This window comes from Triticum aestivum, chromosome 5B (assembly GCF_018294505.1).
Source record: "Triticum aestivum cultivar Chinese Spring chromosome 5B, IWGSC CS RefSeq v2.1, whole genome shotgun sequence".
NCBI classification, from domain to species: Eukaryota; Viridiplantae; Streptophyta; class Magnoliopsida; order Poales; family Poaceae; genus Triticum; species Triticum aestivum.
Window position 1 is genome coordinate 546017132 of NC_057807.1, and position 71547 is coordinate 546088678.

General features: G+C 45.9%; 4 protein-coding genes and 1 long non-coding RNA gene across 7 annotated transcripts; 3 read left to right on the forward strand and 2 right to left on the reverse strand.

Moving 5' to 3' along the window:
• Positions 1 to 22164: 22164 nt before the first annotated feature.
• Positions 22165 to 27388, forward strand: LOC123113090 (ARF guanine-nucleotide exchange factor GNOM). The gene is made up of 2 exons (XM_044534218.1): positions 22165 to 22994; positions 23376 to 27388. The coding sequence occupies exons 1-2, from the start codon at positions 22302 to 22304 to the stop codon at positions 26925 to 26927; spliced, it is 4245 nt and encodes a 1414-aa protein (XP_044390153.1). The 5' UTR covers positions 22165 to 22301; the 3' UTR covers positions 26928 to 27388.
• A 2747-nt stretch (positions 27389 to 30135) lies between these two features.
• On the forward strand, positions 30136 to 33395 carry LOC123116862 (probable E3 ubiquitin-protein ligase ARI5). Its single transcript, XM_044537748.1, has one exon. The coding sequence runs from the start codon at positions 30283 to 30285 to the stop codon at positions 32068 to 32070; it is 1788 nt and encodes a 595-aa protein (XP_044393683.1). The 5' UTR covers positions 30136 to 30282; the 3' UTR covers positions 32071 to 33395.
• A 7219-nt stretch (positions 33396 to 40614) lies between these two features.
• LOC123113091 (mediator of RNA polymerase II transcription subunit 8) lies at positions 40615 to 45385 on the forward strand. 3 transcript variants are annotated; one of them, XM_044534220.1, is made up of 12 exons: positions 40615 to 40969; positions 41143 to 41267; positions 41687 to 41811; positions 41906 to 42089; positions 42192 to 42299; positions 42460 to 42527; positions 42831 to 43076; positions 43285 to 43338; positions 43439 to 43648; positions 43857 to 43919; positions 44103 to 44157; positions 44649 to 45385. In XM_044534220.1, the coding sequence occupies exons 1-12, from the start codon at positions 40755 to 40757 to the stop codon at positions 44888 to 44890; spliced, it is 1695 nt and encodes a 564-aa protein (XP_044390155.1). In that variant the 5' UTR covers positions 40615 to 40754; the 3' UTR covers positions 44891 to 45385. The 3 variants fall into 3 exon arrangements, with proteins under 3 accessions (XP_044390155.1, XP_044390154.1, XP_044390156.1); XM_044534219.1 differs by having other exon boundaries at positions 40617 to 40969; positions 44100 to 44157; XM_044534221.1 differs by having other exon boundaries at positions 40619 to 40969; positions 43285 to 43332; positions 44100 to 44157.
• A 135-nt stretch (positions 45386 to 45520) lies between these two features.
• On the reverse strand, positions 45521 to 51453 carry LOC123113094 (uncharacterized). The gene is made up of 6 exons (XR_006455893.1): positions 51276 to 51453; positions 50338 to 50415; positions 49804 to 49851; positions 49592 to 49712; positions 49230 to 49416; positions 45521 to 46335 (listed from the first exon to the last, which is right to left on the reverse strand). It is a non-coding gene; the product is annotated as an uncharacterized lncRNA (long non-coding RNA).
• LOC123113093 (noroxomaritidine synthase 3) lies at positions 47120 to 49109 on the reverse strand. The gene has a single exon (XM_044534222.1). It carries the CDS (start codon positions 49020 to 49022, stop codon positions 47379 to 47381), a length of 1644 nt encoding a protein of 547 aa, XP_044390157.1. The 5' UTR covers positions 49023 to 49109; the 3' UTR covers positions 47120 to 47378.
• Positions 51454 to 71547: the final 20094 nt, after the last annotated feature.

Below are 71547 nucleotides of genomic sequence, written 5' to 3' on the forward strand. Positions count from 1 at the left end.
ATTTCAATTCTCCCGTCATAGAAATTTGATATTGTTCACTCATAATATAGGCAAATTCATCACTATAGCATTGGTTAGTACAGCCAAAGATAATATCATCAACATATATTTGGCACACGAATAATTCATCATCGTATGTTTTGGTGAAAAGAGTTGGGTCAAGTGAACCGGGTTTGAAGCCTTTCTTCATGAGGAATTCCTTCAGTGTGTCATACCACGCCCTAGGTGCTTGCTTGAGGCCATAGAGGGCCTTGTTGAGTCTGTAGACGTGATCTGGAAATTTTGGATCCTCAAAACCTGGTGGTTGAGCAACATATACTTCTTCCTCAAACTTACCATTGAGGAGTGCACTTTTCACATCCATTTGATGTAAGATGATATTATGATGGTTAGCATAAGCAAGCAATATGCAAGTAGCCTCAAGTCTAGCAACAGGTGCAAAAGTTTCATCGAAATCAATTCCTTCACCCTGTGTGTAGCCTTGAGCTACAAGACGAGCCTTATTGCTCACCACAAGGCCATTTTCATCTTGTTTGTTGCGGTAGATCCATTTGGTACCGATGATGTTGTGCTTGCGTGGGTCTGGTCGCTTGACAAGCTCCCACACATTGTTGAGCTTGAATTGATGCAATTCATCTTTCATGGCTTGAATCCACTCAGATTGCATGAATGCTTCATCAACTTTAGTGGGCTCTGTGATAGAGGCAAATGCAAAATGCCCACAAAGGTTAGATAAATGTGAAGCTTTTGAGCGCGTGAGAGGACCTGGTGCTCGGATGTCATCAATGATCTTCTCAATTTGCACTTTGTTCGCTATGCGAGGATGTGCGGATTGATAACTTTGCTTAGGCCCAGCAATTTCTTCAGGACGAGTTTCTTCAGCAGCACCAATGTGATTTTCTTCATGATCCGGAATGACTTCTTCAGCAGATTCTTCGGTAGGGATGATATCCTCAGTAGCTTTGAACTTGATGGATCCCTCAGGTGACATTTCATCTAGCACAGGAGGTAGGTGCTCTCTTTGCAAGCCATTAGTTTTATCGAACCACACATCTACAGTTTTAATAGTCTTGTGATGATTGATGTTGAAGACTCTGTAGGTGTGCAAGTCCTTTCCGTAACCAAGCATAAAATGCTTTTGGTGCAAATTTAGAGTGATGGTGAGGATCTCTAATCCAGCATTTAGCACCGAAGACTTTGAAATAACTTGCATTAGGTTTCTTGTCAGTCAGGAGTTCATATGAGGTCTTTTTAAAGAATTTGTGAAGATATACCCTGTTGATGATGTGGCACGCAGTATCAATTGCTTCAGGCAAGAAGCATGATAACCCACAAGTATAGGGGATTGCAACAGTTTTTGAGGGTAGAGTATTCAACCCAAATTTATTGATTCGACACAAGGGGAGCCAAAGAATATTCTCAAGTATTAGCAGCTGAGTTGTCAATTCAACCACACCTGGAAACTTAGTATCTGCGGCAAAGTGTTTAGTAGCAAAGTAATATGATAGTGGTGGTAACGGTAACAAAAGTAAAGACAGCAAAAGTAATGTTTTTGGTATTTTGTAGTGATTGTAACAGTAGCAACAGAAAAGTAAATAAGCGAGAACCAGTATATGGAAAACTCGTAGGCACCGGATCAGTGATGGATAATTATGCCGGATGTGGTTCGTCATGTAACAGTTATAACATAGGGTGACACAGAACTAGCTCCAGTTCATCAATCTAATGTAGGCATGTATTCCGAATATAGCCATACGTGCTTATGGAAAAGAACTTGCATGACATCTTTTGTCCTACCCTCCCGTGGCAGCGGAGTCCTATTGGAAACTAAGGGATATTAAGGCCTCCTTTTAATAGAGAACCGGAATAAAGCATTAGCACATAGTGAATACATGAACTCCTCAAACTATGGTCATCACCGGGAATGGTTCCGATTATTGTCACTTCGGGGTTGCCGGATCATAACACATAGTAGGTGACTATAGACTTGCAAGATAGGATCAAGAACTCACATATATTCATGAAAACAAAATAGGTTCAGATCTGAAATCATGGCACTTGGGCCCTAGTGACAAGCATTAAGCATAGCAAAGTCATAGCAACATCAATCTCAGAACATAGTGGATACTAGGGATCAAACCCTAACAAAACTAACTCGATTACATGATAAATCTCATCCAACCCATCACCGTCCAGCAAGCCTATGATGGAATTACTCACGCACGGCGGTGAGCATCATGAAATTGGTGATGGAGGATGGTTGATAATGACGACGGCGATGAATCCCCCTCTCCGGAGCCCCGAACGGACTCCAGATCAGCCCTCCCGAGAAAGATTAGGGCTTGGTGGTGGCTCCGTATCCTAAAACGCGATGATTTCTTCTCTCTGATTTTTTTTCTCCCCGAAAGCCAATATATGGAGTTGGAGTTGGCGTCGGAGGGCCACCAGGGGGCGCGCCCAGGGGGGGCGCCCCCACCCTCGTGGACAGGGTGTGGGTCCCCTGGTCTTCATCTTTGGCGAGGATTTTTTATTATTTATTCTAAGATATTCCATGGAGTTTCAGGTTGTTCCAAGAACTTTTATTTTCTACACATAAAACAACATCATGGCAATTCTGCTGAAAACAGCGTCAGTCTGAGTTAGTTCCATTCAAATCATACAAGTTAGAGTCTAAAACAAGGGCAAAAGTGTTTGGAAAAGTAGATACGACGGAGACGTATCAACTCCCCCAAGCTTAAACCCTTGCTTGTCCTCAAGCAATTCAGTTGACAAACTGAAAGAGAAAAAGAAAAACTTTTACAAACTCTGTTTGCTCTTGTTGTTGTAACATGAAAAGCCAGCATTCAAGTTTCAGCAAATATTATGAACTAACCATACTAACAATAACACAAAGGTCTCACAATTACTCATATCAATAGCATAATTAGCTAGCGAGCTATAATAACAAAACTCGGATGACAACACTTTCTCAAAATAATCATAACATGATATAACAAAATGGTATCTCGCTAGCCCTTTCTGAGACCGCAAAACATAAATGCAGAGCACCTTTAAAGATCAAGGACTGACTAAACATTGTAATTCATGGTAAAAGAGATCCAGTCAAGTCATACCCAATGTAAACCAATTATAATGAATGCAAACGACAGTGTGCTCTCCAGCGGGTGCTTTTTAATAAGACGGATGATGACTCAACATAAAAGTAAATAGATAGGCCCTTCGTAGAGGGAAGCAGGGATTTGTAGAGGTGCCAGAGCTCGGTTTTAAAATAGAGATTGAATAACATTTTGAGCGGCATACTTTTGCTGTCAACGCAACAACTATGAGATGACGATATCTTCCATGCTAAACAAATTATAGGCGGTTCCCACACAGAATGGTAAAGTCTATACTCCCCCTCCTCCACAGGCATCAATCCATGGCTTGCTCGAAACAACGAGTGCCTCCAACATTCAACGGGTCCCAGGGGGAGTTTTGTTTGCAATTATTTTGATTTAGTTTGCATAAAGCGTGGGACTGGGCATCCCGGTGACTAGCCATTTTCTCGTGAATGAGGAGCGGAGTCCACTCCTCTTGAGAATAACCGCCTAACATGGAAGATAAGGGAGCCCTAGTTGAGACATGAGCTGCTCGAGCATACAAAACAAAATTTCATTTGAAGGTTTGGAGTTTGGCACATACAAATTTACTTGGAACGGTAGGTAAATACCGCATATAGGTAGGTATAGTGGACTCATAAGGAAAAACTTTGGGGTTTAAGGAGTTTGGATGCACAAGCAGTATTCCCACTTAGTACAGGTGAAGGCTAGCAAAAGACTCGGAAGCGACCAACTAAGAGAGCGACAACAGTCGTAAACATGCATTAAAATTAATTTACACCGAATACAAGCATGAGTAGGATATAATCCACCATGAACATAAATATCATGAAGGCTATGTTGATTTGATTCAACTACATGCGTGAACATGTGCCAAGTCGAGTCACTCAATTCATTTAAAGGAGGATACCATCCCATCATACCACATCATAATCATTCTAATAGCATGTTGGCACGCAAGGTAAACCATTATAACTCATAGCTAATCAAACATGGCACAAACAACTATAATCTCTAAATGTCATTGCAAATATGCTTACTTCATAATAGCTAACTCACGAACGATGAATCATCATATTTACAAAAACAAGATAGGTCGAGTTCATACCAGCTTTTCTCATCCCAATAAGTCCATCATATATCATCATTATTGCCTTTCACTTGCACGACCGAACGATGTGAATAATAATAAGAGTGCACGTGCATTGGACTGAGTTGGAATCTGCGAGCATTCAATAAACAGGAGAAGACAAGTAAAATGGGCTCTAAGTTAAATAAACAATCATGCATATAAAAGCCACTTCAACAATTTAATCATGGTCTTCTCCTACTGACCCCCAAAGAAAAGAAAAGAAAAGAAATAAAAAACTATTTACATGGGAAAGCTCCCAACAAGCAAAAGAAGAACGGGAAATATTTTTTGGTTTTCCTTTTTAATTACTACAGCAAAGAAATAAACTACTACTAATTTTTTTCTTAAGGTTTATTAAACACACAAGAAGAAAGCAGGAAAAAGAAAATAAACTAGCATGGATATTATAGTGAAAGAGTATGAGCACCGACATCTAGCAATGAGTGTGTGTGAACATGAATGTAATGTCGGTGGGAAATACATACTCCCCCAAGCTTAGGCTTTTGGCCTAAGTTGGTCTATTGCCAGGGATGGCCTGACGGATACTTGTAGGTGAAGCTGGGGTCGTACTGCAATGAAGAAGACTCTGACTGCCACTGGCTGGCAACTTCCTCTGGATCCCAAGAATAAACAGATAGTCGTGGAGGCTCATCTTGTGGCTCCGGTTCTGGGGTTGATGCAGGATTCCGATAGGCTTGAACAGCCGACCACAGAACGATGTGAGGACCTGCAGATAAGTTAAACAAAGAAGGAGCGGGCAAAGTAATAGTCTCAGGGTAATGTTTACAAAAGTATAATTTGTATTTGAGCTCCCCTTCGCGAATTTTAACAAGAAAGTCAAGCGCTATCATACTCTTATAATCTAAATAAGCACGGGGCAGCGCTGTTTCTTCTTTCTCCTCATGCCCAATAGGTATTTCAAAATGTTCAGCTAGGCGTGAAGCATAAATGCCTCCAAAGATGGGGCCCTTAGTACGGTTCAGACTTAACCGTCTAGCAACAATTCCACCCATACTAACAGAGTTATTGCGGTATAAACCATGGAACAAAATGATAACATCAGGAACACTAAGGTTTCCACAGTTTCCGCGACCTATCAAGTAACGACTAGCAAATAAGGCAAAGTAGCGTAAAACAGGAAAATGTATGCTAGTGATCCTTGCATTAGAAACCTTCCTGGTTTCTCCCACAGTGATGGTGTTAATAAAAGCTTCTACTTCGTTACAGTGGGGTTCATCTAAGGTGCCCTCAAAGGGTATTCTGCAAACCTCGCAGAATTCAGCTAATGGCATCTCTTTAACAACGTCATATAAATGAAACTCTACTGTTGGAGGTGATTTCTTAGGGAAAAAGTAGAAGTTTTGCATAAAAGTATTTGTGAGTAAGAGATACTGATGATGTTGGTCGTGGAGGAAGTCGGTGAGGCCGGCGTTCTCAATCAATAAATAGAAATCTTCATAAATCCCGGCTCTCCTCAAGAAGTCATCGGAAGGCCATTCACACGGCCGGACCTCCGCGGTGCGAGGCAAATTAAATTTGGGCTTCTCCTCTTCTTCCTTTTGTTCTTCCTTCGAGCTTCGGCTTGACGAGCCCCTCAAAAGTCTCTTCATTATTTTCTGAAACAATCTGAAATTTTTAGTAACTTCAAATAAAAGTGAACCAACTTCAATAAAATTGATAGTAACAACTCCCACAAGTGCCTAGAGCCTATATAAAGCATTGGAACTACTTGGAACCATATAAATTTGACATGCAAGCTCAAGAACATGGTCACCTATGCAGCACAAATTTGCAATGAATAAAGCACTAGAACAAGAACTAATTGGACCAATGGAGGAGTCACATACCAAGGAACAATCTCCCCAAGCAGTTTTGCGAGAGGTGCTTTGAGCAAGGAGATCGAAAATCACAGCAACAGGGGCTGGAACTCGTGCTTGAGTTGGTTTTTCGTGTTTGTGTGAGGCAGAGGAAGAAGATGGGTGTAGGGATAAGTGGAGGAGGGCCACCGTGGGCCCATGAGGCAGGGGCGTGCGCCCAGGGGGGTAGGGCGCGCCCTCCACCCTCGTGACCAGGTGGCAGCTCCCCCCGCGGTGATTTTTGCACAGTAAATTCTTAAATATTCCCAAAAAAATCATATTAAATTGGCATGGCATTCTGAGGACTTATATTTTCGGGATATTTTTATATTGCACAGATAAGTCAAGAAATAGACAGAAAAATACTATTTTACTTTATTTCTACTAAATAACAGAAAATATAAAGAGGGTACAGAAGGTTCTGCTTCTAGTTTCATCCATCTCATGCTCATAAAAAAGAATCCACTAACAAGGTTGATCAAGTCTTGTTAACAAACTCATTCCGATTAACATGGAACCGGAGAAATTTCGAATAACCCTAAGTTACCTCAACGGGGATATGAAAATCCCCAACAATAAGAATATCATACTTTTTCTTGACAGTAGGGAGAGGAAATTCAAAACCTCCAAATATAATCGATGGAATTTTCCCAATAGAGTTGATACTGTAAACCTGAGGTTGTTTCCTCGGAAAGTGTACCGTGTGCTCATTGCCATTAACATGAAAAGTGACATTGCCTTTGTTGCAATCAATAACAGCCCCTATAGTATTAAGAAAAGGTCTTCCAAGAATAATAGACATACTATCATCCTCAGGAATATCGAGAATAACAAAGTCCGTTAAAATAGTAACCTTTGCAACCACAACAGGCACATCCTCGCAAATACCGACAGGTATAGCAGTTGATTTATCAGCCATTTGCAAAGATATTTCAGTAGATGTCAACTTACTCAAGTCAAGTCTACGATATAAAGAGAGAGGTATAACACTAACACCGGCTCCAAGATCACATAAAGCAGTTTTAACATAATTTCTCTTAATGGAGCATGGTATAGTAGGTACTCCGAGATCTCCAAGTTTCTTTAGTATTCCACCCTTAAAAGTATAATTAGCAAGCATGGTGGAAATTTCAGCTTCAGGTATCTTTCTTTTATTAGTAATAATATCCTTCATATACTTAGCATAAGGATTTGTTTTGAGCACATCAGTTAATCGCATACGCAAAAAGATGGGTCTAATCATTTCAGCAAAGCGCTCAAAATCCTCATCATCCTTTTTCTTGGATGGTTTTGGAGGAAAAGGCCTGGTTTTCTGAACCCATGGTTCCCTTTCTTTACCATGTTTCCTAGCAACGAAGTCTCTTTTATCATAACGTTGATTCCTTGATTGTGGGTTATCAAGATCAACAACATGTTCAACTTCTACATCATTATCATTACTAGGTTGAGCATTATCATGAACATCATCATTAACATTTTCACTAGGTTCATGTTCATTACTAGATTGTGTTTCAACATCAGACATAGAGATATCATTTGGATTCTCAGGTGGCTCAGCAATAGGTTCACTAGAAGTTTGCAAAGTCCTATCATTTTTCTTTTTCTTCTTTCTAGAAGAACTAGGTACATCAATATCATTTCTCTGAGAATCTTGCTCGATTCTCTTAGGGTGGCCTTTAGGATACAAAGGTTCCTGAGTCATTCTACCAGTTCTAGAAGCCACCCTAACAGCATAATCATTTTTCTTATTATTCATTTCATCAAGCACTTCTTTTTGAGCTTTAAGTACTTGTTCTACTTGAGTGGTAACCATAGAAGCATGTTTGCTAACAAGTTTAAGTTCTCCTCTAATATCAGCCATATAATTACCCAAGCGTTTAATCATATAAGCATCTTGTTTCAATTGTCTACCAAAATAAGCATTAAAGTCATATTGCTTAAACATAAAGTTATCAAACTCATCCAAGCACTGACTAGCAATTTAGTTAGGAGGGACTTCAGCTTTATCATATCTATAGAGAGAATTTACCTTTACTACTTGTGTTGGGATATCGGGGTCAGGAGGTTCTTCAGTGAATAAGGAATTGAGATCATATACTTCTTCAACAGGCGGTAAATTAAGACCGTGTATTTCTCAATAGGAGGTAAATTCTTAACATCTTCGGCTTTAATACCTTTTTCTTTCATAGATTTCTTTGCCTCTTGCATATCTTCGGGGCTGAGAAATAGAACACCTCTCTTCTTTGGAGTTGGTTTAGGAATAGGCTCAATAATTGGCTCCGAAATTGGCTCAGGAGCTGGCTCGGGAGGTGCCCAATTATTTTCATTTGTCAACATATTATTCAATAGAATTTCCGCTTCATCTGGTGTTCTTTCCCTGAAAAGAGAACCAACACAACTATTCAGGTAATCTCTGGAAGCATCGGTTAGTCCATTATAAAAGATATCAAGTATTTCAGGTTTCTTAAGAGGATGATCAGGCAAAGCATTAAGTAACTTGTGAAGCCTCCCCCAAGCTTGTGGGAGACTCTCTTCTTCAATTTGCACAAAGTTATATATTTCCCTCAAGGCAGCTTGTTTCTTATGAGCAGGGAAATATTTAGCAAAAAAGTAATAGATCATATCCTGGGGACTTTGCACACAACTAGGATCAAGAGAATTAAACCATATCTTAGCATCACCCTTTAATGAGAACGGAAATATTTTGAGTAAATAAAGGTAGCGCGATCTCTCATTATTAGTAAACAGGGCGGCTATATCATTTAACTTAGTAAGATGTGCCACAACGGTTTCAGATTCATAGCCATAGAAAGGATCAGATTCAACCAAAGTGATTATATCTGGATCAACAGAAAAATCATAATAATCCTTATCGGGAACACAAATAGGTGAAGTAGCAAAAGCAGGGTCGGGTCTCATTCTATCTCTAAAAGATTCTTTACTCAATTTAACTAGCAACCTCTTAAGTTCGTATCTATCCTGACAGGCAAAAATAGTTGCAAAAGATTCTGCATCAAAAAGATAACCTTCAGGAATAGCAGGCATATTTTCATCATCACTTTCATCATTGTATTCAGATTCAATAATTTCTCTTTCTCTAGACCTAGAAATCTGCTCATCTAGAAATTCACCAAGGGGCACACTAGTATCAAGCATAGAAGTAGTTTCATCATAAGTATCATGCATAGCAGAAGTGGCATCATCAATAACATGCGACATATCAGAACGAATAGCAGAAGCAGGTTTAGGTGTCGCTAGCTTACTCATAACAGAAGGTGAATCAAGTGCAGAGCTAGATGGCAGTTCCTTACCTCCCCTCGTAGTTGAGGGCAAAATAGTAGTTCGATCGTCTTTCAAGTTCTTCATAGTGTCCAGCAGATATAAATCCCAAGTGACTCAAAGAATAGAGCTATGCTCCCCGACAACGGCGCCAGAAAAAGGTCTTGATAACCCACAAGTATAGGGGATCATAACAGTTTTTGAGGGTAGAGTATTCAACCCAAATTTATTGATTCGACACAAGGGGAGCCAAAGAATATTCTCAAGTATTAGCAGCTGAGTTGTCAATTCAACCACACCTGGAAACTTAGTATCTGCAGCAAAGTGTTTAGTAGCAAAGTAATATGATAGTGGTGGTAACGGTAACAAAAGTAAAGACAACAAAAGTAATGTTTTTGGTATTTTGTAGTGATTGTAACAGTAGCAATGGAAAAGTAAATAAGCGAGAACCAGTATATGGAAAACTCGTAGGCACCGGATCAGTGATGGATAATTATGCCGGATGTGGTTCGTCATGTAACAGTTATAACATAGGGTGACACAGAACTAGCTTCAGTTCATCAATGTAATGTAGGCATGTATTCTGAATATAGTCATACGTGCTTATGGAAAAGAACTTGCATGACATCTTTTGTCCTACCCTCCCGTGGCAGCGGGGTCCTATTGGAAACTAAGGGATATTAAGGCCTCCTTTTAATAGAGAACCGAAACAAAGCATTAGCACATAATGAATACATGAACTCCTCAAACTATGGTCATCACCGGGAGTGGTTCCGATTATTGTCACTTTGGGGTTGCCGGATCATAACACATAGTAGGTGACTATAGACTTGCAAGATAGGATCAAGAACTCACATATATTCATGAAAACATAATAGGTTCAGATCTGAAATCTTGGCACTCGGGCCCTAGTGACAAGCATTAAGCATAGCAAAGTCATAGCAACATCAATCTCAGAACATAGTGGATACTAGGGATCAAACCCTAACAAAACTAACTCGATTACATGATAAATCTCATCCAACCCATCACCGTCCAGCAAGCCTATGATGGAATTACTCACGCACAGCGATGAGCATCATGAAATTGGTGATGGAGGATGGTTGATGATGACGACGACGACGAATCCCCCTCTCCGGAGCCCCGAACGGACTCCAGATCAGCCCTCCCGAGAGAGATTAGGGCTTGGCGGCGGCTCCGTATCGCAAAACGCGATGATTTCTTCTCTCTGATTTTTTTTCTCCCCGGAAGCCAATATATGGAGTTGGAGTTGGCGTTGGAGGGCCACCAGGGGGCCCACGAGGTAGGGGGGCGTGCCCAGGGGGGCGCCCCCCACCCTCGTGGACAGTGTGTGGGCCCCCCTAGTCTTCATCTTTGGCGAGGATTTTTTATTATTTATTCTAAGATATTCCATGGAGTTTCAGGTCGTTCCGAGAACTTTTATTTTCTACACATAAAACAACATCATGGCAATTCTGCTGAAAACATCGTCAGTCCGAGTTAGTTCCATTCAAATCATACAAGTTAGAGTCCAAAACAAAGGCAAAAGTGTTTGGAAAAGTAGATACGACGGAGACGTATCAAAGCACTGAGGCGTCTTGTATTCATCAAGCATAGTGCGAGCCATCTCAACAAGATTTTTGTTCTTACGCTCCACGACGCCATTCCGCTGAGGAGTATAAGGAGTAGATAACTCATGAGTAATACCAAGTATATCAAGATATTCATCGAGGCCAGTGTTCTTGAACTCGGTTCCATTATCACTCCTCATATGCTTGATCTTCACACCGAAGTTAGTAGAAGCCCTTGAGGAAAATCGTGTGAAGACTTCCTGCACTTCATTTTTGTAAGTGATGATATGCACCCATGTGTATCAAGAATAGTCACCAACTATGACAAAGCCATATGATGATGCAGAACTAGAGAACGTGGCATAATGAGTAGGGACAAAGAGATCCATATGAAGTAATTCAAAGGGACGAGAAGTGGTCTTGATAGTCTTCGAGGGATGCTTGGCCCTGGTTATCTTTCCAGCCTTGCAAGCCCCACAAAGATGCTCTTTGAGGGATTTGACACCCTCAATGCCAATGACATGCTTCTTCTTTGTGAGTGTATGCAAGTTCCTCATCCCAGCATGACCAAGTCGTCGATGCAATAGCCAGCATTCTAAAGCTTTTGCAAGTAGACATGTGGCAGGCTGTGGTCTTGCAGAGGAATCAACAATATACAAGTCTCCTTTCCTAAAGCCTTCGAAGACTTTGGAGTTGTTAGATTTCATTAGCACAATGCAACGATATTTGCCAAAGACAACAACCATATCAAGATCACAAAGCATTGAGACAGACATGAGGTTGAATCCTAAGGACTCGACAAGCATGACTTTGTCCATGTGTCTATCATTTGAGATTGCAACCTTACCTAGACCCAATACCTTGCTTTTGCCTTTGTCAGCGTAGGTGATATGCTTCAGATGAGATGGTGACAAATCAGTGTCCATCAACAAGTTCCTGTCACCGGTCATGTGATTTGTACATCCACTGTCGAGGACCCACTCAGTAGCTTTGGGTTGTTCATCCTGTAGATGAATTAGTGCAACTTACGAACCCATATACTTCATCAGTGAAGAATATGATATCAATTTCATCAACGGTAACATATATAGCAGTATGAAGATGTGAGAAATGAATGATTCATTTCTTCATGATTAGCTTGCGTCCTTTCAAGCACATTCAGGTCTCCAGCAAATCCTTCAGACGATTAAGTTTGTCTCATCGTCTGGAGACCTGACCCTGCATAAGATATTAGTTTTTTTTCTTCACCACCCACATCTGGAGGGGTGGCAAAGAGTTCATCATTCTACGAGCTCCATAAGAAAAGGATGGCATAGAAGCCAGTGCACTTCGTTTCACAGAAGAGTGGTTAGGATAAGCATATGAATAAGTAGAGAAATTCTCCGAGGACTTATGAACATAATGGTTTGAATAATAATGCACATATTCATGGCCCTTAGACTTTCCCTGTGAAACAGAAGTGTTAGCATGATGATGTACATATGAGGATTTTGATCCATGTGAGGAATTTGATCCATATGAAGAATTTGGTCCATATGAGGACTTGGATCCATATGAAGATTTTGATCCATATGAAGAATTTGATCTGGGGTTCCTATTCTTCATGGGTGGTGTCATGATGACATTCACCTGAAGATTTTCAAGGCACTTCTTAAGAACCCAGATTTTCTTCATAGGGGGACCGTTCCTGCAGTTAGTTCCAACATATCGAGCAAATACTTCACCATTCTAATTCTTAAACAGTTTATAGTTGGAGTCAAATGACTCATAAGAGGAATATGAAGAATCACAAGTAAATCCATATAAAGTGCGTGGATCTACAGGAGGTCCTTTCACAGCAACCCATGAGGTTTTGGGGTACTGCTCAGGTTTCCAATAGGTCCCATCAGCATTGAGTTTCCTCTCAAAGGCAATACCCTCTTTCCTAGGGTTCCTATTAAAGATCTGCTTTTTGAGCACATCACATAGAGTCTGATGCCCTTTGAGGCTTTTGTAAATGCCTGTCACATACAATTCCTTAAGCCCTGCATTATCGTTAGTGATACTTGTGGTATCCTCAGATGAGGAATTTGTGACCACAGAGACAGTTGAAGAATTTGCAGCAATAGAAGCATTTGAACATTCAGGTGATGAATTAGCAGATTCACGCTCAATGCATTTCAGACATGGTGGAATAAATTCTTCCTGAGCGGAACTGATCTGTTGAGCAAGCAATGAATCATTCTCCTTCTGAAGATCTTCATAACTCACTTTTAACTTCTCAAGATCTTGCTTTCTCTGAAGAAATTCATAAGAAAGCTTCTCATGATCAGTTAAGAGAGTGTTATGATGATTTTGAAGGTTGTCAAACTTAGTTTGAAGTCTCTGAAGATTATCAGTCAGAGACTTGGTTCGATTCAATTCCTCACCCAACAACTCATCGCTTCTGTCTAGTTGATTTTGAATCTTTTCTAAAGCCTTCTGTTGTTTAACAACAATTTTAGTAAGTTTCAAGTAGCTAGGCTTGAGATTGTCATCAGATTCATCCTCACTGGAGTCAGAGGGGGAATGTTTGAGTACCTTGGCACCGTTTGCCATGAAGCAGTAGCTGGGAGCATAGTCATCGAGGTTTTTGTCAGCAGAGTTGGGGAGGTCATTTTTTCAGTGTTGAAGATGGATTTGCTGACGTAAGTGGCAGCGAGGGCTAAGCTTGCCACACCAGAGTCTGATTCCTCATATTCCTCCTCCTCCACATTTTCCTCAGATTCAGCTTCAGAGTCCATTTCCTTGCCAATGAATGCCCGGTCCTTCTTGGAACTGCTCTTCTTGTGAGATGAAGACTTTGAAGATTTTGATGATGAAGACTTTGAAGATTTCTTCTTCTTCTCGGAGTCATTAGAATCGTCATCTTTGTACTTCTTCTTCTTTGATTCTTTTTCCCATAGAGGACAATCAGACATGTAGTGACCAGGTTTCTTGCATCTGTGGCAAGTTCTCTTTTGTAGTCACGAGACGAGGAATCATCATTTCTTGAAAACTTTCCAAAGCGACCGCGGCGAGAGAACTTCTGGAATTTCCTCACGAGCATTGCTAGCTCCTGGCTCAGTTCTTCAGGATCACCAAGGATGCTACCAGAGTCTTCAGCTTCGGACTCAGAGACTGCCTTGGCCTTCAGTGCACGTGATCTTCCATAGCTTGCTCCATAGAGATCTCTCTTCTCAGCAAGCTGGAACTCATGAGTATTTAGCTTCTCGAGGATGTCAGCGGGATCTAGTGACTTGTAATCAGCTTGCTCTTGAATCATCAGTGCAAGAGCGTCGAATGAAGAATCAAGTGATTTCAGCAATTTCTTCACCACCTCATGGTCGGTGATGTCAGTGGCACCAAGTGCTTGAAGCTCATTTGAGATGACAGTGAGGCGATCAAAGGTTTGCTGAACATTTTCGTTGTTGAGTCTATTGAAGTGGTTGAAGAGATCACAAAGAACATCAACTCGGGAGTCACGTTGAGTTGAGACTCCTTCGTTGACCTTAGACAGCCTGTCCCAAATCAGCTTAGCAGTTTCCAGAGCACTCACTCTGCCGTACTGTCCTTTGCTCAGATGACCACATATGATATTATTCACTTGAGAATCAAGTTGCTTGAAACTCTTCACATCAGCAGCATTCACAGATGGAGTGACAGAGGGAATGCCATTTTCCATAACATACCAGAGATAGTTATAAATTGCCTCAAGATGCATGCATCTTGTTCTTCCAGTAGGGGTAATCTGTCCCATCAAAGGTAGGACACCCAGCCGAGACCTTGATCATACCTGCAGTCGACATAACTAAAACTCCAGGTGATTAAAAAAATCACATAGAATAAGTGAGTACCTTGCTCTGATACCAATTGAAAGTGCGTTACGTCAACTAGAGGGGGGGTGAATTGGCGATTTTTATGAATTCTTCTTTGAGGAATTTCAGGGTGAGGAAATTCCTAAGCGAAGAACTACTTGCAGCGGAATAAGTACTCAGGTATAAGCATAACAGAGCAACAGCATAATCATCATGATGAAATGAAAGACAAACACAGAGTATAGAAAGCGTAAACACATGATAAGCAGGATGAAGACAAACTGATTGAAGAAATAGGATTGAGGAATTAGAGAAATTCTTTAGTCAAAGTCTTCAAACAGTAATGATCAGGTTCATCAACACATAACTGAGGAAATGAAAGGGTTGAGGAAATAGAACCAGTAGGCTTGGTGAAGACAATGATTTGGTAGACCAGTTCCAACTGTTGTGACAGTTGTATGTCTGGTTGGAGCGACTGAGTATTTAAACTCGAGGACACACAGTCCTCACCGTATTCTCCTTGAGCTAAGATCACATAGACCTCGCCCAACAGTAGTGGTAAGTCTTCACAGGTGACTTCCAAACCTTCACAGACTCGGCCACTCGGCAATCCACAATTCTTGGATGCTCAGACCATGACGCCTAACCGTCTGGAGGATACACAGTCCTCAAAGGTAACAAGCGTCGGTTCCACACAGGAACAATCTCTTTAGTGATGCTCAATCACTTTGGGTTTGTAGGTTTGGGTTTGGGATTTGGGTTTTCCTCACTTGATGATTTTCGCTCAAAGTCCTCGGAGGATGGGATGCTCTCAAATGACAAGTGTCAGTTTCTCTCGGAGCAGCCAACCAGCTAGTGGTTGTAGGGGGCGGCTATTTATAGCCTAGGGAGCAGCCCGACATGATAGGACATAAATGCCCTTCAATGATATGACCGTTAGGTGGTAGGATATTTTGGACAGCTGGTGCGTGGCACAACAACGGTCGGATTTAAGGTTCGAATTCCTCAGGGCTATCATGTTCCTCACTATGTAGGCAATCCGCACTGGCGAATTCCTAACTCCTCAGTCAGAACAATTCCTCAAAGACCAGAAGATCTTCGTCTCTCTCACTGAAGAAATTGACTGAACTGATATGAGATTTCCAATGGCTTCACTCGAAGGATTGGGTAGGTGTAGGATTTTGAGATGAGCATCACTTGGAAATCAGTTTCCTTAGTATTACCTCGACCCCCTTTAATAGTACGGTGTTTCCTATGACTCGAGAAGAAGAAAATGAAACTACAAAAACAAAAGTCTTCACACTTCATAGTACTCGCATGAATATCCAAGTCTTCACGGTCACACCAATTTCTTCACTTTCAAAGTTTTCAGGAGAACCAAAGTCTTTAGCCGAAGACATTCATTTTTAGGGGTCGACTTTCACTGTAAATATCAAACTCCTCATCGACTTATAGAACCTATGTACACTTAAAAACATATTAGTCCCTTAACCTATAAGTCTTCAATACACCAAAATCACTAAGGGGCACTAGATGCACTTACACAAAAACTTAGGCTCAACCGATACTAACCGATAATTGTTGAAGAAGAAAGGTGGGATGCCTACCGGGGCATCCCCAAGCTTAGATGCTTAAGACTTATTGAAATATTAATTTGGGATGCCTTGGGCATACCCAAGCTTGAGCTTTTGTGTCTCCTTAATTCCTCTCATATCAGGGTTTCCCTAAATCTCAAAAACTTCATCCACACAAAACTCAACAAGAACTCGTGAGATAAGTTAGTATAAACCAATGCAAAAACCTTATCATTCTCTACTGTACCAAACCACAAAAATTATTATTCAACATTGCATATACTAAATTCCTCTGCATATTTAATACTCCTATCCTCAAATAGAATCATTAAACAAGCAAACATATGCAAACAATGCAAACATAACAGCAATCTGCCAAAACAGTACAGTCTGTAAAGAATGCAAGATTCATCATACTTCCCTAACTCCAAAAATTATGAGAAAAATACTACACTGTAGAAAATTTATCAGAGCTTATTTTTGCAAAAAGTTTCAACAATTTATCATATTCTGACTTTTCTAGGGGATTTTTGCAACATCGATAAACTTTCTGTTTTCAAACAGCAACAAGTATACTTGCAAAATAAGCATGGCAAAGGCTATCATTGCCACTTTTATTGAAATAAAAGATGAAAAACATTATTCTAAATAACAGCAAGCAAATCCTAGCAAAATAAGTCGACGCCCCAAGCAAAACACATATCATGTGATAAATGAAAACATAGCTCCAAGTGAGGTTACCGATAATGTTGGCGACGAAAGAGGGGATGCCATCCGGGGCATCCCCAAGCTTAGTTGCTTGGATATTCCTTGAATATTACCTTGAGGGTGCCTTGGGCATACCCAAGCTTAGGGTCTTGTCACTCCTTATTCTCCTCATATCGACATCGCACCAAAAACTTGAAAACTTCAATCACACAAAACTTAGCGGAACCTTGTGAGATAGGTTAGTATGATAAAGAGCAAACCATTTCACTTTTGGTACTGTCAAAGACAAGATTCATAATTGTTTACACACAATGCCTACTGTAGCATATCATTTTCACAATTTACATTGAGCAATATAAGTCATAGAAACAAGGAAACAAGCAAACTATGCATTGAAAACAGAATCTGTCAAAAACAGAACAGTCTGTAGTAATCTGTACTCAAACCATAATTCTTCTACTCCAAAAATTATTAAACAAATATGACCACGTGATCACTTTGTATATTAATCATCTGCAAAAATAATCAACTCAAAAGAACCCTTCTGTTAAAAATGAGAGCTATTTTTGTGAGCGCTAGAGTTTCTGTTTTTCAGCAAGATCAAATCAACTATCACCCAACATGATCCCAAAGGCTTTACTTGGCACTTTATTGAAACAATGACAATAAAACATGATTACTACATTATCCTAATCATGTGAACATACAAAAACAGTAGGGGTAAATGTTGGGTTGCCTCCCAACAAGCGCTTTTCTTTAATGCCTTTTAGCTAGGCATGATGATTTGAATGATGCTCGCATAAAAGATAAGAATTGAAACATAAAGAGAGCATCATGAAGCATATGACTAGCACATTTAATTTTAACCCACTTCCTATGGATAGGGATTTTGTGAGCAAACAACTTATGGGAACAAGAATCAACTAGCATAGGAAGGCAAAACAAGCATAACCTCAAAACTTTCAATACATAAAGAGGAAGCTTGATATTATTGCAATTCCTACAAGCATAAGTTCCTCCCTCATAATAATTTTCAGTAGCATCATGAATGAATTCAACAAGATAGCAATCACATAAAGCATTCTTTTCGTGATCCACAAGCATAGAAATTTTATTACTCTCCACATAAGCAAATTTATTCTCATGGATAGTAGTGGGAGCAAACTCAACAAAATAACTATCATGGGTTTGAAAATTAAAATCATGATGACAAGTTTCATGGTTATCATTATTCAATATAGCATACATGTCATCACCATAATCATCAAAGATAGGAGGCATGCTTTCATCATAATAAACTTGCTCATAAAACATGGGGGAATAAAAATATCATCTTCATCAAACATAGCATCCCCAAGCTTATGGCTTTGCATATCACTAGCATCATGGATATTCAAAGAATTAATACTAGCAACATTGCAATCATGCTCATCATTTATGCCAAACATTTTATTGAATTCTTCCTCTATCAATTGAGCACAATTTTCCGAACCATCAGTTTCAAGAAAGATATTATAAAGATGATCAATAATATGATGCAACCTTAATTCCATTTTTTGTAGTTTTCTTATAAACAAAACTAGTGATAAAATAAGAAACTAAAAGATTCAATTGCAAGATCTAAAGATATACCTTCAAGCACTCACCTCCCCGGCAATGGCGCCAGAAAAGAGCTTCGTTGTCATGGCGTGAGTGTCGGTTTCCTAACTTCCCCAGCAACGCCATCAGAAAAGAGCTTGATGTCTACTACACAACTTTATTCTTGTAGACACGTGTTAGGCCTCCAAGCGCAGAGTTTTGTAGGATAGTAGAAATTTTCCCTCAAGTGGATGACCTAAGGTTTATCAATCCGTGAGAGGTGTAGGATGAAGATGGTCTCTCTCAAACGACTCTGCAACCAAATACGAGAAATCTCTTGTGTCCCCAACACACCCAATAATATAGAAAATTGTATAGGTGCACTAGTTCGGCGAAGATATGGTGATAAAAGTGTAATATAGATGGTAGAAATATATTTTTATAATCTGAATAGATAAAAACAGCAAGGTACAAATAGTAAACGGACACAAAAACGGTGTTGCAATGCTTAAAAATGAGGCCTAGGGTCTGTACTTTCGCTAGTGCAACCTCTCAACAATGCTAACATAGTTGGATCATATGATTATCCCTCAAAGTGCAATAAAGAATTACTCCCAAGTTCCTATTAGCGGAGAACAAAAGATAGGAATTGTTTGTAGGTCACGAAACCACCTCAAAGCTATTCTTTCCGTTCGATCTATTCAATAGTTCGTACTAAAATAATACAAAGCTATTTTTCTGTTTGATCTATCCTAGAGTTCGTACTAGAATAACACCAAAGCAAATTCATATTCATAATACTCAATCCACACAAAGAACTATAAAGAGACCCCAAAGTTTTCGTCGGAGAAAAACGTGCATCAACCCCTATGCATAGATTACCCCAATATCACCGCGGGAATCCGCGAGTTGAATGCCATAACACATATCAAGTGAATCAATAAGATACCTCATTGTCACCTCAAGTATTCATATTGCAAGACATATATCATGTGTTCTCATCTCTGAATATTCAATCCGACAAGACAAAACTTTGAAGGGTGAAGATTCAATTCATCATAACAAGAGTATAGAGGGGAGGAACATCATATGATCCGACTATATTAACAAAGCCCATGATAGAGATCACGAGAGAGAGAGAGAGAGAGAGAGAGAGGGAGAGATCAAACACATAGCTACTGGTTCAAACCCTTAGCCCCGAGATGATGAAGATGGCCACCGGAGATGATTCCCCCCTCCGGCAGGGTGCCGGAACGGGGTCTAGATTGGTTTTCACGGATACAGAGACCTTGCGGCGGCGGAAATTCTGATCTAGGGCTACCCCGAAGGGTTTCAGAATATTTGGGAATTTATAGTGCAAAGAAGGGGTACGGGAGGCCACCGAGGTGGGCACAACCCACCTGGGCGCGCCAGGGGGCCCTGGCGCGCCCTGGTGGGTTGTGCCCCCGTCGGGGCACCCCCCCAGGTGCAGCTCAGGCCCATTGGGTTCCTTCTGGTCCAGAAAAAATCTCCAAAAAGTCACGCGGTGTTTGGACTCCGTTTGATATTGATTTCCTGCAATGTAAAAAACAAGCAAAAAACAACAACTGGCACTGGGCACTGGGTCAATAGGGTAGTCCCAAAAAATGATATAAAGTTGCTAGAAAATGATTGTAAAACACCCAAGAATGATAAAATAACAGCATGAATACTTCATAAATTATAGATACGTTGGAGACGTATCATCCATCTTGAGCATGCCTTGGGGCATGACAGTCTTGGCCCATATGTTGATGATCCAAGGGTCCACAGCCCAGCCCACTATGATGGGTTCGACGCGGTTAGCACCCCCTATTCCAGGACACCATCACCCTGCTGACCTGCGTGACAGTGAGCCATATTGGTTATTATGCTTGCTTGATAAACTGCTAGATTAGCAGAACCTTGCTTCTTTGTTGACCAGGTGGAGGATTTGGTATACAAGAAATGAGATCACACATCATACACCTCCGGTCACTATTGAGGCCCCGCGCTGGTTCCTATTAAGTTTATATCAATTCCCTACTTGCAAATAAAACAACATCCCTTAACAAAGGGCGACCAGGTGATTCAATAAAATTCAATGAACAATCTGATTATAAAGTGGTAATTCATCATATCCCAACAAACACACAACCGATTACATCATATGGATCCCGATCATGTGAGTAGCTCAAGGAAACTTTTGTATTCGATCACAAGGGAGATAAAATGTCATCTAACTACTGCTATGAACACTAAGGTCCTAAAGGAACTACTCACACATGGTCATGGAGGCAACAAGGTTGACGAAGAATCCTCCCGTGATGGATTCCCCCTTCGACAGGGTGTCGGAACAGGTCTCCAGATTGGATCTCCTTGAAACAGGAATTTGCGGCAGCGGAAAAATTGGAGGAAGATGATACAGAGGGTTTCTCGATTTATGGAATTTATAGGCAATTTTTTTTTGACGAAAGACGGTGCACAGGGGTTCCACATGACCTAGTGGTGTGGGTCAGCCTCTGGTCGTGTTGCCTGGTTGCGTGGGGCCCTTGGCTGGCCCCTCGGCATGTCCCAACACTTTCTGGAATCTTCATGACGTGAAATAATTGTATTAAATCATCAGATTTTTTTGACCTTCGTAGATATGGATTTTCTGAAGAAAAAAATTGCATAAACAACAATTAGCTGCGGGCACTAAATTAATAGGTTAGTCCCAAAGATGCTATAAAAATTATTCAAAATTGATATTATAATAGCATGAAGCAATCAAAAATTATACATACATTCGAGACGTATGAAGGGGTCATATATATCTATACCTCTATACCATTGTATACTTTTGATTGTTTCATGCTATTATAATATCATGAAATCTATAAAAAGTATTGTTTTTCAAGTAACATTGAAAATTTGTTTATCCATGAAATCTCGTTCCATTTTTGCAGCTCATTCTACATAAGTACAAGAAACCTGAAATTTGGTATTTGACCACCCAACTTACATGAACTAAAAATGGACGTCCATGATGTCAAGAGACAATTATCGGTATCCAAATAAGCCGCAACCTAGGCTATCGCTATGTGGTGGAAAAACACCTTCGCCGCAATGATTTTTGATAACTGTATAACCAAACAACGATATATTGAAGGAGAGCTCGTTGTATTCTTCTATGGTTAAGCTAAATATCGAGTCAAACAGTGATTCAAATCCTATCCCACAACAAACTACAAATTTTAACACATTCAGTCACATATATAACTCGATCTACAGTGGAATGGTAAAGGCTCTGGGGGAATCAATGACAATCTCGACACATATGATGTTCGCGCTAAACCTTCTTCTCGTAGTCGTAGTAGACGTACGCCGCTGAGCTACTAGAATCAATTCCGAAGGCCTCTTTGATTCAACGTAATTTCATGAAAAAGGAATGGCCTACCCCCCGAACATGAAGCAGAGAATATTTTATAAAGTTCAAAATTTCAAACCAAACAAAGGCAAAAACCCACCAAACTCATTGGGTGGTAGTACTAGGAGTTGAGCTTTGGTCTCTCTCAGATCCAGCCCCCCGCCCCGAAGACCAAACCCGCCAGCAGCCAGATCTCACCCCGCCCAGATCAGATCCCAACCCGGCCCCCGGATGCGCTCGTAGCCGCCCGCGCGCTCGTACCGGACCGCCGCCCGCCCGCCTCCATGGGCGGCCTCAGGGCAGCGTCGTCGGCGTCGCCGTCGTCGGGCGTGGCGATGGCGTGCGTGGTGGCGTCGGAGGTGGCCACGGTGCTGGCCGTCATGCGCCGCAACGTGCGCTGGGCGGGCGTGCGCTACGGCGGGGACGACGGCGGCGGCGCCGAGGAGGAGCACCTCGACCACCCCCTCATCGCGGGGCTCAAGTCGCTCCGCCGCCGCGCCGCCGCGTGGGGGACCCGCTGGCCCGAGGCCGACCCGCTCCTCTGCCTCCGCCCCTTCCTCGACGTCGTGCGCTCCGACGAGACCGGCGCGCCCATCACCGGCTCCGCGCTCTCCTCCCTGCACAAGCTCCTGTCCCTCGACCTCGTGGCGCCCGGCGGGGGCGCCGCCGAGGCCATGGGCGCCGTCGTGGAGGCCGTCACGGGCTGCCGCTTCGAGGTCACCGACCCGGCCTCCGAGGAGGCCGTCCTCGCCCGGGTCCTCCAGGTGCTGCTCGCCTGCGTGCGCGGCCGCGCCGCCCCCGCGCTCTCCAACCGCCACGTCTGCGCCATCGTCACCACCTGCTTCCGCGTCGTGCAGCAGGCCGGCACCAAGGGGGAGCTCCTGCAGCGCGTCTCCAGGCAGACCATGCAGGAGGTCATCCGCTGTGTCTTCGGCCGCCTTGCCGACATTGAACCCACCGCCATCGTGAACGAGCAGGTGGAATTGCCTCTCAGGGTCTTCAGCCCACCAATTACATTTTTATATTGCTTGCACACATGATCATGGAGACAATGCTGCTCTGTTCCTTTTTTACTCAGTACTGTGATAGTTTAACTTGCAGTGCTCTTTTAGGTTTGTGTACTGAAGTAACTATACTTATTCATGTGTGTGTGTATTTGTATGGAGGGTTAATTGGAGTCTTAGTTTTCTAAATGCTGTCATTCTAGCAATTTGACTGTGTGCACATGGAAACCGACTCCTTTTTTACTTGCCTCGATTACCTACCTGTACACTGTATCATGCTAGTTTGGAACAAAATGCATTCTGGTGGTAATACCAAGTTTGGTGTATTAATGTGGCGGTTCGTTTGTTCCACAGATTAGCAAAAACCAAGATTTGGGTGCTGAGGAGCTAGGGAATGGGAAGAGTGATTATGTTTGTTTGAATAGCTCCGGGGATGAGGTCGGAGGTGGATTTGGTGCCGTTCAAGACAAGGACATGATGGAGTCGCTTGGGGTTCCTTGCATGGTGGAGATATTACAGTTCTTGTGCTCCCTCTTGAACATAGCCGAAGACATGGATGTGAGCCAAAGGATGAATGTTATTGATTATGATGAGGACGTGCCCCTCTTTGCTCTGGGGTTGATAAATTCTGCCATTGAGTTGTCAGCTTCGTCCATCCACAGGCACCCAAAGTTGCTGGCTTTTGTACAGGATGAACTGTTCCACAATCTAATGCAGTTTGGCTTGTCAATGAGCCCCTTGATTCTGTCGACAGTGTGCAGCACTGTTTTTACTCTCTTCTACCATTTACGTCAGGAACTTAAGCTGCAAATTGAGGCTTTCTTCTCGTGTGTGATCCTAAGATTAGCCCAGGGTAGATATGGAGCTAGTTATCAGCAGCAGGAAGTCGCCCTGGAGGCTCTAGTGGATTTCTGTCGGCAGAAAGAGTTTATGGCTGAGATGTATGCAAACATGGACTGTGATCTACAGTGTTCGAATGTTTTTGAAGACCTAGCTAATCTTCTGTCTAGAAGTGCATTCCCTGTAAACAGTCCATTGTCTGCATTGAATGTCCTTGCATTGGATGGTTTGGTTGCTGTCATTCAGGCGATAGCAGAGAGGACTGATCATGCACATCAGCATCATGGGCAGACAGTGCCAGAAATTAGTGAATATTTTCCTTTTTGGCAGTTGAAGTGCGAGGGCAGTAATGATCCTGATCAATGGGTTAGATTCGTTCACCAGCAAAAAAGCATCAAGAGAAAGCTAATGGTTGGTGTTGAGCATTTCAATAGGGACAAAAAGAAGGGCTTTGAGTACCTGCAAGGTGTCCACCTATTGCCTGAAAAACTTGATCCACGAAGTGTTGCTCTGTTCTTTCGGTACACACCTGGATTGGACAAGAACCTTCTTGGGGAATACCTTGGGAATCATGATGAGTTCTCTATTCTGGTACTTCACGAATTTGCTAAAACTTTTGACTTTGAGGATATGAACTTGGACGCTGCCCTAAGGCTCTTCTTGGAAACTTTCCGGCTGCCTGGTGAGTCACAAAAGATACAGCGGATTCTGGAGGCCTTCTCTGAGAGGTATTATGAACAGTCACCACACATGTTTGTTAATAGGGATGCTGCTCTGGTGCTGTCGTATTCAGTAATTATGCTCAACACAGATCAACACAATGTAAGGGTTAAGAAGAAGATGACTGAAGAAGACTTTATCAGGAACAATCGTCGTATCAATGGTGGGAATGATCTTCCGAGGGAGTTCTTGTCGGAGCTGTTTTATTCTATATGTCGGAATGAGATCAAAACCATTCCCGAGCAAGGAGCTGGATGCTCTGAGATGTCTTATAGCCGCTGGGTCGATCTGGTGTGGAAGTCAAAGAGGACATCAGTGTATATTGCTTGTGACTCCTACCCTTTTCTTGATAATGACATGTTCCCTATCATGGCCGGACCATCAGTTGCTGCTATCTCCGTGGTTTTTGATAATGTTGAGCATGAGGAGATTCTTACAGGATGCATTGATGGTTTTCTATCTGTAGCAAAGCTGGCTGCATTCTATCATCTCGATGATGTATTGAATGATCTTGTTGTGGCACTGTGTAAGTTCACCACTTTGTTGAACAGTTCTTATGCTGATGACCCTGTAATAGCTTTTGGGGTGGATACCAAGGCTAGAATGGCAACAGAGGCGGTCTTCACAATTGCAACTACTTATGGTGATCATATACGGAGCGGATGGAGGAATATAGTAGATTGCATTCTAAGACTGCACAAAATAGGCCTTCTTCCGGGTCGCCTCACTGGCGACACGGGTGACGATCAGGAGTCGTCTTCAGATTCATTGCCTAGCAAGCTTGGTTCATATGCACTTGCAGTTGCACCTCAAGCCTTACCAATCAACACCCCTAAAAAAACATTTGGGCTGATGGGGAGGTTTAGCCAACTACTGTACTTGGATACTGAAGAACCAAGGTCCCAGCCAACTGAAGAGCAACTGGCAGCTCAGAGGAATGCTTTGGAGACCGTAAAGAAATGCCAAATAGGTACCATCTTCACCGAGAGTAAATTCTTACAAGCTGACTCACTCTCAAATCTGGCAAGAGCCCTCATTCAGGCAGCAGGCCGACCTCAGAGGATAACCAGCTCGCTTGATGATGAAGGCACAGCAGTGTTCTGCTTAGAGCTCCTAATTACTGTCACATTAAACAACAGAGACAGGATTGTGCTTTTGTGGCAGGGTGTTTATGAGCACATAACCCATATTGTCCAGTCCACAGTGATGCCTTGCAATCTGGTGGAGAAGGCTGTGTTCGGGCTCCTGCACATCTGCCAGAGGTTGCTTCCTTACAAAGAGAATCTGGTAGATGACTTACTGAGGTCACTGCAGCTGATTTTGAAACTTGATGCTCGTGTAGCTGATGCTTACTGTGAGAACATCACGTTGGAGGTCACACGACTTGTGAAGGCCAATGCAACCCATATCAAATCTCAGATGGGCTGGCGGACTATAATTTCCTTACTCTGCGTCACTGCTCGTCATCCTGATGCTTCTGATGCTGGCTTTGAAGCTCTGGTTTTCATCATGTCTGATGGAGCACACCTCTCACCTGCCAACTTTATCATTTCTGTGGAGGCCTCAAGGCAGTTTGCAGAATCTCGGCTTGGGTCTGCAGAGAGATCTATCCATGCCTTGAACCTAATGGCTGACTCAGTAAATTGCCTTACACGCTGGTCACGTGAGGTCAAGGAAGCTGGTGGCGAAGCAGACAGGATATTGGAAGGAATCGCTGAGATGTGGCTGCGGCTAGTGCAGGCATTGAGGAAAGTGTGCACGGATCAGAGGGAGGAAGTGAGGAACCATGCGCTATTATGTTTGCACAGATGCTTAGTAGTTGATGGAATATCAGTTTCCTCTTCTGCATGGTTGATGTCCTTTGATATTATCTTCCAGTTGCTTGACGAGTTGTTGGAGATTGCTCAGAGTTACTCACCAAAGGATTTCAGAAACATGGAGGTGTCCCTCTTGCATGCCGTGAAACTGTTGTGCAAGGTGTTCTTGCAGTCACTTAAAGACTTGTCCGCACAGAGCAGTTTCAGCAAGCTGTGGTTGGAAGTCCTCGACATGATAGAGAAGTTCATGAAAGTGAAACTGAGAGGGAGGAGGACTGAGAAGCTACATGAGGCAATCCCTGAGCTACTGAAGAACATACTACTGGTGATGAAAGCAAATGGTGTACTGTCAAAGACAAGCGCCAGCGAGGAGAACACGCTGTGGGAAGCAACATGGCTTCAAGTCAACAAGGTCGCGCCAGCGCTTCAGCCAGAGGTTTTCCCTGACAATGAAAGCGATTCCGCAGCAGAAGGCGAGCAGAGCAAGTCGGAGAGTTCAGCACAGGAGGGCCAAACTGCTGAGCAATAGGGCCAGGCCGCTGAACATCGAATCCGACCTTCCAGCAATTTTCGGTGGAGCTATACACAGACGCCTGGCTGAGCTCTCGGTGGACATTAGGGAGGGAGAGCAAGCTGGTGTGTTGTAATTTTTTAGTCCATAATAATTGGCTTTTTTTGGGTTATTGACGTGGATGTTGCCACTTTGAGGTTTTATTGTTGCAACACCTGAGGAAAATTGTATGATAGGGTATATCGCAGCAGTTACAGGATTTCCCCCCAACACCCGCATTGTTACATTTGTTACAGATGTGAATAGGTGGATGAGGTAGCAAAACACCATGGATTTTTACCATACTGTGCATGTCAACTTTTCTCTTGCATCTGTTATTACAAGCTGTAATCACACAAGATATTTACTGTACATTGCTTGCACCCAGTCCCTTATGATTGAATTGGGTTGAACATGGCTTTGAGGATTTTTGTAGGATCTGGAATCCATGGTAACCTTTTCGCCTTGATTGGTCGACGTGTATGATTGTAGGCCTATTTTTGCCTTGATTGGTCGACGTGTATGATTGTAGGCCTATTTTTTGTTTCACAATCATATCGGAAGTTCTATGGCGTGAATGTGTAGCTGATGATATTTGTAAGACACTTATTTTGGGACGAAGGGAGTACTTATTTCTCTAACAAATGCTTATTAATAGATCCCAAAAAATGATTTTTATGTTGAGATCCAGGCGCATGTTATTCTCTTTTGATCAAACCAGCGTATGAGACGCAGTAAATATGGTATATAACTTTTAAGAGCTTTTGGTTGCCCTATTGTTTTTGTTCCTAAAGAAACTATTTGTTTATTTTCCATTATTCAATATAGAGTCTTGGCATCTGTTTGGAAATTCAATCTAAAGCCACACACATATTCTGGTAATCAACCAACCTTTGGTTGGATGTTTAAGAGGATAGTGGTATCCTAGCTCACCAGTATTTATTCCTTGACTTGACACTGATGCTCATATTTTTTAAAATTTATTTCAGATCTTTCGGCGATGGTTAGAAGAACTATTTGTTTTCAACACACGGTAAGAATAGAGTCATATTTTACAAGGTTTGACTTGAGACGAATATAAGATGCACCATATTTTGGCACAGAGGAAATACTTAAGAATAGAACACACACTAGATCACATGCCCAATGGTTGTATGTTGGCTACGACACCTCGCGCGTCTGGTGATTTTCAGCGCATAGGCGGCTGGATGGGCCAGACATGGATGACTCGGTGGCAACGGCCGAATCCGTGGCACGAGTTTGACAGCTGCTCAATGGCTATGGCGGTGATAAGCGGGAAGACGCCCCACCCATCCACTAGCACCACTACCTCCTATTGTCATCGCCGGCGGCGGTGGGACACTCCTCCTTAGGAGGCGGTCAACTAGGTGGCTCCGGAGGGCATGTGCTTCTTTGGTGCATGGTTGTGAGGAGTGTCGGGAGAGGCGTGTGCCCTCCTCCAATGGAAAACCATGGTGATTACTCCGTCTATCTTTTTTTAATCTACTATAAAAGTTCGTACAAAAGCATCTCAGACATTACATCAAGATTTCGAGACCACCAAATGAACACTACCGCGGCCAGAACGAGCCGTCAATGCGCCGCTGTCGTCGCTCCCCTACCGGAACCGCATGACCTTGTCGATGACAGCCGGGAAGTTTCTGTGCACGTGCCTCTAAGGACCAGCGCCCTGGAATCGCAGTCATCTTCGTACAACCCTTGCATAGATCTGAAGCAACTGACACCAAATCTCGTCACATGACGAGAAATCCTAACCTCACCACCACAAGGAGATGACATGAATCTACGCCAGAGTTTCAACGACTACGTCCAAACGGACGAACTCGAAAGAACCGAAGACCAAAAGACAAACTCGAAGAAGAAGCGTCGCGATCCGTCTGAGCGCCGCAACCGCGAGGACTAAAAACCCTAACCTAAACTACTAACCGGAGTGGAGGCATCGGGATTCTCTTCTCCGTCACCGGCTACTGGAGCAGCATGCAAATAGGAGGCAAATTCACAGTCTTGTCGGTGAAATCTGGAAGAGAAAGTTACCTAGCCGCCTAGGGTTAGGGGATGAGACAAGGGGAAGTCTCGTATGGATCTACCAAGTAGGTGAAGGCTACTTCCCACGCTTGAACTACAACAGTGCATCAAGGTTGGATTTGGGATATGTGAAGATTAATGTGGATGCCGCGGTGATGAAGTAGAAGGCGTCGTTGCGATGGCGCGCAATGAAAACGACCATTACCCGTTGTCTCGACACCGATGACCCTGGTCCTTGAGATACTTGCATGTTGGGAAGCACTGGCCCTGGTAGCTGACATTATGCTGCAAAGGGTTCCTGTGGAGGCCATGGGCAGATAGTCAGCTCTGAGGCGGCAAAGTTTGCATGCGTAGAACTCCGCCATGAGAGGGGAATGCATAATAATGAAGCCCATTCCTCGACACGCTATGCAATTTCCTTGGTACCAGGCGGCCATGTTTGGCTAGGTTTGCCGCCAGAAGGCGCTTGTATGAACATTAAATATTTCTGCAAGTGAATGTAATGTACGAGCTCTGAGAACTAACCTGTAGATGGATGGTTAGGAGGATAATGTATCTTCAGGCCATCAGGATTCAATTCATAGACTTGACACCGATGCTTGCATTTTTCTGAATTTATTTCAGACTTTCGTTGATGTGCGTTTCAGTGGGAGTAGATGTTTCTGTCGACTATGAAGGCGTCTGAGGCGATTTCGTCAATCTCAAGATGGTATGTCCCTCAGAGGTGCTCATAGGGATAGATTGTGCATGTTTGTATTCATAGGGGTTAGTGTATGTGCGTATGTATTGGCGTCGACTATGTCTGGACTGTGTTCGAAAATCATAATGCGCGAGCTCTGAAATTAAATGTGTGTTCCTTTTTTAAAGTTTGTGAATTTCGTTAAAAACAGTGAACAAGCTCGTCCGGTTCATGGACACAAGACAAAGAGTAAATAAAACCGCTGTGATTTTCGCAACAAAATGATGCACCGTGCACACATAAATTAATCAATTTAAACAAGCCAAAAAAAAAGGTTTCAGGCAGTAACAAACACGGACACGTGTCTCTTTTCCCCTGGAGATGCGGAGCGCACGTTTGCTCCTAGCTGCCAGGATCCGACTATGATCTGCTCTTCAGAATACAGATTGATTGGCGGAGCAGAACCCTAGCCCGACTCGGCCCCCATGGCCGCCATACAGTATCTATAAGAGCTTGGCGATCGGGCCAAACCCTCATACCACCAGCAGTACCTACCTAGCTACGTGTGCACAAGATTGATCGCCAGGTTAGCTAGCTACTAGGGCAGCCATGGCGTCCACGGGCGACAACGAGGAGGAGTACTACAGCAGCCCCGAGGAGGCGGAGGGGGCCGCCGCCGACGACGACCGGATGAGCTTCCGGACCGCCTCCAACGAAAGCGATAATGACGCCGGCGCCGATGATGACGCGGACGCTGATGATTGCTTGTACGGCAACAGCGACGGCGACGACGATGGCATGTACGATGAATACGACGGGGACGAGGAGGAGGGGCTGGAGGAGGTGGATGAGGAAGGCGGCGTCCTGGACGAGATGAGGTTCACGGCGACGCAGTACGCCGTGCTCACCATGGACGAGGTGCGCGCGCGGCAGGAGGAGCACACGGCGCGGGTGGCCGACCTGATCGCGCTCCCGCCGGCCCTCGCGGCCGCCGTGCTCCGCCACTTCAAGTGGAGCGCCCAGGGCGTGTGGGAGCGGTGGTTCTCGGACGAGCACAAGGTCCGCGACGCCGTCGGCCTGCCCGCGGACGGCGACGCCGTCTCCGTGGCCGTCAACGACGCGCCCCTCACCTGCTACATCTGCTTCGACGCGCACGCCCCCGGCGAGATGCGGTCCGCCGGGTGCGCCCACTTCTACTGCCGCGGGTGCTGGAGCGGCTACGTGCGCGCCGCCGTCGGGGACGGCGCGCGCTGCCTGTCGATCCGGTGCCCGGACATGGCCTGCTCCGCCGCCGTGGTCCGCGACCTGGTCGACGAGGTGGCCGACGCCGACGACGCGAAACGGTACGGCGAGTTCCTGGTCAGGTCGTACGTGGAGGAGAGCAAGAGGATCCGGTGGTGCCCGGCGCCCGGGTGCGACCGGGCCGTGGAGTTCGACGGCGAGAAGTGCACAGTGCAGCTGGACGCGTGGTGCGCGTGCGGGCACGGCTTCTGCCTCGCCTGCGGCGAGGAGGCGCACCGCCCGGTCGCGTGCGACACGGTGCGGGAGTGGCTGGAGAAGAACCGCTCCGACTCGGAGACGGCGCAGTGGGTCCTGGCCAACACGAAGCACTGCCCGGAGTGCCGCCGCCCCATCGAGAAGAACCAGGGATGCATGCACATGACGTGCTCGCCGCCGTGCAAGCACCAGTTCTGCTGGCTCTGCCTGGGCCCCTGGGGCAAGCACGACGGCGGCAACTACAACTGCAACACCTACAACGCCGCCAGGGCGGAGGGCAAGTACACGAAGGAGGAGCTCCGGCGGGCGCAGGCCAAGGCGTCGGTCGACCGATACCTGCACTACTACGAGCGCTGGGGCGCGCACGAGCGGTCCCGGCAAAAGGCGCTGGAGGACAAGGTGGCGCTCGGCAAGGACGGCGCGCAGAGGGAGGCCGTGGCCGCCGCCTTCGGGGTGGTGGAGACGGAGCTCGACTTCCTGGAGGAGGCGTACCGGCAGGTGGCCGAGTGCCGGCGGATGCTGCGGTGGACGTACGCCTTCGGCTACTACCTGGACGACCCGGCCAAGCGCGACCTGTTCGAGGACCTGCAGAGCCAGGCCGACAAGTCGCTGGAGCGCCTGCACGAGTGCGCCGAGAAGGACAGGGCGAAGCTCGTCGCCGAGGCGGGCGGCGAGCACGGCGCGGTCGCCGACAAGTACCTGGAGTTCAGGCCCAAGCTGTCGAGCCTGACGACCGTGGCGAGGAACCACTTCGAGAACATGGCCAGGGCGTTCCGGGACGGCCTGGCCGAGGTCGAGGTCGACCCCGCCGTCGCCGCCCGCCGCGCAGCCGCCGCCCCTCCTCCACCACCGCTGGACGACGACGACGACGAAGACTTCTTCGAAGAGCTGCGGATGTAAATCAATCGTATATTTATTATCAATACACGCAGCACTTTGACACCAGTGCATCAAGGCCGGATGCCGCCTCTGACGGGAAATGTGGAGATTAATGTGGATGCCGCGGTGAGGAAGAGTCAGCGAGTAGAAATCATCAGTGATGGCGCGCGATTGACACGGCCATTACCGGTTGTCTCGACACCGATGAACCCGGAGGTGGTCAGGAAGCCCTCGCCCTGGTAGCTGACATTACGCTGCAGCGGATATGCGTAGCAAGCGAGTGTCTCACCATCATATCCAACCTGAAGGGTTCATGCCTCGGGTGCCATGGGCAAATAGTCAGCTTTGAGGCAGCAAAGTTTGCATGCATTGAACTCCACCATGAGAGGAAAACACATAATGATTAAGCCCATTCCTTACGCGCTATGGAATTTCTTAGAGCTTACAATGATTGATAAAATAATCTTATCTTAAATCTTACTAGAAGAACGCCCGTGCGTTGCAACGGGGCCACATTAACTTTAAGAGTTCAATATTAATATTCTCATACATATCAATCCTTTTTCTCCTTCCGTCTGCCACCGAGACAGGGACCTAGACTTTGTGCTGCTCTTATTGATTTCAAACCCAGACGAGATGGGATGGTGGGAGGGGGGACGAAAAAATCCAGACGAAACAAAGGAGAAGGAGAGCCTCATCAGTAGCATCATGGTGAATTTCAAACCTAGCGTTGTGCTCCGCCCAACGAACATGGACGCCGCCGCCGGCGGCCCGGTGGAGCTCGAACCCGAGAGACTCTGCTGCTTGCTGGGAGGGGTCGGGGAGGGTCGGAGCACATGAGCATTGACGTGAAGACAGAGTAGGCCGGGGAGATTACTGTGCACGCCGCACAGCGACTTGGACCTTGGAGGGCCTTAGCTCTGTCAGGAGGAGGTCCCGAGTTCCTGCCGAGGACAGCCTGACGGGGGAGACGCACGGCCGCTCGCGCTGCCCGCAACGCGACCACGCCCTGCCCTAGGGTTCGGCGACGGCGGCAGCGTCGTCCACAGCCACACCCTCTCTGAGTCCTGCCCTGAACTGGGGTTCCGAGATGGCGGCGGTGGCGGAGGTCTCTGAGGTTGGAGAGGGGCAAGATGTAGGACGGCGGAGGCTGGAGCCTGGAGCGATGGCGGCGTTTCGGGATTGCAGGCAGGGGGACGTGCGAGGTGAGTGTTTTTTTCATCGGTTTATGTTGTGTTGCCTGCACGGATATATAGAAGAACAAATAGGTGGATTATAATTCCTTCCATTGTATAAGTGCTGGGAAAGGAAGCGAGGGACAAAAATCAATCGAGGGGCCTTTAAGAGTAGAGATTAGTTAATTGGATTTTTCTTTAAAGTCTGTTATTTGTTTTTTTAAAATTTATTATATGTTTCCTAAATCAAATTGCATTGATGGGATGGATCGATTGATTTGAATAGTCTATTATTTGTTTCCTTCACATCCATTATATGTTTCCTAAAGCAAATTGCATCGATGAGATGGATCGTTTGATTTGGATGGATCGATTGATTTGTTTCCTTAAAATTGGATTTTTTTTAAAGTCTGTTATTTGTTTCCTTAAAATTTATTATATGTTTCCTAAATCAAATTGCATTGATGGGATGGATCGATTGATTTAGATAGTCTATTATTTGTTTCCTTCACATCCATTATATGTTTCCTAAAGCAAATTGCATTGATGAGATGGATCGTTTGATTTGGATGGATCGATTGATTTGTTTCCTTAAAATTGGATTTTTCTTTAAAGTCTGTTATTTGTTTCCTTAAAATTTATTATATGTTTCCTAAATCAAATTGCATTGATGGGAGGGTGACGCATGGAAAGTTATGATCCGTTAAGATTTTTTTTGTTGTGTGAGAGGGTGATGCGAAACTAAACCGGTGGGGTAGGGGAGGGACGAAAAAAACCAGCGAAATGAAACGGGTGGGAGGTGGGAGGAAGTACCAAAGAAGTACCAAAAAAAACCGGGTGAGGTGGGACGAAAAAAAACCTGGAAGCGAGACTACCAACTGCTCCATAAGGAGTAGAGATAAACTTCAGAATAGCAATCTTGGCGAGTGATCTCGACGGGGTTCAATCGGCGTGGCGCACCGCTGATTCTTCCAGGAGTGGGTGCTGAGAGGAAGGATCCCAAACCTCCATTGTCAATCGGCCAGAGCTGCATCGTCCTTTGGATCAGAGCGTGGACGGGATCAATACGGTAGGGTTTGAGGAATTTGTAGGACATGAGGGTTTATGGTTGGCAGCACGAGAACTCACCCATATCTTGGCAGACGGCAGGCCCGAGGTGCGGTCGTGTTCATGCTTCGGGAGCTGCCACATGTTGTCCTCGCCGCCATCAGCGACACCACCGCCATCGCTTGTTGCCACCACTTCAGCGCCACGAGCGTGGGACCGAGGGACGAAGGGAAGGGAAGGAAGTGAATTGACGTACCTATGTTTGGTATATATCACACGAGGAATCAAAACTGGATGCACGTGAAAGCATAGAGATGGGAGAGGAGGACAGAGGAAGGGAAGGGCAAGAGGAACCTGAGGATGTGCGATGAAGGAGCGATGCCAAAACATCACAAAGGGGGACCCGTAGCTCGTCACGTAGCACGGCCGCCTCATTGCCGGCTGCCACCCCGCGCTACCGCCTCCGTGCGCAGGTTCCGTTCGTGGAGCGTGAGGAGCGCATGACCTGCCTTCACCGCGGCCTGGTCCTCCCCACTATCGTGAAGCTCGCCCGCATCGCCGCCCCAATTGCTCAGGATGACGGATGAAGATCCTGCAACAGCGACGTGAGTGAGGGATGCAGCCGACGATGGAGGGATGATTTTCGTGGCTAAACCCTCCCTATCAAAATAACTACTTAAAAAAGGCAAAGATCGATGCATTAGGAAAATTAGGATTTGGAATTGATTGTCATAAAACAAAATTTTATTAATTGATAACGTGCTATCGGTACATGCCCGTTTATAACGTGTCTAGTTAGGAAACTTTGGAAAAGTTAGGAAAGTTTTTATTGTGAGGGTAAAAAAATCAATGTGAGGAGATATGGTGGTGGGATATGAGACGAAAATAAACCGGACGAAAATAAACCAGACGAAATATAACCAGACGAAAATAAACCGTGGACGCAATCCTACCAACTGCTCCATTAGGAGTAGAGATATTTAATTTGGAGATGACAAAAAAAAGTTTATAATGAGTCATCTCTTAGCGTTATCTTCAATAACTTCTTATTCCTAAAAACGTGGTGATATATACTCCCTCCGTCTGAAAATACTTGTCATCAAAATGGATAAAAAGTGATGTATACATCCTCTTTTATCCATTTTGATGACAAGTATTTCCGGACGGAGGGAGTATTGTGATCATCTCTTGTCTTCTTTTCTTAAATAAGAGAAGAAGAAAAAACGAGAGTATGCCTAGACGTATCATAGCTTTATAGAAGGCAGAATAATAGTTACAAGAAAGCTACCACTCGATGCGAACAACGAGTGCAGCGCAAACACCACACCCAACACGACAAAGGACACACACCACGCCAAGTGACCTACAATGCAAAAGAGCCTATCCTTGGGAGATACACAGAATCGCGTCTCGACCGACGCCGGAAACCTGCAGAACTTCACTTGCCGACGCACCATCCACCCTAAGCGCTTAAGAGAAAATGGCAGATGGATGGCTGTACTCGATCCGCTCCGGGAAGCCACCGTCTTGGACATACCGACGACGGGTGTACATTGCGCCATGGAGGATCAAGCATGACAACGGCGAACACCGGAGGAGAGCAACGAGGAGCTCCGGCGGGCGCAGGCCAAGGCGTCGGTCGACCGGCACCTGCACTACTACGAGCACTGGGGCGCGCACGAGCGGTCCCGGCAAAAGGCGCTCGAGGACACGGCGGCGCTCGGCAAGGACGGCGCGCAGAGGGGGGCCGTGGCCGCCGCCTTCGGGGTGGTGGAGACGGAGCTCGACTTCCTGGAGGAGGCGTACCGGCAGGTGGCCGAGTGCCGGCGGATGCTGCGGTGGACGTACGCCTTCGGCTACTACCTGGACGACCCGGCCAAGCGCGACCTGTTTGAGGACCTGCAGAGCCAGGCCGACAAGTCGCTGGAGCGCCTGCACGAGTGCGCCGAGAAGGACAGGGCGAAGCTCGTCGCCGAGGCGGGCGGCGAGCACGGCGCGGTCGCCGACAAGTACCTGGAGTTCAGGCCCAAGCTGTCGAGCCTGACGACCGTGGCGAGGAACCACTTCCAGAACATGGCCAGGGCGTTCCGGGACGGCCTGGCCGAGGTCGAGGTCGGCCCCGCCGTCGCCGCCCGCCGCGCTGCCGCCGCCCCTCCTCCACCACCGCTGGACGACGACGACGACGAAGACTTCTTCGAAGAGCTGCGGATGTAAATCAACCGTAGATTCATCAATACATGCTGCACACCTGTACAACGTAGTAATTGGCTTGGCTCAACCGATCATATTGGCTAGGATTGTCAAGTGGGCGCAACTCTGCAAACAATGAGACCAGATTTACACTTGATCAAACTGCAATTGTCAACATTTTTGTACTATTATTTAATAATAGGTGTGCAGTGAAATGTTTATTTTTTTGTGATGGTGTATAGTGAAATGTTAATTTCTATGAGATCAAAAAAATATGTTCCCCAAAGAGCGTGGGAAAATTACCTCAGAGCATCTCCTGCCGATTTCAGACTTTGTGGCCACAAATAAAACTCTCGCTATAATTGATTTTTCATGTTTCTTCAACACTTGTGTGTACAGACATAGACATATCCATTTTAGCATCATCACAATAACTCATAGTATAATTTTGTCTCAAACACACATCATTCATCATTTATGAAATTCAGCTTGAGGCCATTTACTTCAAAGCTCAGATGTGGTTTCTCGATAGCTAGCAAATAGTCTCTTTGCAAAGACATTGAGGTAATTGTGAGACCCCGACAAACCAAAATAGGAATGTCCCATCCATATATCATTTGATGCCACACCTTCAAACTTTGCGAATTGCCCATGCCATGCTGCAGGGCTATTTTTCCACCTTCAATGCACGAGTCGGTGTTTGATGTTTCCACGCATACCAAGGAAACCATTTGATGCACCCATTTACAGAAGCCTTGCAGTGTCAGCTTCATTTGGTGGTGGAGATATCTCTCTCCAAAGATATCAATGACAACATTCACAAATTTCTTCAAACTTTTAATGATCGTTATCTCTACAATTTCAATCCAGTCATCAACAAAATCAGCTTGACAACCATATGCAAGCATGCGCACTGATGACACAACATTCTTCAAAGCATTATGACCAAGTTGACCAGCTGCATCCCTTTTCTGCATGAAGTACATACAATGAGCTTCCACGACATGAACAAACCCCTCAACATTTGTAACCTTCCCAAACAATTTTATGGCCAAACATTGGATTCTCTCCAAAATAACCCTACATAAGCTTATCATGCCCGACTTATTTATTCTAATGAACTACCACACGCCCGGGCACCGAGCCACGATGCTTCAACCTCTTATTTGACATCATATCCGCATACACCATCATTTCCATCTCAAAAAGCGTCGTCATCATCCTATGATGAGTTGTTGAAAAACAACTTAGAAAGCAAACTCATTTGCAAAAAGTATGTACGAACCATTACATTGTCAACGAACTTTGCTCATTGCATAAAAAATAGGTGAGGAATTTTGTCGAGCATCCTTTTGGCATCGTGCCCTCTAGTTGTTTCGGAGGTGAACTCCGACCTACACCAGTGTCGAGGGAAGAAGGAGCAGTGGCTAAACCTGGCGGCGGTGCGATTTTGCGGGCCCAATGGTGGTGTGGTACTCGTTAGCAATGAGGCTGCACGCCAGCCGAAGCAGGAGGTTGCATGTTCGGGGGACATGAGGTGGTGAAAAACCCAGCCTCTTGGCTCCCGCCAACTTGGATGAGAGTATAGGAGAAGTTGCATCTCTCCCTCTATGAAGGGTGAGTTGGGGGTGTTTTTAGTGATCACCAATTTTTTTGGGGGGAAAGCGGATCTCTTGGAGCACATTTTTTGATCCAATCACCCTATACCATAAAACAAAAAAAATGGGGGAGAGGGTGGGGGAAGGGATCCACAGGAGATGTTCTTATGACCGTTCCACAGTAATGCGTATGGAGCGAACCGCCTTGGGGTGATTAGTTAGTAGTGGGAAGGGAGAGGGAATATGAAGATGACAAGGGTTCACATGAAGTTTCTCCCATCCTTAGTAATTTGGTGCGACATCCCAACCTAATGGCCGAGGCACACACCGTCAACCATGTGAGAGGAACTCACTGAGTAAGAGCAAAGATTGAAGGCAGATAACTGTGTGGGTTGGGGCCCCTAAAGGTGGCAAAGTGAGATGTTTGAAAGGAGATGAAGAGGAAGGGTGATATGTTCAGTTAGTTTAAGAAGGTGTGTGAGAGGTTACCGTCAATAATAATGGTTTGTCGATCTGAAGTTTGTCATAGAGGAAAGTAGAGCAAGGCGTAGTGCCTGAAGAGATCTTGTTGGCAATGAAGGTGATAGTGAATTCTCCCATCATTAATGATTTGGGTGTGTGAGGAGAAGAAGTCGGAGCGTAAGAAGGAATACAAAGAGGACGTCTGTGAAGTCTACTTAACTTGAGAAGAAGCTGTGTCGAAGGATAGGGCATTAGTAAATTTTGCGCCCTAGCCTTGTCCAATGAGTCCGTGGAATGACGATGATGGTGGCAGCATGAAAACTCAGAGAAGTGGAGGAGAATGATTTAGGGAAAAGTAAGAAAGAAGGGCATGCTTCCCCGGCCCCCAGTGTGAAGACATATGCCTTTGAATCCAACGTGAGAAAGACGAGTATCAACCGAGCAAGGATGCCAAAATAACAAAAATTTCACCCGATAGTCCAAACCAAATGTAGAGATTGGTCTCTGTAACGACCCGACGACATAAAACCCTTCATGAGAGGATGCTGTGAGGGCGCATGTAGTTAGCCGAGCATGTACTTGGAGAGGTATACAAAAAATATTTTGTGGTCGAGTAAAAAATTCATATTATTTTTATACTCCCTTCGTCCAAAGTACTCCATGTGAGTACTTGTCGGAGAAATGCATATCTAGAACTAAAATACGTCTAAATTTTTGGACGGAGGGAGTCTTGATATCATCAATTGTTATATTTATATTATGTAGAAAAATCATGTATTTTGGAATTTCAGTTCATCTGAGAGTTTTTTTTTAGAGTACGCAATCGCGTACCTTAGCTTTATAGAAGGCAGAAATATGTACAAGCAGTCTTACAAAAAGGAGGCATATCCTAGCACACGACAGACCGTTGCCCGGGACCCCCAACTCCACTCCTAAACCTAAACTCTACTACTCACAGAAGATGCTGACTCCTCGGCCTCCTGCCAACATCCAAGTGCGTAAAATCTCGAAAATCTGCGAGGTGAAGTGTTGCATCGTATCAATTGAGGTCCGCGGGCCAAACACGATCCCATTCCTCAGCTTCCAGAGCTGCCAGGAGATCAACATGATCAACGAGTCAAACGCTTTCCTATGTACCGCAGGGATACGAGCGCGACAAGCCATCCACCAGGCCTCCAGGGTGTCCCTCGACGTAGGGATCAGCGAGGTATCCACTCTGGCCTGAAGAAAACACCTGTGCCACACTTGTCGAGCGAACACGCACTGGACAAGGATGTGGTCCACCGTATCTTCATCTTGAGCACAGATGAAGCATGGTGAGTGCTCCTCCTGTAGCCCATGTCTGAATCTGCGATCAGCTGTCCAGAGACGATAATGTGTTGCTAGCCACATGAACAGCTTGCACGAGAGAGGCGCCCAACACTTCCAGATCGCCTTTGCCGGGGCGAAACCGATACTCCCTTCCCACAACATCGCATAGGTGGATGCCGAGGAGTATACCCCAAGATTGTTCCACTTCCAAGTAGGAACATCTGAAAGTGTCGGATCAAGCTGAATGTTGATCATGATCTCCCATGCCATCAGCCGATAACTCCCCACAAACATCATTGGCCCAACGATGGAGTTGCAAAGCCTCCGAAACCGTCCTCCGGTTGGCCACTTGTGTGCGCACCTGTGCACGGACCATGGGCGCCAGCTCAGCCACGGTGGATCCATTGAGCCACCTATCTTTCCAGAATAAAATGCTCCTTCCATCTTCAATGTTCCATTGCACAAGGCTAGTAAACACCGCTTGAGTCTGTTTATCCATCACGAGTGAGAGGCCTTGCCAAGGCCTCCCCTGATCCGTGCGTTTCAACCATTCCCAGCGCAATCTAAGAGCCAACCCCTGCCTGTTGAGGTCGATCACTCCGAGCCCTCCAAGTTGTTTGGGTCGGCAAACTTTCTGCCAAGCCACTAAACATTTGCCTCCATGGATTTGCTCCGAACCAGTCCAAAAGAAAGCTCGACATGAGTTCATCTGAGAGTTCAAAACTCGTTATTTTCAACCTTGAAGAAAACATATTTTTAGACAGTGCGGAGAGGGATGGGGGCTCTTTATGGCAGGAGGAGCTGACCGCTGAGTGTTCGAGTGGACCGGCCCCACCTGTCAGACGCCGGCGATCCGAACACCCCCCGATTCAACCTCCCATCACCCCTCCTCCTCCGCCCACCGCCGGCCCCAGCTCCGGCGATGGACGCGGCGGCGGCGGCTCCGGGCGCCGCGGCGGGAGGGCAGCAGCAGCAGCCCGCGCCTCCCCGGGCGGAGCGGCTCAACGCGGAGGTGCACACCCTGCTGAACCTGGAGGGCATGCGGGCGCGCGCGGTGGGGCTCTACAAGGCCATCTCCCGCATCCTCGAGGACTTCGACGCCATCGCCCGCGTCAACCCCAGCGGCTCCCCCAAGTGGTACGGGCTCACCCAATCCCTCCCCTCCCTCCATTGCTCGTCGCCGCCGCCGCCGCCGCCTGGAGTGAATCCCCGACCTAGGGTTTCGGTGGATCCTCCGGCCTGTGTGCGATAGTTATGCTACTGCTGCGCGATTGATTGGTTGCTGACTGGTATGGTATGGCGGCTGGCAGGCAGGACGTGCTCGGCCAGTTCTCCATGGTGAGCATGGAGCTCTTCAACATCGTCGAGGACATCAAGAAGGTGAACAAGGGGTTCGTCGTGTACCCCAGGAACGTCAACGCCGAGAACGCTGCAAGTAAGTGAGCTCCTCTGAATTTTTTAAATTATATATGTCCCATGTGATATATTTTCCTTTATGTGGCTAGTAAAATTGTTCTGGGATCATGATGGCCTATGAGCACGCATGATGTTTCGGTTGAATGGATTCAGAGATTTCAATTTCAATTAGGTGTGAAAATAACCCATCTGATACGAAGAACCCTGTCCAGTTTCATAGACAGGTGTTGCTGTTCTAATTTCTTTTAAGTGATAGATAAGTGTGATAGGGATCAGTAGCAAATCAACTACCAAAATGCTGTTTCAGGATTTCTCTAGATTGTTGTGATGTGCTGCAATTTAGTGGTCCCATGTTGCTTTTGTCAATGCATACGATTATTCTTCGTTTGCTACTAGTATCACATCATGTTTCCTGCTTGACCTGCGTGTGTATTGCAGTACTGCCTGTAATGCTGTCGTCAAAGCTCTTGCCGGAGATGGAAGTCGAGGAAACTACAAAGAGGGAACAGTTGTTGTCTGGAATAACGAATCTGCCCGTGCCTTCTCAAATGGAAAAGTTAAAGGTGCTTGATGCGGAAAATGCAAACCTGTATCACACTGTTATTGATTGATCTGTTGGTTGTCTGATAAATAAAATTTGATTTGCTGCCTTTTCAGGCTCGGATAGACATGATTGCGAATGCGTGTGAAACTGCTGAGAGAGTAATCGCTGAGTGCCGTAAGACTCATGGTCTAGGAACCCGTCAGGGGGCAAATCTTGGTCCAATGTTGGATAAGGCACAAGCTGCAAAGATACAGGAGCAGGAAAATCTACTTAGAGCGGCAGTAAATTATGGTGAAGGTGAAAACACATTGATGCCTTTTGGACTTCTAAATTAAATAACTCATGTACGTCTCTTATTTGTGTTATGGACCCTCAATGCTGAAATAGCCTGATTCTCAGGATTGCGGGTATCGGGAGACCAAAGGCAGATGCATTCATCTCTTCCTAGCCATCTAATTGAAGTACTTGCTACTGGAGACGGGGCTCATAATTTTGGTGATAATTCTGGTAAGATTAGATCGTGTGATATTTCCACATTTTGTCATGCTCTATTAGGATTTTTTATGCCATGGTTAGCTGACATCAAGTGCATCATAACCTTTTGCGTTTAAAGCGTGTGTCAGAAAACACTCCAGTATCAGCATCTAACAGCTATTTATATTTGCAGGCGCCTATCCCAAAAATACACCAGCATTTTCACCTAATAATGTCAACGCCCAGGGAAATCCAATGCAGGTTTGTGTAGCATCAGTATTAGCACTCATAGAAGTCGTGTACATATTAAAATTGGAATCCATCTGATTGCTCATAGTTCCTTTTTTGTTGCATGCCATTAATGTTCCCCGCGAGGTGTTGTTTTCCTGTTTACTGGTTGGTCATATGATGTCAGTCCCTGTTATTGTGAACTGTATTAAGTGTTGGTTTGAGTACCTTCTGTTGCTTTTATTTGAGGATTGATGATAGCAATCACTAGCCTGAATTCAATGAAACGTTTGATCCTTTTATCTTAGTCATCGGATGTGTTAACGCTTCATGCAGGCATCTGGAGGACAATTACTTGGCAGATCTGCTCCATCGCCTGGAACTGCCGGAACCCCTAATTTTGAAAATGTGTCTACTCCTCCAATGCCATATGCTAACTCCCCTAGGTCAGGCACCAATATGATGAATACCCCTTCACCACAGCAACATCTGACACCACAGCAGCAGAGGCAAAAGCTGATGCAAGCATCTCAGCAACAGCAGCAGCAGCTGAGGCCATCAGCTGCTGGGATGCTAGCACAGGTAAGGTAACTTTCCTTTTCAGTTTTAAAGAGGTTTTGTTGCGCTTCTGGCATTTGCAACAATGTTATCGGTTTCCTGAGCTTATTTCTTATGATTTTGTAGTGCTGTCTTGCAAAAATTCTACACTATTTATCCCAACATGGTACTTTTTGGTGCTCACTAAATCTACAATTTTCGGTGCTCACTAAATCTACAATTTTCTTGGTAGAGCTCGGTTCCTCAGTTACAAGATCTACAGGGACAAGCTCAACAAAAAGTACAGGCAATTTTACCATTGACCACTTCTATATTTTCTAGACATGGAAATATAATAGTTTTTAGTTTCACAAAGCTCATAACTTGCTGTTGAAAACCTTTTGTAGGTCGCTGGCCAACAGCAAATGCAGTACAGCCAAGCACAAGCCTTGTCACAGTTTCAGAATAGGCAGATGCAGGCTGCACGCATGCAGCCAGGCATGTCTCAGAGCCAACTGAACCAAGGAAATCAGTTGAGAAGCCATTTGGGCCAGTTCACTGGAGCTGCAAACAGTGCAATGTTTACTGCTGCACAGGCATCTTCAAACTCACAAATGGTTAGATAACACCTTTCTTTTTATTAAGGCATGCAAAAATTATAAGGTTGTTGTTTGAGAAGGATAATTATACTCTCTATGGACGTACTCATGTACATTCATGAGCTCATGAAGAAAGATTCGAGTTTGTTCAGTTGTCAGGTTTTCTTCTGGATATTTTGAACATATTCCTGTGTTGATTGAACTGCCTTTTTTGTGTGCATTTTAGATGGCAAACATACCTGGGACTATGCAAACAATGCAGTCACAGTCAATGATGCCACAAATGCAGGTAAATGCCTTTCTTGTTTGTTATCACCAAGTCACATTGGTTGCAGATGTTTTTGTGAAACACAGTAGTGCACTGCATTTATAATTCTCCATTTTTTTCTGCTGTGACTTATTCTTTGCACATATACTATATCATTTCTTGCATTATAAATTCTAATGTTGTTTTCTTATGATTGTTCAGCAGTTTGGTTTGACTGGTGGGCATCCTCAGAGGAGTCATCAAATGATGACCGACCAAAGTATGTACCGTTCATCCTCTTTTAGGCTTTCGTCATTATTAATAAATTAAGGAAATGCGTAATTTTCTGTACAGCTATATAGTGTACTTGTGTCATCCTGCTTGGACTACTGCTAGGAAAAATAGCTGGTGTGATATAGTCACAGTTCAGAAGAAAACATACATTAATTAATTATTCTTCATTTAAATTTGGAGCATAATTCAGCATGTATTTACAAAACGGTTGTCCTGAGGAAAAGTTAGATGCACTGGTTTTTGATGCACTGCTATTGCAGATATATTTGGTTTTCTTCTGTGCAGGTATCTAGCTCTGTAGTTGTTTGAGATAGTGTGCAGGCGAAAAGCTTTTAGTCACATGATTCATAACTGTGCGCTTTGTGTCGTTTCTGTGTCATTTTAGTTTGCGATGAAATCCTCCTTGATCCTCCGTAGCGCAGTTTAATTCTAAATATACTTTCTCAGCAATTAATTCTCCTTTATCGCTTGCTGCAGTGTACGGAATGGGAGGCGCAAATACCACGAGCATGATGGGAATGCAAATGCAGCAGCAGCAGCAGCAGCAGCAAGGGCTATATGGGAACATGCAAGGAGGCGGTCAGAGCTTGCAGCAGCAGGGCATGGTGGGCCTTCAGAACCAGCAGCAAAACCAAATGCAGAACCAGATGCAAAACCAGCTGCAGAATCAGATGCCGAACCCGAACTTCTCCCAGCAGAGGCAGCAAAACCAGCAATGATTCGTTCAAGCGGGCTGACTAACCGTGTGTTTCCAAGGCGAGGCATGGTGTTCCTGGCCAGAGTCGAGGCAGTATTTTTGGCTGGACGATGTTACTCCTGACGCCGCATCGTTGCGTCTTCCCTGTGTGCAGTAATGGCACGGGCTACCGACGATCTACCATTGGTTTTGCTTGCGTCCAGTGGCTGTGCACTGTGCAAGTGGTCACGATTGTTCGCCACCGTTGTAAATCGGCGTTAGATGCATCAGCTAGAGTAGCCCGCGGGCTGGAATTCGTTGCAAACTATGACGTGCTCGGATATGTATGTACTGCACTGCAACTTATGATGCGTGCTCGGATAGGCGCATTCTTCAGTCTAAAATACAGTATAACCTTAAGTCCTGAATTCTGATCCAGGACAATTCTTAATTTCAGATGGTTGCTGTTAAATAGCTGGGATTTGTTTTCTTTGTAATCATGCAAGAGCTGGTGATATGTTGATTGGTGTACATCTAATGACTTCTTGGTATCTGAATACTGTCGGCCCGAGTCTTCCTTCGCATCCCATGTAGAAAAACAGTACAAGCTGTAGAGATGAACCAACAGCTGTACACAATTATGCAGCAACAGATCAGATCAGATCAGATCAGAGTCGAACGGTGGACTGGTAATACAGACACAGAGAAGGAAAAGAAGCAATAGTTTTGCAGGTTATTCTTTTATTTTTTTGCGGGGAGTTTAGCAGGTTACTCTCTGCCATCGTAGTTGAAACTTGAAACAACATAGTATCACCCAACAGACTGCCAGGCATCAAACTGGACTAGTGCTTTTCTCGGATAATTATTATTCAGCCGGAAGTATATCTTGACGCCGAGATGCATATGCGCGGGCAGCAGCAGCTTCATGAGGCCGTGGATCCTGTTCGCTCCGAGATGTCGACCGACAGATCACAAATTCACATAGTTATTATGATATCTCCAACTTGGAACAGCGACAAATGGAACACCACAATGTATGAACTACAAAAAGCTTCCACAAATAAGCAAATGCAGAGTAGAGAAACATCAATTTTCAGAAGAGGGCTTCGCAGTGCTGACCCGAGCTCCCCTCCGTGGTGCCCAAACTCTTGGCGTGTAGGTACCCTCATCACCTACTGGCCAAGGAGACGCAGAGCATCTCCACCCACACGCCCTCAATCACCTTCCATGGACTGTCTTGTCATCCTTGAGGATCTACCGTGGTGAGGAGATCTTCCACACCAGGCAGCACACCCACGGCCTTCACCAGAGGCGTCGTGAATACACCGAGCAGCGGTACATCGGTGATCTGCTGTTGCGCCCATGTAGTAGAAGCAGAAATCCATGGTGGTGTGCCAGAGAAGAACACTCATCGAATGGCCTCCTTAAGCTGCAACCTAGAACTTCCAGTAACTGCCGGGGTCCTTGATTTGATCTTCCCACCCAGCTCTGTAATGGCAAAGGATGAGTTGCAGGGCTTCATGGACCAAATTTGACCAATGCAATTGAAGAAAATCAAGATGCACAGCTTCCTTATCGCGGGCAAAGAATCCCATCAGATAAACAGGCCAAATACACTCTCAGGCAGCAGGCTTCCGGCATGGCCGATCGATTCCAGCCAGAAGCTAGTTCACCCAACGGACTAGGAATTGGCCAAGGAAGCTGGTATGGCCAAAAAAAATAAAAAATAAAGACAACACGCAGGCAATTAACTAGTACATCAAAAGATTAAAAAAAAAACTCCTCATGCAATTGTCATCCGCATTTGGTGCTCGAGATTTGCAAATGGATTGATGCTATAGATAATAAAAGTATTTTCAGAGTAAACAAATACAGTATATAATTAAAATAAAAACTATAGTACTAAAAAAAATACATGGAGAGAGGCATGTGATGAAAAATATACGCCTGTGTGCTCGGCAAGAAAAACAAACAGTTCAGCTTGCTACAACAAATGTTTATTTTTCAGAAAGGAGGTATCGTCTCGGCCTCTGCATCATATGATGCACACACCCATTCACTACCAAAAATATACGTACAGAATTCCTTAATTTTTTAGTCATTCCCTTGGATAATCTTACATTATTATCACGATGTTTCGGTAATTTTTTTTTCTACTCCCTCCGTTCCTAAATGTAAGTCTTTTAAGAGATTTCAATGCAGACTACATACGAGCAAAATGAATGAATAAACACTCTAAAATATGTCTATATACATCCGTATGTAGTTCCTATTGAAATCTCTAAAAAGACTTATATTTAGGAACAGAGGGAGTACATGATTTCTGAGAACATTTGCACCACCCAAGCCATAGCTGATTTCTCAAGCAATTATTCATAAAAAATCCACCCGTTGCCGTGAACAAAGTTGTCCGACATGAAAGAGAAAATACGTATATGGACACACACACATACACCACACACGCATTCTAAGACAATTGTGGCACACATGCTGGGAAATCCCAAACCCTGGTCAACAAAAGAAAGTTTGTGCTACGCTTCTCGTTTCTTCAGCTTCATCATGAGCCCATTTTTCATCTGCAGTAAACAAGATAGCTTGGGTTGGATGCTCTGGCTTTCCACCAGCTCCAGGTCAAAGTTCCACACGACTGCGGCAATGATGGTCTTCATCTGCACAACTGCGATTTCCTTGCCTGGGCACATCCTTGGGCCCGAGTTGAAGGCCAGGAACTTGTTAGATGGCACGTACTTGATCTTGTTGCCATCCTCCAAGAGCCATCTGTTTGGGTTAAAGTCAAGGCAGTCTTTACCCCACAAGCTCTCCATTCTTCCCATGGAGTAGAGAGAGATGTAGATGGCATCACCGGCGTACACCTCATGTCCACTTGGCATGGTATCATCGGTAACCACCGTCTTGCGCTCCATATGCGCTGGTGGGTATAGCCTGAGAGTCTCGTACAAGGTGGCTCTCAGATAGACCAGAGATTTGGTCTCCTCCGGCTCAAAGATGACCGTGGCACCCATGCCGCGGGCTACTTTGTGCGATGCAATAGGTGAGAGTTCATTACGGATGATTGACACGACATTAGGGTTCTGGGCGAGGCTGTAGAATATCCATGGCAGAGTTGTGCCGATTGTGTCCCTCCCAGCGAGCATGAAGCTAATGAGTGTTCCACAGAGCAAGTCATCGTCAGCGTAGTCTGGGTCATTGATGTAGAGAGATAAAATATCCCCCACAACCTCTTCATCCTCATCTTGGCCTCCGTTGGTCTTCCTCCTCTCCATCGTATCCACGACAAACCTGCGGAGCACTCTGTTTGCTTCGTGGAGCCTTCTCTCGGGGCCAATATTTAGCCACCTCAATGTCTTCCACAAAGAGGCCGGCATGGTGTGTCGGAGAAACCCCACCTCCATGACCGTGTCCATGGCAAGGGAGGCGTCAATCAGAGGCATGTCCAAGGACAGGAAGCCAGGGTCAACGCTAAAGACTGTCATGGCGGTGATGTCAAACATTAACCTCGCCATTACTTCTTGCATGTCGAACGAAGTGCTAGTGCTCGCCATGCGGGCAAGCAACGGGAGGAGGTGGTTCTTCACCTTGTCATGGCAATGAGCTGCCACACGGTCAGCAAACCGTGGGCTTCTGATCACGCCCACGAACTTCATGCGGCGCAAGCGCCACAGCTCGCCATCGATGGTGAAGAAGCCACCAGCCATGACGTCGAATATGGCGGCGAATTCGGCGCCCTTGGGGAAGTTGGAGTAGTTGGTCGTGAAGATGTGCTGGATGTTGGCAGGGTCGCAGGTGATGAAGAACCGCATCCCGGCCCCAGGCGGGCCGTCCCCATTGAAGTTGAGGCCTGATCCGGCGAGGAGCGCATAGCTGTACTCATGGAAGTTGTAGATGTTGGCCACGAGACCAGGGAGCATGCCTAGTATTGGCCATTTTGTGGGGGGCACTGCTGCTGCTGGGTCATTTGATCTACTATGAGTACAAGACCACATGTACAAGTAAAGACCTAGGGGAACAAGTAGCACAAGTGCTGTGGAGATGAGTGACATTATTATCGCTAGTGCGGTGTGGGGAGGACTACTTACTTGGATGTAAGGTGCAAATGCAATGGACATGGCGATGGCTTCATTTATATATAGACAAGTTGTTCCCTCTGAGTCCATTGGTACAATACTAGCAGTGGCCACTGCACAATTTTTTTTTTTGCGGGTCACTACACATACGTTTTGGTGCACGATATAGCATGCGTTCTGTGCACGAATATCATGCGTTCTGTATCGTCATGAAATAGTATAAAACTTATAAGTATATACCTCAATTAATCGATGCGATATGAACAAGGTATTTAAAAATCGTCATGCGTATGGTACCTCCATTATTTTCGGGCTGCTGCTGCACTGGAGTAGTGGACAACAATGTATGAACGTTGCTGCTGGAACAGACGACAGACCACAGCATGCTCATCGTGTTCAGGAGACTCGTGCACTGGGCGGGCATCCAGCTCAACTCTGAAGCGGAAAAACCATGGCCATCCCTTGCCTGTGATTGAGGGCCGACCTGACATATATGTATGAAACCTGATACCATTATTTGTATTTCAACAGACAATAGCAGATTGAATGAATGAAAAAAGCCGATGGTTCCACTAAAATGCAGACAAAAAACAAAGCTAGCATCGTTTCCTTTGCAAAAAACTCAAAACTAAAAATAGATGTTGGTCCGATCGACTAACCAGATGCAGAATCCCAACTTCAACCCCAGGCTCTGGCAGAGGAAGCAAAGTAATGATTTGAATCAAGTAGGTAGCTACGTCCATCCTGCTAGATCGAGGAGCAGATCCAGCCATCTGTAAACTGAAAATATACAAGCAAAATTTGTGTTCAGGCTATCTTTTAAGCCCAACAGATGCAGAAAATGCATGTACATGCATACCTGAGCACTTACCATAGGCCAGGATATACGCTAGCCTGCAAGTCACCACCAATTATGCATCTATTACAGTTTACAGAAGAAGAAAAAAAATATCATGGTCAGTAGGTGACTGTCAACAGTTCTGCGCAAAAGCTCAGCACAACTATCTGATGCAGAGAATCCCCAAACATGGCATCACTGAACACTCTGTTTTCAGTTAGAGCGACATTGCAATAGTAGTTACAGACATTCTTATATTTGGGCAGTAATATATCAACAGGGCAATCAAATGCCCCACACCATCCTTACACACATTGTAACAAGAAATGTATCCCCACAAAAAAGGAACAAAAGAGAAAAGTACAGACATTGCGTGGCTCTCACGTCTCAAGCTTATTCAGACTTACAGACACTAGGAAACATACATACATCACAGTGAAACATAATGGCAAATCTTCCACAGATAAAGCAAATAAGCACCGATTAAGATGGAAATACAGGGGAGAAATCGACTCCATATGTAAGCATCGTTTGTCAAACAATGTCTTCTCCCGTGGTGGTGCTGACCTGGGAAGTCAATGGAGCAGAGCAGGCATTTCCTTGTCCGCTTCGAAGCTCCGTCCTCAGCAGTCTCTCTGGCAAGGTCTCCATCCCCATGTTGGACAGAAGGAGCCAGACATAGGTCAGTAACTCCCCACAGGTCTTAACTTGATTTGCATCGAATGACCTAGTTGCATCGAATATGGCTCATGTACCTAGGCAGCAACGCTCTAGCTGTATTTACAGAAGCACGTCTTAACTTGATTTGCATCGAATGACCTAGTTTTCTATGTTTTTCACATGTGCATACCGATTGAAAGTAGGCGCGCTGGGTAGGGCTTGGTAAGATTTTACATGCTTTGGACAAAAACACAGCTGGACTGTTGCTTAAACTCTTACGTGAATCCCATTCCCACAATATGTTGAAGGCAGGCAAGGGTGGATGCAGCTCTTACTAGTTACCAATACCACCCTACCTCTTCTCTTCTTCTTCTTCTCGGATCACAACCCCATACCCAAAAACACAACTTGGTCAACTTTAATTCAACAGAAAATGCCAAGGAAAAGGATCACAATCCAATCTACTCCAGCCATCCCTACCATGGGAATGCACCGTCATCCAGCGTCCACTACGCCTACGAGTCGGGATCAGCATGGCAATGCTGAGGCGCTAATTAAACCCGGCATGGTTCGCTCACACATACATACGGCGAGCTCACACACACACGCACACTAACTTGATTTTGTGTGTAAAAAGTAACACTAAAACAAAGGGCAGGTTTGGGTTAACAATGTTTGCATTGAGGGAGCACGGACAGAGTACCCGCAAAACACAGCGGAGCAGCGCAAGCGTGAGGGGGCGTCCGCGCTCGGTCAGTCAATGGTCACTGGGTTGCTACTCCAGCTAGAAACGGATGGGAATAAACACAAGCACCTGGCGTGCAAGCAGGCGGGCAGAAGCTAACCTGGTGGCACTTCCAATGGACGAAGGAGAGGTCGCCGGCCATGCCGCGGGCGCAGTTTACTCGGCCATACGTCGATGAGGCCAGCTGCACGGTACCACAAGCCGCCGCCGCCGCCTTGAGTTTCGCGCCATCCGGCTGGCGCGCCGGGGCATCCGGTTCTGATGCTCGGGTGTTTGACTCATCGGGGGGAAGAGAGAGGGTTGTTGGGCTGATTGACTCATCAGTTCAAAGGGTTGTTGGGCTGCTGCTCGGATGGGCCTGCAGGCCGCCTTTGACGGCCCACTGAGCTGCTCGTCAAAGGTATGACTATCAACCCCTAAAAAAAAGGTATGACTATCACTCAATTTCTCAAAAAAAGAAGAAAAAACTATCGCACGAAATGACAAAATGCCTCAAAATGCTAAAATAGGAGTAAGAAGCATGCAGACATTGCATGCCTTTTTATTCAGGCGAAGAACAAAAACACTAGAGAACCACATGGACAAACACCACATGCAAACATGACAGATCTTCCAAAGATAACCAAAAGCAAACAACAGAAAACACCGGGAAGACAATGTCAAACATGACAGATCCACCATTGAAGCACCATCACCATTGCTACTGGCAGGACCATCACTACTGTTGCGAGCACCCCCGCTCCCACCGTTGCGTTGCAAGTACGGCCAGAGCCGTCGTTGCAAAGCCATGGCGATGCTGCAAGGGGGTACCACCGCGAGAGGTCGCTAATGTGCTGCCAACTGCGTGGCGCAACGACGAGTGGCGAGGATGTTGCCAGTGGCGGGCTCATGGCGGCAGAGTCGCTGTTGTGAAGCGTGAGGTGATGCTGCGACCTGCTGTGGTGCAGGCTGGGGAGCCAACTCGCCGAGTCGGGGGTGCGTGCTGAATAATTGTCAAGCACGAGACGAGTGCAACAACGATCCCACCAATGTTGCAGGAAGGTTCGCCAGCGCTACAAGGACTGGCCGATGCGAGGGAGCCCAACTGCCGGTGCTCAGTGTTGCATGTCGATGATGTTGCAACCGCTACTACTGCGAGCGGTGCGTGGTCGTCGACATCCATTGCAAGTGGCCGCTACAAGACATGTCGTGGGGATGACGAAAAAGTGTTGCTAGCCGACACTGTTGTGAATCGTGAACCATCGCGGGGGGACTCACAGATCTGCCGAGGGATGCTTTTCAACATGGATCATGTTGCAATGAGGTTTGCAACATGGGTCGTGTTGCAATGGGACTTCCGATACAGGTTGTGTTGCAACGAGAGATGGACAGAGGTAGGGACGATCGCACGGTGGGCATCATAGGCATCGAATGGCTCGTGACCCAGCCGATCTTTTCCAAAGATCAGCCGACCGACGCATACCGCGAGCCCTTAAAGAAAATTGCTCGTGATAAAGGTGTGCCATGTTGAACATCTGTATTAGTCCCATGGACTGCATCAATCACCGCTAAATCTGGCCTTTGTCGTTCTAGGGACTGGTGTTAGCTGACACAAGTCACATTTTGCAAAAGGCTGACACAAGTCACATTTTGCATTTTTTCATTTTAGATAAAAGGCTGACATAAGTCACTTTTTTTTGAAAAACCCCATCATGTATTAATTAACTTAAAATGTTTGTACAATCATTCATAACAAACTTTGCCACGCAGGGCGGAACGGAATGAAAAAGAAAACCATCAGATTTATTATCAAAACTAAACTTTGCAATCTCATGAGCCACCATATTAGCCCTCCCGTTGATCTTAGAAATCCGTAAATTCACCAACAACTTTGAGACATCTAAAGCTTCCTTCTTTAGATCAACAAGGGATGATCTGTCCACATAATCTCTTTTAAAAACGGAGGCCACGAAGGAACAATCAGTTTCTAAAATGACGGGCATGTCTAGAGTCATACCAATATATAGGCCGCACAGGGACGCTCTAAGTTCTGCTTCCTCGATGCTATAGCAAGCACCAGTATAATCCCAGGAGGAAAGGATCACTTGTCCACAGTGATTTCTAACAATCACTGTTAGACTTGTGTCGAATATTATTGTACAAGGTATGTTACAGTTGGACTCTGAGTAGTATTATGTTTAGATAGGATATGGAGTCGTGTCCTAGTAGGACACTTGTATCCTAGGCCTCTCATATATAGCAGGGGTAGACACACGATGTAACCTATGCCAACATAATAGCACAGGTACGCGGGGGAGCCGGCGGCGTGTGCTGGCGCCCGGGCGGCCGGGGTGCGGTATTGTGACGGTGTCATGGGGAGGAGCGCCCATAGTCATGCCCCGGGGATGTAGCCATAACGGTGAACCTCATTAACAAATATTGGTGTCGTGCCTCGTGTGATTGCTTGATCCTCGGTAGATCAACGGAGCGCCTCGGGTTAATTCTAACAACCACCCCCACGCTCGCAGCTTCAATGGCCTCCACAAAACTTGCATCGACATTAATCTTGTAGAAGTCTGGGGTGGGTGGCCTCCAAGGAGTAACCTTCCTCTCAACGTTATTGGTTGGCTGAAGTTCCAGCTCCACTTGCTTCCCTTTACTGCATATCTCCACCTGCATTTTAGCATGACAAGACGAGAAAGATGCCCAATAATTTTTGACAAAACTCACCAAAGCTGAGATGGATTCCATTCCCCTACCAAAGATCAAATCATTCCTCAAGTGCCAAGCTCTCCAGAACATGGATATAGTTTGCTCGCGTACAAGAGAAGTTAACTGGTCCAATAAAATAAGGAACCAGTCCGGTCCAGAATATTTGAAGGTCTTCTCCACCGATAATTTCCACACTTCCTTCAATGCCATACGGAACGCACGTGCCTTGTGACAAACCACCAACGCGTGAAAAATACATTCATCGTCAATACCACATATTGAGCATGTACCTAGAGTAGCTTGATGATGTTTAACCCTATTGAGTTGAACCGCCAAACTATTAGAAGCAGCCCTCCAGGCAAAAATTCTAAGTTTCTGGGGGACATTAGCATTCCGAATAATATTCCAGAGCCTCCTATCCCCATTTATGGCATCACTGGAATTGCCAGAATTAATCCTCGGTTCCTTAAGATTCAAAGCCAGTCTATACGCACTCTTCACCGAGAACAAGCCACTTTTCTCGTGGTGCCAAGCAATAATATCTCCCCCGCCCACTCGAAGAATACACAGCTTTAGGATCTACTCTGCATCATGAATATAAAACAGATGCCTTATCACGTTCTCATCCCAAATCCTAGATCCACTCAAAAATAACTCGGACACCCATTTGATCCTAGTTCTGTTCTTTTTTCGGCAAATTTGTAGACAGATTCCCTAGGGATCCAATTATCCCTCCAAATATTTATACTAGTATCATCGACCACTCTCCAAATAATGCCTTCTTTTAGCAATTCGAGGCCATGCATAATTCCTTGCCAAGTAAGGGATGTAGCTTGAGGGGATACTGATGCGGAGCATCCTACGATCATCCCCATGTACACTTCGACTACTCCCCAAGCCCCAAGAGGACATACGATGAGACCTCGACCATACGCCATTGGGCACAAGGTGAACTCACTCCTCTTCGAACCGTCACTTTCCACATGTGAGACATGGCTACTACATCATGCATGGACCTTGCATATACTCAGGTACAACCGAGGCGACCATGGAGGATCCAAGGACCAAGGCCAAGCATGGAAGAGGAGAAGGAAGAAGAAGCAGGGACAAGCTTCTGGAAAGCCCAGAACTTCCGTCCTCTGCCCGAAACTTCCGACCCTCGGACCTTCTGGCCTGCCCAGAACCTCCGATCCCCGGAGTCCAGACCAGCCCCGAGCGCGCCAACTCTCTGGATAGCCCGGAACCTGGCCGGAACTTCCGGCCCCGCCCAGAACTTTCGGCCTGCCTGCGTGCAAAGACTCGAGCCAAAGCCCATGTAACCCTTTCCCACTTACCCCTTCGTGGCTTAGACTATAAGTAGACCACCCCTCCTCCTAGTTAGGGTTAGCAAAGGATTAGCTCATTTGAGATAGAGCTTTGCTTATCCATACGGATCTCCTCCTCGTGAGAGATCGCGGCCTCTTCGGAGAAGATCCACCTGGATTCAAGACCCCTTTACGGAATCCCTCGTGGATTCAAGACCTCCTCTCAGAGATGAACTACCGCCACTTTATCGTCCTTTGTTGGATTCGGACCGTGTATTTCTTTGTGTTTCTTGGATCTAGCATATGTGTGACCGGATCTCATTGGTTGAGTGTTTTCTCTTGTGTTTTCCTCGTGTTCCCCTCGTTTCCTCTCTCGTGTTCTTTGTGTTCTTGGTAGGGTTCCTCTCCAAACGTGAAAGATCAGCCTCTAGGGTTCTACCCTACATCATCTTGGTATCATGAGCCACGTTGATCATGTTTTTGGAGCCCCTACCCTTTGTTTTCTAGCTTGATTTTGTTGATTTCGTCCTAAATTCGAAAATACCCACCAAAAATAGCCCCCCATTTTTTTGTGATTTGTTGGTTTGGATGATGTTCTGTTGATTTTGATCCATGGATCCGCTGTGTTATGAGTGGATCTAGCATTCCCCATCTGTTCCCCCATTTACATCCACGAAATCTCCCCAATTTTGACCCTAAAAATCGAGTTTTCCCGCCCCCGTTCTCAGATCTGGAATTTAGGGTTCGTCCCAGAAGAAATTCCACGACCCCCGGAACTTCTGGACTTCCTCGAAACTTTCGTCCTTACCCCGGAACTTCCGAGCTAAACAGAGAGTTTACCCAAGATCCCCGGCTCACCCGAGACTTTTTCCACGACCCCTAGAACTTCCGGAGCCCGGAACTTACGACCCTAACCCCGAAACTTCCGGCCTAACCAGAAACTTTCCCCGAAATTTCAGCATCAACCTTCTTCACCGTTTTCATCATAACTTTTTGCTCTGAACTCCGATTTGAGTGTTCTTTGGCTCGTTTTGAAGCTATCTACGTGCCCGAGGTCCTCACATTGGTTTTACCACCTTTTGACTCCATCAGATTTTTGGAACTTTGGCATCTTTGTCTAGGCCTTCCACCATATCATCCGCATTGCCACCACCGACTTTCGCAACCTACACCATTTTGATCCCTATAGCATTTGAGGTTGTTTGAGTAGTGACTCGGGTCTCCTAAGGTGTTTCGACTACTTTGGGACGGTTGCTTCTTCATCAACCACCACCATAACTTCCGCATAGGCTTGCCCACCATACACTTCCACCACCCCAACTTAACCCAATTTTGTTTGAGCTTGTTTGAGTTGTGGCTTGTGTCTCCTAAGGTGTTTCAGCTACTTAGGGACGACAACTTCAACTCCGACATGTGTATAGCCCATCATTCCACTTCCGCATTGCCAAGTGCACACTACCACCGCTTTCCGCTACCACCATTTGACATTTGCCTTTGGAGATTTTGAGTTCACGATTTTTCCGTTTCCTAAGGTGTTTCGGCTACTTAGGGACGAGTCTCCATCATCTTGGTTTCTACATCAAGAACACCGCCACTCATCATCACCACGGACGGTAACCTCCATATCATCTTGGTATCTTGGTATCCCTCCATTGTATATTCCCTTGCCATTGAATTGATAACCCCTAGCCTATTTTGCGTCACTTGCCTATCGAGACTAGCCATTTGAGTATTGCTGGCAACGTTACTTGTGCACATTAGTGGTGTACACCATCCATTGCATACATACCATATCACATTGGTATCATCTTGCCATCATAGTATATCTTGTGTCACAAGTTTGTTCCCGCATATATACAATTGCTATCTTGGTTTGTGCATTGTGCAAAAGTGGCCATAAAAAAGGAAAGAATAAGCTTTTAAGCAAAGGAAAAGAGAGAGCAAAGAATCTTGTAAGCAATAGCCATAGCATCATACCACATTGCATAAGATTGTCATATCCGATCATCTTGGATCAAACACCGGGAACCATACATATATAGCATACTTGGGATAGAAAGTTTATCCATTTTGCATCTTATAGGTTGTGCACAAGTGTCATATCCGCCTATAGAGCAATTGTGCTAGCGTCTCTCTTGAGTTGTGCAACACGAGCGTTTTCCGTGGATTCCACATTTTGTGCTCATTCCTTGGTTGCACGACCCCATTTATCTATCCGTGTGTGCGTTTTCGTGTGCCACATATTGCTATTGGTCTACTTGTTTCACTTGCGAATTTGTGAATCTTTTTCAACATTATTGACTCTTGCTAACATTTTGCATCAAATTTTTGTGCCACTATCCTCACCGAGCTCCACCATAAGCCTTATTTGTGTATGTGTGAGAAATTGACGAGAATCGGTACCAATTGTGCTATTTCCTTGTTACATCATTGAGTGATCATTGATCCATTTTCAACATTGGTCAAGGTACATTTGGTATAGTTCTCTCCTTTCTTCCACTCATATTTTCTCGAGTCTTGTGATGGATAGGCAAGGCATTTCATCTCCGGTCTTCCGCAACAACGATGACATGAACAACTACATCACCAAAGCGTCAATCTTCGATCTACAACGACAAATGCAAGGCGCACAATCAAGATTGCGAGAGCGCATCGACAACTTCGCCATCGACATACAACACTCCGAAGCAAGGAAAAGGGACTACATCGACAACAAGCTTTCCGCACAAAAGGAGGAGCAAGATGCAAGGATGGAGGAGATTCGAGCCTTGACCAAGTCTACTTCCCGTTCATCATCCTCAAGGCGGCGACGTTTAAGTCACAAGTCTTCGGAGCGCAAACATGATACAAGCACAAGCCATCCACGTCCACATCTCCATGGAGACCACCATCACGTTCGTGATCCACATCGTCATGAAGGGCAAGTCACCTCCAAGCATCATGTGCACGACGACGAACGATATCTACTACGAGCTCAAGTACAACAACGACATCATCATCATGAAGATGCTCCATAAGCGCAAATGTACAAGTCCCAAGAAGCCCTACTTCACGCCAAGGCCAAGCTTCAAGAGCACAAAAGAAGACCGCGATACGACCACCACCAAGACGGCGCTACGGCTACAACAACCACTTTGGCATCTTCGCCAAGTGCTATCAAGGCATCTTTGCCTTTCGACGTACGGCATCTTCACCTACTTTCCATGTGTACGCCTACATCAACTTCATCAAGTCCAAGGCGACTACCTATGAGCGAGGGCAACACTTCCATCTTCGGAAGCCCCTCAAAGAAGATGGCCGAGCATGGGAAATTCCCTTCGGTCATGGAGGCGAGCTACGAGGTGCCACATCATATGGGCCTCCTACAACAAGACGACGACAAGACGGTCGAGCAAGGGCCATCCCCTTCGACCACGACGACGAGCACGAACCTCTTCAACAACATGAAGACGGCGCCCACATTGGACTCATACTCCAAGTCAAGCTACACGACCGCACATGGAGACATTTGCACCTACATCTCTCCGACAACCACATATGTCAAGATGCCCCAAGTGCCATGTGAGGAGAGCCACCACCACATGAGTGACATGAGTGACTCCACTATTGTAACACCCCAGTTGTAACATGTCCCAATTTGGCAATATATCAACTTGACCTTCATCCATTTCTTGTGGGTTTTATCATGTTTGGCCTCATCTTGTTTGGTTATGTGGTTTACTCTTTTCATTGTCATGCTCACCTTACCATATTGCATTTGTGCCTCTTATCATTTTGCATTCCATCCTCATCATGTGCATGTTGTGATCTCATACATGTTATGTTGTTGCATGTTCAATGCATAAATCTTGCATCATCACCAATTCTCCTTCCTTTCCTTTCTTTCTTTTTGCAAGTGCACCTTTTGCCTTCTCCTTAAATGTTCATATTCTCCCTATAAATCTTGCTCCATGTCATTTACCTCTCTGCCAAATATCACCTTATTTGAAGTTGTTTTGGTCAGGTTCAAAAATGACCCAAGTTTGAATTTTATTCAAACTTGTTTTATTTTTATACCTCTAAAAAAGCCCAATGAAATTTATTCAAACAGTGGATAATCCCAGGAGCTTGGGAATATTTTCATAATTTCCAAATGCCTCTCCTAGTCCACTGGCCTTTTTCCTTTCTTCAGCTGGTTATTTAAATAATCAGAAACTGGAAGGAAATGAGAAGGGGGACTTTCCTCTCCTTACCTGGGCCTTCCCCTCACCTGCAGCCCAACAGAGCAGCACAGCCAGGCGCAGCCCAGCAGCCCATCCAGCCCACACGTACAGAGGCGTCGTCAACCTCCTGTACGGCGCGCATCCAGCATGTCCACGTCGACAACCTCGTTGATTTGACGGCCCGAGAAGCTCCATAGACCCCTATAAAGTTGTCCCCGGTGCCCTAGGATCTCCCCTCAACCGATCCCCCTCCTCTCCTTCCCTCGCCGCCGCCAGGTAAGCCGAGCCGCGCCTCGCCGTCGCCCTGCCCACCATGAACCGACCGAGCTTCGGCTCGAGCTCGGGATAGCCGTCGCCGGCGTGCACTCCGGCCACCTCCGCCTCGCCAACGTCGTACGTCTTCCTCCACGACGTCGACTACGTACCCGCCGTCCTCTTCCTCGCCTGGGATCGCCAAGTTCGGCTACCTCCCCGTCGTCCTCGTCCTCCCCTGCTTCGCGGACAGCAGCCCCGCCAGGTTCAGAGCTCGTCCGCGTCGCTGCAGGCTCGACTCCGTCGCCGTATTCTTGTCCTTGGGTAAGGAGGTATACCCAACTTCCTCCCTGCTCCTTCCTGTCGTCAATAGATCACCGTAGGCGCTGCTTCGATTCAATCTTTCCCGTACTCTCGGTGCTCCGACGATCTCTGTAGTTTTTAGTTGCGCATGTTTTGCTGCTGCACGTGCACACGCTCTCTCCCCTGTTCCCACGTGCTCGCGCTCGCTCGCTCGCCGCGCCCGTAGCCCCGCTTGCATCTGCACCCGCGCGCGCACCCTGCCTGCTCGCGTCGCTCGCTCGCTCGACGTTCTGTACTGCGCCCGAGGCAAGCACGAGCTCGTGCTCAGGCACCGCAAGCACGCGCCTTCCACAGCCGCTCCGCATGCACGCCTGGCCCCGCCTTCGAATTCCGCACCCCCCGCCGGTGACCCTCTGCTCGGGTGGTCGCCGTCGTGTTCGCTGGCAGAAGTGCCGTTCTCGCACCAGCAGCCCCCGCCTATCGTTAGGACAAGTAGCCTAGCGACCGCTTCTTGTAACAACAGAAGTAGCAGCGTAGCGGTTGTGGTCTTGCTGTTCCACCCAGGAGTGCAGGGTTCGAATCCCAGCCTCCACATTTTTATCTTCGGCCTTTTAATTTCTGTGCCCCAACAGGTTCCTTTGCTTGTGTTCTTGCTTTGGGTAGAGCCGGGAGACGAGAACGCTTACGAGGAACCTGTTGAGTACGCTTACGAGGATCCAGCCTTCGACAACTCTGAGAACCTTGCAGGCAAGATGACCTTACCTTCGATATCACTTCTATCTCTGCTTGCTAGTACTCGCTCTATCGCTATGTTAGCTCTACCTGCCATTGTTTACCATGCCTACCTATTGCCATGATAAACCTCTAATCATCCTGTCCTAGCAACCGTTGATTGGCTATGTCACCGATTTTGCTCAGCCCCTCTTATAGCATTGTTAGTTGCAGGTGAAGGTGAAGTTTGTTCCTGGTCGGAACATTGTTACTTTGGGATATCACAATATCTCCTGTTTAAATTAATGCACCTTATATATTTGGTAAAGGGTGGAAGGCTCGGCCTTATGCCTAGTGACTTGTTCCACTCTTGCCACCCTAGTTCCGTATACCGGTGTTATGTTCCTTGATTTTGCGTTCCTTATACGGTTGGGTGATTTATGGGACCCCCTTAATAGTTCGCTTTGAATAAAACTCCTCCAGCAAGGCCCAACTTTGGTTTTACCATTTGCCACCTAAGCCCTTTCCCTTGGGTTTTCGCGAGCCCAAGGGTCATCTTTATTACCCCCCGGGCCAGTGCTCCTCTGAGTGTTGGTCCAAACTAGAGCCCTTTGCAGCGCCACCTCGGGGAAACTTGAGGGCTGGTTTTAGTTGTACGAACTGCTAATCCGTTTGTGCCCTGAGAACGAGATATGTGCAGCTCCTATCGGGATTTGTCGGCATAGTCGGGTGGTCTTGCTGGACTTGTTTTACCATTGTCGAAATGTTTTGCGAACCGAGATTCCGAGACTGATCGGGTCTTCCCGGGAGAAGGTGTATTCCTTCGTTGACTATGAGAGCTTGTGATGGGCTAAGTTGGGACACCCCTGCAGGGTATATATTCTTTCGAAAGCCGTGCCCGCGGCTATGAGGCAGATGGGAATTTGTTAATGTCCGGTTGTAGATAACTTGACACTTCACCTCTTTAAAATGCATCAACCGAGTGTGTAGCCATGATGGTCTCTTCTCGGCGGAGTCCGGGAAGTGAACACGGTTTGTGTTATGCTTGACGTAAGTAGTTTCAGGATCACTTCTTGATCACTTCTAGCTTCTCGACCGATGCGTTGCTTCTCTTCTCGCTCTCACTTGCGTATGTTAGCCACCATATTTGCTTAGTGCTTGCTGCAGCTCCACCATATTACACCTTTCCTACCTATGAGCTTAAATAGTCTTGATCTCGCGGGTGTGAGATTGCTGAGTCCCCGTGGCTCACAGATTCTACCAAAACAGATGCAGGTGCCGAGGATACTGGCGCAGATGGCGCAACTGAGCTGAAGTGGGAATTTGATGAGGCCCTTGGTCGTTACTATGTATCGTTTCCAGATGATCAGTAGAGGAGCCCAGTCGGGGCGATCGGGGATCTAGCATTTGGGGTTGTCTTCTTTTCATTTGAACTTGACCGTAGCCGGTCTATGAGTGTACTTTGAATGATGTATGATCTTAATTTATGTATTGTGTGAAGTGGCGATTGTAAGCCAACTCTCTTTATCCCATTCTTGTTCATTACATGAGATTGTGTGAAGATGACCCTTCTTGCGACAAAACCACCATGCGGTTATGCCTCTAAGTCGTGCTTCGACACGTGGGAGATATAGCCGCATCGTGGGTGTGACAAGTTGGTAATCAGAGCCATCCCCGACTTAGGAGGCCCCTGCTTGATTGTTTGCTGGCGATGTTGAGTCTAGAACAAAAATGTTTTGAGTCTTAGGATTATATATATCGGAGAGTAGGATTCTTTTTACTCCTCAGTCCCTTCGTCGCTCTGGTGAGGTCTCCTGACGTAGATGTTTTGACTTTCCTCTTCTCAAATTTTCACTAAATTTTTTTTTAGGATCACGCGGGTATCTTGGAATCGTTCCGATGGTTTTGTGACGAGAACATTGTTCTTGGTGCCTCCTGACATTTAGGGGTTGTGGCAGTGTCCCGGGGAGTTGAGCTCCGAGGTGTTGTCGTCACAATCTTATCGTTGCAGTTCTGGAATACCTGAGTTTTGCCGGCATCGAAAATCTCTTTTATGCAGTTGTTGGTGAGATAACCCCAATAACCCAGTACTGGGGCGAGCTCGGGAGTATTGCCATAACTCGTATAATGGATGCTTTTCGAAGGTTGAGGTACACGATTTCCGAAGGTTTCTTGGTTATGTGTTGACGGATGGATACAGCTGGATGTAGGGATTGTTAGTTTGGGTGAGATATATTGCTTCCCCTGTATCCCCAACACCTGATTGCATAACCAGAAAGTTTCGGGAGTTTATAGGTGGGATTCAAGTAGCTCTAGCATTTCTTCCCACAGATATTTGGTTTGTGATTGGGTAATCCTTACCACTTATTTGTTCCAGTTGTACCTTGTTTATTTCATTCATCAATCTCTATTCAAGTGGCTTCTCACCTTAATGGACGTGTGATGTTTGCTTTGGAATTCATTCCTTCATCTTTGTTCGAATGTTTATTGTGAAGACTATATATTGCAATTTCTATCCGTTGATTCAACTTGTCTATCTGTCTATCAAGATGCTAACGGATGTCAACCTCTTCAGGATGGCTCTGCCAACGCGTCTGAATCTGTATCGCAATGATGGGAGTCAGGCGAACCCTCCACCTCCACCTCCGCCTCCGGAGGCATGGCAAGCTTTGATGGCAGCCTCTAACGCCCATGATCAGATGATGATTCAGCTCATGCAAGAGCGCAACCAAGGCCAAGGCAACCAAGGGAATCAAGGTCAAGGGCAGTTCAATCATCAGCCTCTATTTCCTACCCTCAACCAGTTCCTGGCAAATCAGCCGAAGTCTTTCAGCTACTGTGTCGAGGCCACAGACGCCGATGATTGGCTCGTGGATATCAACAAGCATTTTGAATGCAGCAATGTCAGGCCTGAGGACTATGTCAAGTTCGCTTCTTTTCAGCTCAAGGATCAAGCAGCTGATTGGTTCCAGCAATACAAGGATTCCAGAGGTGGTCGAGTGATTACTTGGACTGATTTCTGTCGGGACTTTAAAGCTCACCATATTCCTACCAGTGTTGTTGAGAGCAAGCGAGAGGAGTTCCGCAATCTCAAGCAAGGCAACATGTCAGTGTATGAATACAACAAGCAGTTTCAGAAACTTGCTCGCTTCGCTAAGCAGGATGTTCCTGATGAGAAAAGTATGATCTATCAGTTCAGAGGTGGCCTTAGAGAGGATCTGCAGTTAGCTCTCGTTCTTGTTGAGCCTACTCAGTTTGATCAATTCTACAATATGGCACTCAAGCAAGAAGGTGCTCAGCTCAAGTGTGAGGCTTCTAAGAAGAGAATCAGAGATGCAGTGCAATCTTCTTCTTCCTCACAAGTGGCAGCTAAGCAGCAAAAGTTTTATCTTCCTCCTCCTCCGTTTCGTCAGCCTTACCAACAGAAGAACTCAGGTGCTCGTGGATCTTCCCACCCACCCAACCCAAGCTATCAGAACAAGTCTCAGCCTCAAGCTTCAAAGTCAAATGCTCCTTATCATCGTCCGCTCTCAGAAGTGACTTGCAACAAGTGCCAGCAGAAAGGTCACTACGCGAACAAATGCTTAAATCAAAGGCGCCTTCCTCCTCCTCCTCCTGTGAGATCTTCAAGCAATGCAATGGTCAAGCATAATCCAAAGTCTGCAAAGGTGAACATGATGAATGCAACTCAGGCAAAGGATTCTTCAGATGTGATAATGGGTAATCTTCCTGTTAATGATATTCCTGCAAAAGTCTTATTTGATACTGGTGCATCACATTGTTTCATGTCAAGACCGTTTTTTGCCAAGCATGAATTCTCTTCGTCACATTTGGGTAAACCCATGGATGTCGTTTCCCCGGGTAAACGGTTGAGCTCCAGTTTGGTGGTTCCGGATACCACAATCAAGATGGGCGACTATAAATTTCTGTCTTCTCCAGTGGTTCTTGGTGACTCTGATATTGATCTAATTCTTGGGATGGACTGGCTTTCTAAGCACAAGGCTCATCTTGATTGTGCTGCCAGACAAATTCAATTGACACACCCTTCAGAGGATGTTATCATCTATGCCGCTTGTGATGAAACCATTCGGTTGTTTTCTCTCAGTGAGAAGGGCGAGCTGGATGCTATTTCTCAAATTCCAGTCATTTGTGAGTACCAAGATGTCTTTCCAGAAGAGCTTCCGGGCATGCCTCCTCATCGGCCAGTCGAGTTCGTTATTGATCTTGAGCCTGGAACAGAACCCGTTTGCAAGCGTCCTTACAAGCTTGGACCCAAGGAGCTGAAGGAATTGAAGAAGCAGCTCGATGAACAAGAGCGTCTGGGTTTGATCAGACCGAGTTCTTCCCCATGGGGTTGTGGAGTTCTTTTTGTCCAGAAGAAGGATGGCACGGACCGACTTTGTGTCGATTACCGTCCATTGAACAAGAAGACAATCAAGAACAAGTATCCACTTCCCAACATCAATGAGCTTTTCGAGCAACTCAAAGGGGCTAAAGTCTTCTCCAAGCTTGACCTTCGTATGGGGTATCATCAGATTCGCATTCGTGAACAAGATATTCCCAAGACAACATTCAGAACAAGCTATGGTTCTTATGAATATACTGTCATGTCTTTCGGCCTTGTCAATGCTCCTCCAACGTTCTCTCGCATGATGAACTTTATCTTCAACCCCTACACCAATGAATTTGTTCTGGTGTATCTCGATGATATTTTGGTCTTCTCCAAGAATAAGCAGGATCATGCTAAACATTTGCGATTGGTGCTCGACAAGCTCAGAGAGCATCAATTCTATGCGAAGTTTTCCAAATGTGAGTTCTGGCTTGATGAAGTTCTTTATCTTGGTCATATCATCTCCGCCAAGGGAATTGCTGTTAATCCAGCGAAGGTTCCTGCAGTTGTGAATTGGGAACCTCCTCAGAATGTCAAGCAGCTCCGCAGTTTTCTTGGTCTTGCAAGCTATTGCCGAAGATTCGTTGAGAACTTCTCTAAGATTGCAAAGCCTCTTTCCAACCTCCTCCAGAAGCATGTCAAGTATGTCTGGACGCCTGAGTGTGACGTCGCTTTCAACACCCTCAAAGAGAAGCTAGTCACAGCTCCTGTTTTGACTCCTCCTGATGAATCCAAGCCATTCAAAGTATTCTGTGATGCTTCCCTTCAAGGTCACAGTGCTGTGTTGATGCAAGAGAAAAAAGTTGTGGCCTATACCTCTCGTAAGTTGAAGCCCAACGAAAAGAACTACCCCACTCACGATCTTGAGTTGGCGGCAGTTGTCCATGCATTGATCACATGGAGACATCTCTTATTGGGAAGGCAAGTGGACATTTTCACCGATCACAAGAGCCTCAAGTATATATTCACTCAACCAAACCTAAACCTCAGGCAAACTCGATGGGTCGAAATGATTCAAGAGTACAATCCAAGTATTGAATATACTCCTGGCAAGGCGAATGTGATTGCAGATGCTCTGAGCAGAAAGGCTTATTGCAACAGTCTAATTCTCAAGCCGTTTCAACCGGATCTTTGTGAAGCCTTCCGCAAGCTGAATCTTTAAGTTGTTCCTCAAGGCTTTCTTGCCAACCTCATAGTCTCTCGTACTTTGGAAGATCAAATTCGTGAGGCACAACTCCTGGATACCATGGTGAAGAAGGTGAAACGTGGTATTGACAAGGGCATTCCTAAATACAAGTGCTATCGCTTGGATGACAAAGATACTCTTTTCTTCGAGGATCGCATTGTGGTTCCAAAAGGTGATTTGAGAAAAGTCATCATGAATGAGGCACACAATTCCCTCCTATCCATTCATCCTGGAAGTACAAAGATGTACCATGACCTCAAGCAGTCATATTGGTGGACTCGTATGAAGCGAGAAATTGCTCAATTCGTGAATGAATGTGATGTCTGCAGAAGAGTGAAAGCAGAACACCAAAGACCAGCTGGTCTCCTCCAACCTCTTGCTATTCCGGAATGGAAGTTTGACCATATCGAGATGGACTTCGTGACTGGTTTTCCTAAGTCCAAGCGGGGAAATGATGCTATCTTCGTTGTCATTGACAAGCTTACCAAAGTGGCTCATTTTCTCCCTATCAAAGAATCTATCACAACAGCTCAGCTGGCAGAGCTATACACCTCCAGAATTGTCTCCTTGCACGGCATTCCACAATTGACATCTTCAGATCGTGGAAGCATCTTCACTTCCAAGTTCTGGGACTCTTTTCAAACGGCCATGGGTTCCAACATTCGTTTCAGCACAACTTTCCATCCTCAAACAAGTGGCCAAGTCGAGCGAGTCAATCAAATTCTTGAAGATATGCTCAGGGCTTGTGTCATCTCTTTCGGTATGAAGTGGGAAGATTGTCTTCCATATGCCGAGTTCTCCTACAACAACAGCTTCCAAGCGAGTTCGGGCAATGCCCCATTCGAAATTCTCTATGGCAGAAAGTGCTGTACTCCTCTCAACTGGTCTGAGACAGGTGAACGCCAACTTCTTGGCAACGACTTCACAGAAGCCGAAGAAATGTGCAAAGTCATTCGTGAGAATCTCAAAGCCGCGCAATCGCGCCAAAAGAGTTACTATGATAGCAAGCACCGTGACTTGGCTTTTGAAATCGAAGACCATGTCTATCTCCACGTCTCTCCAATGAAAGGCACTCGTCGCTTCGGTATCAAAGGGAATCTTGCCCCTAGATACGTGGGTCCTTTCAAGATCATTGGCAAAAGAGGCGACCTCGCCTATCAACTTGAGCTTCCATCCAACTTTGCAAACGTGCACGATGTGTTTCACGTGTCACAGCTTTGCAAGTGCTTCAAGACTCCTGAGCGCACTATCAACTTCGAAGAAATCGACCTCCAAGAAGATCTCTCTTATCATGAGCACCCCGTTGCTATTCTTGAAGAAACCGAGCGCAAGACTCGCAACAAGTCAATCAAATTCCTGAAAGTGAAGTGGTCACACCATTCCGACCGAGAAGCCACCTGGGAGCGCGAGGATAACCTCCGTTCCGAATATTCGGAGTTCTTTCAGTCCTAGATCTCGGGACGAGATCCTCTTGTAGTGGTGGAGTGTTGTAACACCCCAGTTGTAACATGTCCCAATTTGGCAATATATCAACTTGACCTTCATCCATTTCTTGTGGGTTTTATCATGTTTGGCCTCATCTTGTTTGGTTATGTGGTTTACTCTTTTCATTGTCATGCTCACCTTACCATATTGCATTTGTGCCTCTTGTCATTTTGCATTCCATCCTCATCATGTGCATGTTGTGATCTCATACATGTTATGTTGTTGCATGTTCAATGCATAAATCTTGCATCATCACCAATTCTCCTTCCTTTCCTTTCTTTCTTTTTGCAAGTGCACCTTTTACCTTCTCCTTAAATGTTCATATTCTCCCTACAAATCTTGCTCCATGTCATTTACCTCTCTGCCAAATATCACCTTTTTTGAAGTTTTTTGGTCAGGTTCAAAAATGACCCAAGTTTGAATTTTATTCAAACTTGTTTTATTTTTATACCTCTAAAAAAGCCCAATGAAATTTATTCAAATAGTGGATAATCCCAGGAGCTTGGGAATATTTTCATAATTTCCAAATGCCTCTCCTAGTCCACTGGCCTTTTTCTTTCTTCAGCTGGTTATTTAAATAATCAGAAACTGGAAGGAAATGAGAAGGGGGACTTTCCTCTCCTTACCTGGGCCTTCCCCTCACCTGCAGCCCAACAGAGCAGCACAGCCAGGCGCAACCCAGCAGGCCATCCATCCCACATGTACAGAGGCGTCGTCAACCTCCTGTACGGCGCGCATCCAGCATGTCCACGTTGACAACCTCGTTGATTTGACGGCCCGAGAAGCTCCATAGACCCCTATAAAGTTGTCCCTGGTGCCCTAGGGTCTCCCCTCAACCGATCCCCCTCCTCTCCTTCCCTCGCCGCCGCCAGGTAAGCCGAGCCGCGCCTCGCCGTCGCCCTGCCCACCATGAACCGACCGAGCTTCGGCTCGAGCTCGGGATAGCCGTCGCCGGCGTGCACTCCGGCCACCTCCGCCTCGCCAACGTCGTACGTATTCCTCCACGACGTCGACTACGTCCCCGCCGTCCTCTTCCTCGCCTGGGATCGCCAAGTTCGGCTACCTCCCCGTCGTCCTCGTCCTCCCCTGCTTCGCGGACAGCAGCCCCGCCAGGTTCAGAGCTCGTCCGCGTCGCCGCAGGCTCGACTCCGTCGCCGTATTCTTGTCCTTGGGTAAGGAGGTATACCCAACTTCCACCCTGCTCCTTCTTGTCGTCAATAGATCACCGTAGGCGCTGCTTCGATTCAATCTTTCCCGTACTCTCGGTGCTCCGACGATCTCTGTAGTTTTTAGTTGCGCATGTTTTGCTGCTGCACGTGCACACGCTCTCTCCCCTGTTCCCACGTGCTCGCGCTCGCTCGCTCGCCGCGCCCGTAGCCCCGCTTGCATCTGCACCCGCGCGCGCACCCTGCCTGCTCGCGTCGCTCGCTCGCTCGACGTTCTGTACTGCGCCCGAGGCAAGCACGAGCTCGTGCTCGGGCACCGCAAGCATGCGCCTTCCACAGCCGCTCCGCGTGCACGCCTGGCCCCGCCTTCGAATTCCGCACCCCCACCGGTGACCCTCTGCTTGGGTGGTCGCCGTCGTGTTCGCTGGCAGCAGTGCCGTTCTCGCACCAGCAGCCCTCACCTATCGTTAGGACAAGTAGCCCAGCGACCGCTTCTTGTAACAACAGAAGCAGCAGCGTAGCGGTTGTGGTCTTGCTGTTCCACCCAGGAGTGCAGGGTTCGAATCCCAGCCTCCACATTTTTATCTTCGGCCTTTTAATTTCTCTTGGGGCACTGACGTCTCGGCCCCACTGTCATACACACACCCGCATTGACCCACTGTCATACAAACACGCACACATGTCCCTCTTTTTTTTTTTTGTATTTTGTTCTATTACCCAGCGCTTTCCATTTCTGGAAAGTCCTCTCTTTCCATTTCAGGCAGATCCAAATCTGGACATTTCATTTCTGGAATACTGCCAATTCTGTCAATAGCCATTTTAGGCAGGTTTTAACTTAATGCACTTGTGTATGATTTTCTACAGAAACCCCAACATATTATATATGTTTTTGGGGTAGAAAAATCCCACCAATCCAGTGGTGGCATTAGTTTCTGCATTTGAGCAAGTTCATGGACTTGTCATTTTACATCATGATGTTGTCTTGTCATTTTTGTGTGGTTTATTTCAAGCATGCTATGAAGTTGTTTTGCACAAGGATAGCTTCATTTTCATGTCTACTTCATGCTAGTACTTGATCCATGCCATGACATGCCTGGTAGTGAGTTGATCAAGCCTGTAGAGGTGCCATGATGAATCTGTTTCTGCTATGTCTAGTATTTCCACTAAGTCTGTAGATACTGTTATCTTTTGCATTATTGCCATGCTATTTTAGTCATGCTCTAGTGGTTTATAGATTGAGCTCAGTGTTCATGTTTCGTAGAGCATCTCTTGTACATCACTGCTATGCATTCTGTTCATATGTTTGGGTGCTATAGCTTGCTCATACTTTGCATCCAAGTGGCCATGTTGTTGTTTGCATCATATCTTGTCGTGCTTGTCATTTGCAAACCGTGCACCCGAATCCGGTGATCTCTATATCGATTCCAACCGAAATCATCTCATCTTTCCAGCGGCATACTTGGGTTGCCAAGTTGATGCCTTGTTCTTCATCTTTCCTTCCGAAGCACGCATATGCTTTGCATATCACATCTCGCATAGCATGACATGTATTGCATCATGTTGCTTGTGCATTGCACCGTGATTTATTGTGGTTCCTTTGCTTGTGTTCTTGCTTTGGGTAGAGCCGGGAGACGAGAACGCTTACGAGGAACCTGTTGAGTACGCTTACGAGGATCCAGCCTTCGACAACTCTGAGAACCTTGCAGGCAAGATGACCTTACCTTCGATATCACTTCTATCTCTGCTTGCTAGTACTCGCTCTATCGCTATGTTAGCTCTACCTGCCATTGTTTACCATGCCTACCTATTGCCATGATAAACCTCTAATCATCCTGTCCTAGCAACCGTTGATTGGCTATGTCACCGCTTTTGCTCAGCCCCTCTTATAGCATTGTTAGTTGCAGGTGAAGGTGAAGTTTGTTCCTGGTCGGAACATTGTTACTTTGGGATATCACAATATCTCCTGTTTAAATTAATGCACCTTATATATTTGGTAAAGGGTGGAAGGCTCGGCCTTATGCCTAGTGACTTGTTCCACTCTTGCCACCCTAGTTCCGTATACCGGTGTTATGTTCCTTGATTTTGCGTTCCTTACACGGTTGGGTGATTTATGGGACCCCCTTAATAGTTCGCTTTGAATAAAACTCCTCCAGCAAGGCCCAACTTTGGTTTTACCATTTGCCACCTAAGCCCTTTCCCTTGGGTTTTCGCGAGCCCAAGGGTCATCTTTATTACCCCCCGGGCCAGTGCTCCTCTGAGTGTTGGTCCAAACTAGAGCCCTTTGCAGCGCCACCTCGGGGAAACTTGAGGGCTGGTTTTAGTTGTACGGACTGCTAATCCGTTTGTGCCCTGAGAACGAGATATGTGCAGCTTCTATCGGGATTTGTCGGCACAGTCGGGTGGTCTTGCTGGACTTGTTTTACCATTGTCAAAATGTTTTGCGAACCGGGATTCCGAGACTGATCGGGTCCTCCCGGGAGAAGGTCTATTCCTTCGTTGACTGTGAGAGCTTGTGATGGGCTAAGTTGGGACACCCCTGCAGGGTATATATTCTTTCGAAAGCCGTGCCCGCGGTTACGAGGCAGATGGGAATTTGTTAATGTCCGGTTGTAGATAACTTGACACTTGACCTCTTTAAAATGCATCAACCGAGTGTGTAGCCGTGATGGTCTCTTCTCGGCG

Coding starts and splice junctions, on each gene's coding strand:
- LOC123113090 (XM_044534218.1), top strand. CDS start 22,302: ATGGGCGGCCTCAGGGCAGCGTCGTCGGCGTCGCCGTCGTCGGGCGTG. Junction 22,995..23,375: donor CCGCCATCGTGAACGAGCAG/GTGGAATTGCCT, acceptor TTTGTTCCACAG/ATTAGCAAAAACCAAGATTT.
- LOC123116862 (XM_044537748.1), top strand. CDS start 30,283: ATGGCGTCCACGGGCGACAACGAGGAGGAGTACTACAGCAGCCCCGAG.
- LOC123113091 (XM_044534219.1), top strand. CDS start 40,755: ATGGACGCGGCGGCGGCGGCTCCGGGCGCCGCGGCGGGAGGGCAGCAG. Junction 42,300..42,459: donor TAATTTTGGTGATAATTCTG/GTAAGATTAGAT, acceptor TTATATTTGCAG/GCGCCTATCCCAAAAATACA. Junction 42,528..42,830: donor CCCAGGGAAATCCAATGCAG/GTTTGTGTAGCA, acceptor CGCTTCATGCAG/GCATCTGGAGGACAATTACT.
- LOC123113093 (XM_044534222.1), bottom strand. CDS start 49,022: ATGGACTCAGAGGGAACAACTTGTCTATATATAAATGAAGCCATCGCC.